General features: G+C 37.6%; 5 protein-coding genes and 1 long non-coding RNA gene across 23 annotated transcripts; 4 read left to right on the top strand and 2 right to left on the bottom strand.

Moving 5' to 3' along the window:
* Positions 1-27,140: 27,140 nt before the first annotated feature.
* Positions 27,141-29,805, top strand: LOC111920148 (nucleolar protein 56). Its single transcript, XM_023915741.3, has 8 exons — positions 27,141-27,472; positions 27,682-27,896; positions 28,007-28,164; positions 28,252-28,439; positions 28,521-28,773; positions 28,860-29,008; positions 29,096-29,230; positions 29,373-29,805. The coding sequence occupies exons 1-8, from the start codon at positions 27,268-27,270 to the stop codon at positions 29,672-29,674; spliced, it is 1,605 nt and encodes a 534-aa protein (XP_023771509.1). The 5' UTR covers positions 27,141-27,267; the 3' UTR covers positions 29,675-29,805.
* Positions 29,806-29,868: 63 nt separating this feature from the next.
* LOC111920149 (probable aspartyl aminopeptidase) lies at positions 29,869-32,583 on the bottom strand. Its single transcript, XM_023915742.2, has 10 exons — positions 32,394-32,583; positions 32,072-32,207; positions 31,921-31,999; positions 31,568-31,840; positions 31,386-31,487; positions 31,155-31,310; positions 30,901-31,074; positions 30,673-30,747; positions 30,431-30,571; positions 29,869-30,261 (listed from the first exon to the last, which is right to left on the bottom strand). Exons 1-10 carry the CDS (start codon positions 32,470-32,472, stop codon positions 30,040-30,042), a joined length of 1,437 nt encoding a protein of 478 aa, XP_023771510.1. The 5' UTR covers positions 32,473-32,583; the 3' UTR covers positions 29,869-30,039.
* A 1,032-nt stretch (positions 32,584-33,615) lies between these two features.
* On the top strand, positions 33,616-35,815 carry LOC111920150 (mitochondrial pyruvate carrier 1). The gene is made up of 5 exons (XM_023915743.2): positions 33,616-33,769; positions 34,839-34,959; positions 35,091-35,145; positions 35,237-35,372; positions 35,507-35,815. Exons 2-5 carry the CDS (start codon positions 34,867-34,869, stop codon positions 35,544-35,546), a joined length of 324 nt encoding a protein of 107 aa, XP_023771511.1. The 5' UTR covers positions 33,616-33,769; positions 34,839-34,866; the 3' UTR covers positions 35,547-35,815.
* A 13,669-nt stretch (positions 35,816-49,484) lies between these two features.
* Positions 49,485-57,196, top strand: LOC111920145 (uncharacterized). 15 transcript variants are annotated; one of them, XM_042900002.2, is made up of 12 exons: positions 49,485-49,927; positions 50,021-50,105; positions 51,150-51,442; positions 51,527-52,966; positions 53,060-53,108; positions 53,198-54,374; positions 54,510-54,866; positions 54,937-54,997; positions 55,258-55,371; positions 55,477-55,651; positions 55,726-55,814; positions 57,003-57,196. In XM_042900002.2, exons 3-4 carry the CDS (start codon positions 51,430-51,432, stop codon positions 52,549-52,551), a joined length of 1,038 nt encoding a protein of 345 aa, XP_042755936.1. In that variant the 5' UTR covers positions 49,485-49,927; positions 50,021-50,105; positions 51,150-51,429; the 3' UTR covers positions 52,552-52,966; positions 53,060-53,108; positions 53,198-54,374; positions 54,510-54,866; positions 54,937-54,997; positions 55,258-55,371; positions 55,477-55,651; positions 55,726-55,814; positions 57,003-57,196. The 15 variants fall into 15 exon arrangements, 13 of the variants coding, with proteins under 13 accessions (XP_042755936.1, XP_042755939.1, XP_042755921.1 ...); XM_042900005.2 differs by having other exon boundaries at positions 53,179-54,374; XR_006189008.2 differs by having other exon boundaries at positions 49,494-49,927; positions 51,527-51,880; positions 52,884-52,966; positions 53,060-54,374.
* Positions 57,197-57,671: 475 nt separating this feature from the next.
* On the top strand, positions 57,672-60,923 carry LOC111920188 (replication protein A 70 kDa DNA-binding subunit B). Of its 3 annotated transcripts, none has more exons than XM_052769541.1 (9): positions 57,672-57,727; positions 58,280-58,707; positions 58,868-58,958; positions 59,041-59,165; positions 59,297-59,375; positions 59,483-59,615; positions 59,709-59,866; positions 59,934-60,054; positions 60,141-60,923. In XM_052769541.1, exons 2-9 carry the CDS (start codon positions 58,290-58,292, stop codon positions 60,633-60,635), a joined length of 1,620 nt encoding a protein of 539 aa, XP_052625501.1. In that variant the 5' UTR covers positions 57,672-57,727; positions 58,280-58,289; the 3' UTR covers positions 60,636-60,923. The 3 variants fall into 3 exon arrangements, with proteins under 3 accessions (XP_052625501.1, XP_052625500.1, XP_052625502.1); XM_052769540.1 differs by lacking the exon at positions 57,672-57,727 and adding an exon at positions 57,739-58,175; XM_052769542.1 differs by lacking the exon at positions 57,672-57,727 and having other exon boundaries at positions 57,739-58,707; positions 59,327-59,375.
* On the bottom strand, positions 59,606-60,055 carry LOC122196826 (uncharacterized). 2 transcript variants are annotated; one of them, XR_006188992.2, is made up of 2 exons: positions 59,916-60,055; positions 59,606-59,832 (listed from the first exon to the last, which is right to left on the bottom strand). It is a non-coding gene; the product is annotated as an uncharacterized LOC122196826 (long non-coding RNA). The 2 variants fall into 2 exon arrangements; XR_006188993.2 differs by having other exon boundaries at positions 59,606-59,835; positions 59,916-60,045.
* Positions 60,924-71,668: the final 10,745 nt, after the last annotated feature.

Genomic DNA, 71,668 nt, shown 5'->3' with positions numbered 1-71,668 from the left:
GATATATTGGGTACAAAAAAATGAAAGGGACCATATGAGAACAAATTCAACAGTCAGTTACCCTCTTGAGTCATTTTCCATATACTCATTTACAAAAAAAATCCCTTGTCATCTCTTGCTCGTATTAATGAATTCATGAGATTCATTCTTGCTTCTCTTCAAAACATAACCCACGAAAGAAAATTATTCATACATGTACAACTTTGTACTGCACTTATAGAGGAGTAGAATCTATTGTATCAAAATCATTGAGTAATACATGGATATAAGATTTCCTTATATAAGCACAATACAACAGAATCCTACTTAACAGGTCCAACTAGTTGACCAAAAATAAGTATAACATCTACATGTGACACAAATGTGTTATTAGTGACACGTGTGTTATCAGTCATACTGTTATCACCCCTGCAAGCTCATCATCGGTACGAACTTGAAGCTTGTGACGAATATGTGCAAAACGATCCTTGTGTAGAGATTTTGTGAAAACATCAGCTAGCTGATCAAGTGAGACATGTGCAATATGAAACTATTGAGGTTCAACTTGTTCCCTGATAAAATGAAAATCAAGAGCAATGTGTTTGGATCGAGTATGAATGACTGACTTCTTTGTCATGAATATAGCTTGATCATTTTCACAAAGTAACAAAGGTGGTCCAGTGTTGGGAGCATGTAATTCAGCCAACAATTGATTTATCCATATGAGTTTTGCAGTAGTGTAAGCCAAGGAACGATATTTTGCCTTTATGCTTGAACGGGCCACAACTCTTTGCTTTTGAGATGTCCAACTTATATGTAACATCCCAAAATTTACGACCAAAAATTTCATTTTTAATTTAATAATTATAAAATCATTTGTTTGAAAAACATCATAGTACTATCTCATATTAAAACCGATGTATCCATAGTCAAAACAAGTCATGACAAAATAATATCATAGTATAAATCCCATAGATCTCATGTGTGGAAATCCTAGTGTGATGTGTTGCAATCATGCTGACTCCTTTCCCTTCGAAGAGGAAGTACCTGAAAACCAAAACTGAAAACAGTACTCACAAAGTTTAGTGAGTTCCCCCATCATACCACATACCATATAATAAACATACTGACATACATATGTGGGTGTCTGACCTACCTTGCTGAGCATATATGGGTGCTCAACCTACCCTTGTCAGACATACCGGGGTACCCGACGTACCCTTGTCAAGCATATCTGGGTGCTCGACCTACCTTGTCAGGCGTATTTGGGTGCCTGACTTACCCTCCGGTTTATTTCAACCAGCTACGGGGACTATTTCACCTCCTACCATTACCATATAATAACAGAGCATAACATATTGTCAGGCATATCTGAGTGCCCGACCTACCCTCCGGTTTATCTTAACTGACTACGGAGTCTAACCTACCCTCCTACCACTATCACATAATATCATAGAATACTAGCACATATATCATAACAGATAATGGCATACCAGACAATTATCACAAAGACAACCATCTCAACTATATCAACTACTAGTGGCTTGGGCTTGGTTCCTTCAACCCACTTCTACAGGATGCTAACTCACCTCGATAACTGGAAATAATTGCAAAGACTCCTACTCTTAAATTAACCCCTCTCGGACTCCTACACATAAACATCTCCTTTAATTATCCTTCCATACTCATGACCCCCTTCACGTGTCAAATTTGGTTAAAGCTAAAGCCAAAGTCAACATCTTGGTCAAAGTCATCACTCTGGTCAAAGTCAACATCTTGGTTAACTCGACTCGTTGAGTTGGTCCATCAGCTCGTCGAGTTCCGTGAATCATAAAACCTTGAAATCATGATCCAACTCGTTGAGTTCTTTCACGAACTCGTTGAGTTCCTCCCAATAACAAAGTCGAGACTTTTCAAATCAACTCGTCGAGTTCTTCACTCTTCAAAACCCAAAAACCATGGCCAACTCGCTGAGTCATTTCCTAGACTCGCCGAGTTTGCTCAGTAAACAGAAATAGGTCGGGGGACCGCGATCCAACTCACCGGGTTGGATGAACAACTCGACGAGTGTAACGACCGAAAAATTCCAACCAATTTACTTTTCAAAAACAACCCGATTTCATGAAATTATTACAAAAAGGTTTTCAATACAAATGATTTAGAGTATTCCCAGAATCACATCACAACATAAACATGAGGAGCGGTACGATCACGCCTTTGCATTACCACGGTCTCCTGAAGAACCTGAAAAACATTAAACCACAACTGTAAGCCCGAAAGCTTAGTGAGATATCCCCAAAATACCAACCACATATACCATACACGCATAACATGCCATATCATATCCGATCACAGAACAACCATGCACTTCGGGTCTACTGTGTGACTGGTCCGCCGCACCGGCCAACAGTCCACCTGGTCCACCCTCCGAGTCTAGCCATACACATCGAGTCTGCAGTGTGATTGGTCCGCCCGCTCCAGGCCTTCAATCCACGTGGTCCACTCTCTGAGTCTACAGTATGACTGGTCCGCCCGCACCGGGCCTTCAGTCGGCCTGGTCCACTCTCCGAGCCTCGGTACGTCTGGTCCGCCCTCTTGGGGCCTTCAGCATATCCGGACCGCTCGCTGGGCCTTCGGGACAACCGGTTCACCCTGGGTATCTTGGCCTACAGCACAAAGCAGGACCCGCCTCAACCCAACCCCAGTCCAACAACCATGTGCACATGAACATACAATCATATAACAATTCACAGTCAACAAGCCGATCTAGCAGATCACATAACCTATCATCATCCTAACCAGGATACCGACCTAACCGGTCACCAACATAGCATCATCCTACATAACAGGATACCGACCTTAACCAGGTCTCTAACATATACCATCCTAGCTACCAGGATGCAACCATATCAAAGCAATAATCATAACAACAAATACCCGGATCTCAATCCGATAAAGGCCCGGCCTTGGTGCCTTAGACCCTGTTGATATAGTGAGGATAACTCACCTTTCCACTGCCGAAACTCTGAACTGAAGAAGCAGATTCTCGAATCACCGACTCACCGAAAATCCCGAACTAGCCAACATAGCAAAAATAATCATTAGGCTAAGCACAATACCCTTCCAAGGATAAATTGACCAATTTACCCTTAACTCATTCCGGCCCAACACTGGATAAGCTCTCAAGCCCACTAATGGACCAAAGTCCAAAAGTCCGAAGCAAAGCCCACTATTGGCCCAATTTACTAAATTGGGCCCACCTCACCAAATGGGCCTAGACCCATGGTCCATAACAACTAATGGGTGCACAATACTCTATCCATAATGTCCAGTCACGGCCCAAAATCCAGCAGCCCAATAACAGCCCAATCCCTAAGGCCCAAAATGAAAAACCCAACAGAGGGAGTACGTTGGGCGTACCCTCCTTGGTACGCTGGGCGTACACGCTGATTCGCAATTGGGGATTGGGGCACTGACCCACTACGCGGGGCGTACTCCTAAGTTACGCGGGGCGTAACTTCGCTGCTCATTAAGTCCTCACAACCTCTCAATGGCTTAAGCTCTTAAGCCCAAACTTCAGATCCTTAGGCCAAATATGCCTAAGATTCATAAAGTCTCAAACTTTATCACTTGGGACGTCCATAAAGCTCTTAATCCATTAAGACCTATATATCTCACACATGGAACAACCACAGCCCTTGGGACCTCATTTTTCTCACTCAAGACCTCTCTAAAGGTCTGAAAGGACAGATAATCTCGACCAACTCAAAACATGCATCAAGATGAGGACTTTTGGGACAAGAATGCTGTCAAAACTTCACAACACTTAGATCTATGCAATATAAATGACAAGCAAGAAGCTTTATACCTCAGATAGGCTCCAAAGAATGATATCTTTCCAGATCTATAAGCTCCAGCCACTCAACTCCTTCTTTGACAACTTCCTCTTTCTTCTTCTAGCCTATCCTTTGCCAAAATAAGCTTTCCAAGGCCAAACACACCCAACAATGGAGGTGGAACGGCTATCTAGGGTTTATGAGGTTAAGAGAGAGCTTATGGAGGCTAGGGTATGAACCAACATGTTCCTTATATAGTGGTTGACCCTAATTTTAGGGTTTTAGAACTCTGAGAGTACGCTGGGCGTACTCAACCTTGCACCCGCGTCACTTACTCAATTACGTTGGGCGTAATCCCAGCTTACGTTGGGCGTACTCGGCGTGTCCCCAAATTTCATATTTGGCCCTCTTGTAACGTCCCAAAATTCAAGACTAAAAATTTATTTTAATAAAACATTACTTTAAGCAAATTCATCATTTCAAAACATAAACAGAGTATTAGTTTTCCAAAATATATGTTCGTTATCAGAGTAAACATTCCCAAGCTGTCTAAACTATGGTTTTCCAAGATTGATTTGCGTTCGGGTTATCATCAGATGAGGGTCAGGGAGGAGGATATGCAGAAGACCGCGTTTCGGACGCGCTATGGCCATTACGAGTTTGTGGTGATGCCGTTTGGGCTCACCAATGCTCCTGCCGCGTTCATGGACCTCATGAACCGTGTATGCAGACCGATGCTGGATCGGTCTGTGATAGTCTTTATCGATGATATCTTGGTTTATTCCAAGACCCGGGAGGATCATGAGGAGCATTTGAGAGAGGTGTTAGAGACCCTGAGGAGGGAGAGCTTGTATGCCAAGTTCTCCAAGTGTGAGTTTTGGTTGCGCGAGGTGCAATTTCTGGGGCACCTCATCAACCAGAATGGGATTCTGGTCGATCCGGCCAAGGTCGAGGCCATGATGAGATGGGAGGTTCCGAAGTCCCCATCTGAGATTCGGAGCTTCCTAGGATTTGCAGGCTACTATCGGAGATTTATCCAGGATTTCTCCAAGATAGCCGTGCCCCTGACGCGGCTGACGAAGAAAGCCGTGGTCTTTCGGTGGGGACCCGAGCAGCAGGCTGCATTTGAGACGCTGAGACAGAGATTGTGTGAGGCGCCGATCTTAGCCCTGCCAGAGGGCGTAGAGGATTTCGTGGTTTATTGCGATGCGTCCATTTCTGGGTTGGGCGCGGTGTTGATGCAAAGGGGGCATGTCATTGCTTACGCTTCGAGGCAGCTCAAGCCTCACGAGGCGAACTACCCGACGCACGATTTGGAGTTGGGGGCGGTGGTATTTGCCCTCAAGATTTGGCGACATTACCTCTATGGAGTTCGGTGTACCATCTACACGGACCACAAGAGCTTGAGGTACCTCATGGACCAGCCGAATCTGAACATGAGGCAGCGTCGGTGGTTGGATGTGGTGAAGGATTATGATTGCGAGATCCTTTACCACCCGGGAAAGGCCAATGTGGTGGCCGATGCGCTTAGCCGCAAGACGGCGCCGATCAGGGACGCCTGTTTGAGGATGACTGTGGTGACTCCCCTGTTGGAACAGATTCGAGAAGCTCAACAGGAGGCTATCAAAGAGGAGCATCGGAAGAGCGAGCGCGTAGTAGGTCAGGTTTCCTCCTTCGATTATGATAGCCGAGGGTTATTGACACTACACCGTAGGGTGTGGGTGCCGTATCACGGGGGCGTGCGCCAGATTTTGATGGAGGAGGCGCACAAGTCCCGATTCTCCATTCATCCCGGGGCGACGAAGATGTATAGGGATCTTCGTCTAGACTATTGGTGGCCCTGCATGAAGCGGGATGTGGCATGGTACGTCGAGCGGTGCTTGACCTGCAGGAAGGTCAAGGCCGAGCATCAGAGGCCGCATGGTAAGATGCAACCGTTGGACATTCCACTGTGGAAGTGGGAAGATATCACGATGGATTTTATCACAAAGCTTCCCAGGACCGCACGTGGAGTGGATTCGATTTGGGTCATCGTGGATAGATTGACCAAGAGTGCTCACTTTATTCCGATTCCGGAAAGCATATCGGCCGAGAAATTGGCCGACATCTATATCAGGGAAATTGTGGCACGACATGGGGTGCCAGTATCGGTGATCTCAGACAGGGATGTGCGTTTTACTTCCAGGTTTTGGAAGAGATTCCATGACGAGTTGGGCACTCGTCTGCATTTCAGCACCGCCTTTCACCCGCAGACAGATGGACAGAGTGAGCGGACCATCCAGACTTTGGAGGATATGTTGCGGGCGTGTGTTCTGGATTTCGGTGGTAGCTGGGATACCTATCTTCCTTTGGCTGAGTTCTCCTACAACAACAGCTATCACGCGAGTATCGACCGCCCTCCCTTCGAGATGTTGTACGGGCGGAGGTGTAGGACCCCGATATGCTGGGGTGAGGTTGGCCAGAGAGTTATGGGAAGCACCGAAGTGGTGCTCAAGACGACTGAGAGGATACAGCAGGTCCGGAGCAGGCTTCAGACTGCTCAGAGTCGACAGAAAAGTTATGCCGACAAGCGTCGATCCGATTTAGAGTTCCAGGTCGGGGATATGGTCCTCCTGAAGGTGTCGCCGTGGAAAGGCGTCATCCGATTCAGGAAGCGGGGCAAGTTGGGCCCGCGATTCATCGGACCGTTCAGGGTCTTAGCCCGGGTGGGCAAGGTAGCATATAGGCTGGATCTGCCAGCCGAGCTTAGCCAGATCCACAGCACTTTCCATGTTTCGCAGTTGCGAAAGTGCCTAGTGGACGATACTGCAGTAGTACCTTTGGAGGATATTCAGGTTGATGACAGCCTGAACTACATCGAGCGCCCAGTCGCAATCCTCGACAGGAAGTCGAAGGATTTAAGGAACAAGAGGGTGGAGCTAGTGAAGGTGCAATGGCAGCACCGTAAGGGTTCAGAGTGGACTTGGGAGCCGGTAGACGAGATGATGGAGCACTATCCCGAGCTGTTTCAGGATCAGGCAGCAGACTTCGAGGACGAAGTCTAAAATAAGTGGGGGAGATTTGTAGCACCTGGTTTCCGGTATGTGAATTTTATTTGAGCATTGACCTAATTTAGCCTTAGACTCGGCGAGTCATAGGGTCCGACTCGCCGAGTAGGGACGGGACTCAGGACGCGTTTTAAGTAGGCGACTCGACGAGTCCATATCCTGGACTCGGCGAGTCACCGCTGCGGGATGAAACCCTAAGTTTCAAGGGTTTGCACCCTATTTAAACCCTCATTCCGCCCCAACTCGTCCCCATTCACCCCAGAACTCCCCCTACATCGTTTTCCCCTTGTTTTCTTGAGAGTTTGAGGTGCTCTTAGTGTATTCTTGAAGGTTTTGAAGTGTAAGAGGAGTAGATCAAGAAGAGGAGAAGGAGATCAGCCATCCTTGTGTTATTTCAGCATTTCCCTTGAGGTATAACCCGTTTTCCCCTTGATTCTATGCTTAAAACTTCATTTGGGTCCTTCTTGGTCAAATCCCCAAGTTTGCATGTTCATTATATGTTGTAATAAGGCGTTTGGCCTTTGGATCTATGTAAGATTGAGCTCCAGGAGCTCAGATCTGTTAGCTTTTTGGCCTCATAAGGCTTGTTAGCCCTAGATCTACCATTTTGAGACATTTTGAACCTTATAATCCATATTGGTGAATATCCACACGTAAAGTTGGAAACTTTACGTGTGATTCGTGTCCTAGAAGTCCAGATCTATGAATGGCATAGTCTGGAACCGAGCAAATCGGTATATTTAAGGAGTGCATGGCGACGACTCGGCGAGTCGCATAGGTGACTCGGCGAGTCTGGTCGCGAGTCGCAGAATTGGTCCCTTCTTCATGTGTCGAGTTGAGCCTTGAGTCACAGGGGGTGACTCGGTGAGTTGGGAGCTGAACTCACCCATGTTAGGACTCGGCGAGTCAATGCCCTGACTCGGCGAGTCCAAGGCAATCTTCATAGCTCAAGAACAGACTCGGCGAGTTGTTCATGCAACTCGGCGAGTCTTAGCATAAAGTGTTCATCGGATGAAGATGAACTCGACGAGTTGTTCATACAACTCGGCGAGTAGGATGAAGGACTTGAATATTGGTTAAGAAGGTGAACCCGTCGAGTCGTCGCCTAACTCGACGGGTAGAATCGGGATTCAGGGCAGTCGTTTGGGCAGGGACTCGGCGAGTTGGAAAGCCAACTCGGCGAGTCGGGTCAACTGAAAGTTGACTCTGACTTTGACTTAGGGCATGGTCATGGGTAAAATGGTCATTTTACCCAAAGGTCAGTGAGCAGTGTTTGATTGGGTATATTGTGGGAATTGCAGCCGGAGGACTCCCGGAGCAGCAGCAGTCAGTTAGTTCCCGATCAGTTCAGCAGCTACGTTGAGGTGAGTTACCTTCCAGTAGAGGTGGGTCTAAGGCCACAATGCCGACCCACCAGTAGGAGTTGTATGATAGATGACTGTCTTTGTGATATCATCTAAGTTCGCTAGTATTTGATATGTTATATGTTAGCATGGTACGTTGTTTGTGATAGTAGTCGGGTACGGTCACTAGGACCAAAGGGTAGTCAGACACCCTAGATGCGTCTGACAGTATATGATTATATGTTTGCATGCTGGCTTGTTATGTTATACATGATAGAGGTAGTATGAGGGGACCAGTCCCTGTGGTCGGTTGTTAGGACCGACGGGTAGTCAGCACCCCAGAATGGCTTGACATGGGTAGTCAGCACCCCAGAATGGCCTGACACGGGTAGGTCGGCACCCCAGAATGGCCGTACCGGGTAGTCAGGCACCCCAGAATAGCCTGACAGTATATATGATATGTGTTTGTATGGTATGCGGTACGTTGGGGGAACTCACTAAGCTTTGTGCTTACGTTTACAGTTTTGTTTTCAGGTACCTCTGCATCGAAGGGGAAGGAGCCGGCGCGGTAGTGGCACGTCATACACACACTCTTCGGTTTCCGCATTTATGAGACTTACTGGGACTGTACTCTGATATTTTGATGGGGTGTATGGTGTGGCTTTTTAGAACATGGTTGCAATGTGTTATGGTGTGAACAAACAACGTTTCTTTTTATTAGACAATGTTTCTATTTATTAATGTTTTCTAAAGTAATATTTTAAAAATGAAATTTTCGGACGTAAAAATTGGGTCGTTACAAGTTGGTATCAGAGCCCTGGTTTGAGGGATTCGGACACGCCTTCGGGAGTGTTCGGACTCAAACCGAGGGATTGAAAGATTTTTCAAAAGAAATTATTCTTTAAAACCCGGAAAAGAGTCACGAGAAAGAGTAAAGTGTGTGACGTGCGCAACCGGCCGAGCTCAAGTAAGTATTCCCCATAGTACCCATACAAGTTTATGTTATGTTTATCAGCTTTGTGAATATTGCATGCTAGAATAGGCTAAGGATCTAGGAGTGATGCCTTATGTGCCTGTTATTTGTGCTTTTTAGCTGCATGATAGTGCTGATTAGACAGTAGTAGGATGGCCTGTTTAGGTTATGCCTGAGTTTATGAGTTTGTGTTGCATGCTAGTTCAGATTCTTGCTTTGTGGATATGATTGTTTGAGTATGTTGTGGTTAGATTTTTCCCCTTGTCCGAATGCTGCTTGCTTTGTGCTTTGTGGGACTCTGAGTGGTGGGAGTTAGCCATTAGGTGAAAACGTCACATCACATGTGAGCAGGGTTGAATAATCTCAGAGTGCTGGATTTGGCCCTACTGCGCAGCTCTCGTTTGAGTCCAACCGTTGTAGGGACGAGACTTTTACTCGAAGGATTATCCGAGCCTCATTACATGTGATGGTATTCAGGTGGTGGCTAATTGGCATTACAATGAGGCCTTCAGCAGCTGAGGACTGGTTTGAGTAGAGTCAGAAGTTACCTAGGGCAAGCCTAGGATGAGAGCAGCAGAGATTAGTAGCAGTAGTAGAGGGAAGTGGGTGGAGTCGAGGAATTCCTCGGAGAAGGTACGGATAGATGTGGAAGGTAGTATGGGCCCGTACTACTGAAAGCAGAGGATCCGTACCCGAGCCGAGGAAGGCCAAGACGAGACCAAGGAACCTGTAAGTAGTTGAGATCCCTCAGAAAGTAGCAGTACCACTAATGATTATTATTGATGTTTTGCAGAATGGTGGTACTTCGACCGAGATCGACAGATGGCGGGTCAGGAGAGGGGTCAGGTTCGGGATCTGGCACCGAGCCGATTGAGGAGAGGCTACGTGAGTTCATCACGTCGGAGATCACTAGGGGCATCCTTGAGTCGACCCCCATCATCTTTGGGTCGATCAAGGAAGGGATCGTGGAGATGATGGAGGATCGCCTACGGGCATTTAGGAGCGACTTGGCCTCTAGCCAGTCAGGATCTCGCACACTGTCCTTCAAGGACTTCAGGAGCAGTGGTGCGCCGGATTTCCATGGGGTGAAGGACCCCATTGCCGCCAGGCGGTGGATTGCGGATATCGAGTCCGCCCAGTTGATCAGTTTCTGCCCCGAGGGGTCGAAAGTGAGGTACGCAGCAGGGTGTTTACGGGACCGGGCCCGAGATTGGTGGGAGTCAGTGGGTGACTCGATGGGAGCCTCGGCTGTCGAGGCAATGACCTGGTCGGACTTCGTGACTAGGTTCAGGGCAGAGTTTGCGCCAGCGGTCGAGCTTCAGCAGCTGGCCAGGGAGTTCTTAGACATGAGGCAGACGACAGAGACCGTGGCGGAGATCACCGCCAAGTTTCGGGAGAGGGCTTTATTGGTGCCCCAGTATGCAGGTGACGAGGATATGAGGAGGACTCGTTACCATGATATGCTTCGAGCTGACATTCGGGAGCATGTTAGTTTTTCGGCTTGCCCTACCCTGGACTCCATGATTGCCAGGGCTAGGGAGAGAGAGATAGATTTGGAGCACATCCGGAAACGGAAACTTGAGGATGGTCAGTCATCGGGGGCTTCGGGGAAGAAGCCCAAGGGATCAGATGGGAGGCCGAAAGGCCAGTCGGGACCGAGCCGCTGCAGGAGGTGCGGCAGGCCGCACGAGGGGGCGTGCAGGATGGGTTCGTCAGGCTGCTACAAGTGCGGCAAGGTTGGGCATATCAGCAGGGATTGCACTGCTCCTGCGACCGTTATTCAGACATCGGAGTTGCTGTGTTTCCACTGCAACCAGAGGGGCCACAAGAAGGCCAATTGCCCCATGTTGACAGCTTCAGCGCCAGTGAAGGCGCCAGCTCCAGCGACCCTGCGGATCACGGATGGCCGTCAGGGCAAGGCAGAGGCTCCAGTGGTGAGGAGTCGGGCATTTCAGTTGACTGCCGAGGAGGCACGCGCCGCGCCCGATGTGGTGACGGGTATGATTCCTTCCTTCTATCTTTTATTTTACGTTGTTATGATATTGATATGTGCTCCGTGTGTATATATGTGTATTAGGATCGTTCCATGTGAACGGCATCCCGGTTCAGGTATTGTTCGACTCGGGTGCATCCCGATCGTTCGTTTCTCTTGCTCTTAGCAAGAGATTTCATGAGACTTCAGGCGAGTTAGATTGCCCGTTAGAGGTGGAGATTGCCGATGATCGATCGGTGCGAGCATCGAGGGTGTTTCGAGATTGTGCCCTGCGACTGTTTGAGGAGTGTTACCTGGTGGACTTGGTTCCCATTCCATTGCGTGGGAACAAGGTGATTATTGGTATGGATTGGTTGAGCCCTAATGGGGCAGTGATAGATTGCGCGCAGCAGCTGGTGCGAGTCAAGACCCCAAGTGGGGGAGAGTTGGTGATTCATGGAGAGCGGCCGCAGTGTGGACCCACTGTATGTTCAGCAGCGAGGGCTAGGCGCTACCTTCAGCAGGGATGCGCGGGTTATGTCGCGTACGTGATGGACACCCGGGAGGCGGGTAAGGCGACCGTGAGCGAGGTCCCGGTGGTTCGAGATTTTGCTGATGTTTTTCCGGAGGAACTACCTGGGATACCTCCGGAGCGACAGGTGGAGTTCAGGATTGACCTCGTTCCCGGTGCGGCTCCGATAGCCAAAGCACCGTATCGGTTGGCTCCTTCCGAGATGCAGGAGTTGTCCACGCAGCTGCAGGAGCTGCTGGACAAGGGATTTATTCGGCCGAGCAGTTCGCCCTGGGGAGCCCCGATTCTGTTTGTGAAGAAGAAGGATGGGTCGCATCGGATGTGTATAGATTATCGGGAGCTGAACAAGGTAACGGTGAAGAACCGTTACCCGCTTCCGAGGATTGATGACCTCTTTGACCAGCTTCAGGGCGCATCTTGGTTTTCCAAGATTGATTTGCGTTCGGGTTATCATCAGATGAGGGTCAGGGAGGAGGATATGCAGAAGACCGCGTTTCGGACGCGCTATGGCCATTACGAGTTTGTGGTGATGCCGTTTGGGCTCACCAATGCTCCTGCCGCGTTCATGGACCTCATGAACCGTGTATGCAGACCGATGCTGGATCGGTCTGTGATAGTCTTTATCGATGATATCTTGGTTTATTCCAAGACCCGGGAGGATCATGAGGAGCATTTGAGAGAGGTGTTAGAGACCCTGAGGAGGGAGAGCTTGTATGCCAAGTTCTCCAAGTGTGAGTTTTGGTTGCGCGAGGTGCAATTTCTGGGGCACCTCGTCAACCAGAATGGGATTCTGGTCGATCCGGCCAAGGTCGAGGCCGTGATGAGATGGGAGGTTCCGAAGTCCCCATCTGAGATTCGGAGCTTCCTAGGATTTGCAGGCTACTATCGGAGATTTATCCAGGATTTCTCCAAGATAGTCGTGCCCCTGACGCGGCTGACGAAGAAAGCCGTGGTCTTTCGGTGGGGACCCGAGCAGCAGGCTGCATTTGAGACGCTGAGACAGAGATTGTGTGAGGCGCCGATCTTAGCCCTGCCAGAGGGCGTAGAGGATTTCGTGGTTTATTGCGATGCGTCCATTTCTGGGTTGGGCGCGGTGTTGATGCAAAGGGGGCATGTCATTGCTTACGCTTCGAGGCAGCTCAAGCCTCACGAGGCGAACTACCCGACGCACGATTTGGAGTTGGGGGCGGTGGTATTTGCCCTCAAGATTTGGCGACATTACCTCTATGGAGTTCGGTGTACCATCTACACGGACCACAAGAGCTTGAGGTACCTCATGGACCAGCCGAATCTGAACATGAGGCAGCGTCGGTGGTTGGATGTGGTGAAGGATTATGATTGCGAGATCCTTTACCACCCGGGAAAGGCCAATGTGGTGGCCGATGCGCTTAGCCGCAAGACGGCGCCGATCAGGGACGCCTGTTTGAGGATGACTGTGGTGACTCCCCTGTTGGAACAGATTCGAGAAGCTCAACAGGAGGCTATCAAAGAGGAGCATCGGAAGAGCGAGCGCGTAGTAGGTCAGGTTTCCTCCTTCGATTATGATAGCCGAGGGTTATTGACACTACACCGTAGGGTGTGGGTGCCGTATCACGGGGGCGTGCGCCAGATTTTGATGGAGGAGGCGCACAAGTCCCGATTCTCCATTCATCCCGGGGCGACGAAGATGTATAGGGATCTTCGTCTAGACTATTGGTGGCCCTGCATGAAGCGGGATGTGGCATGGTACGTCGAGCGGTGCTTGACCTGCAGGAAGGTCAAGGCCGAGCATCAGAGGCCGCATGGTAAGATGCAACCGTTGGACATTCCACTGTGGAAGTGGGAAGATATCACGATGGATTTTATCACAAAGCTTCCCAGGACCGCACGTGGAGTGGATTCGATTTGGGTCATCGTGGATAGATTGACCAAGAGTGCTCACTTTATTCCGATTCCGGAAAGCATATCGGCCGAGAAATTGGCCGACATCTATATCAGGGAAATTGTGGCACGACATGGGGTGCCAGTATCGGTGATCTCAGACAGGGATGTGCGTTTTACTTCCAGGTTTTGGAAGAGATTCCATGACGAGTTGGGCACTCGTCTGCATTTCAGCACCGCCTTTCACCCGCAGACAGATGGACAGAGTGAGCGGACCATCCAGACTTTGGAGGATATGTTGCGGGCGTGTGTTCTGGATTTCGGTGGTAGCTGGGATACCTATCTTCCTTTGGCTGAGTTCTCCTACAACAACAGCTATCACGCGAGTATCGACCGCCCTCCCTTCGAGATGTTGTACGGGCGGAGGTGTAGGACCCCGATATGCTGGGGTGAGGTTGGCCAGAGAGTTATGGGAAGCACCGAAGTGGTGCTCAAGACGACTGAGAGGATACAGCAGGTCCGGAGCAGGCTTCAGACTGCTCAGAGTCGACAGAAAAGTTATGCCGACAAGCGTCGATCCGATTTAGAGTTCCAGGTCGGGGATATGGTCCTCCTGAAGGTGTCGCCGTGGAAAGGCGTCATCCGATTCAGGAAGCGGGGCAAGTTGGGCCCGCGATTCATCGGACCGTTCAGGGTCTTAGCCCGGGTGGGCAAGGTAGCATATAGGCTGGATCTGCCAGCCGAGCTTAGCCAGATCCACAGCACTTTCCATGTTTCGCAGTTGCGAAAGTGCCTAGTGGACGATACTGCAGTAGTACCTTTGGAGGATATTCAGGTTGATGACAGCCTGAACTACATCGAGCGCCCAGTCGCAATCCTCGACAGGAAGTCGAAGGATTTAAGGAACAAGAGGGTGGAGCTAGTGAAGGTGCAATGGCAGCACCGTAAGGGTTCAGAGTGGACTTGGGAGCCGGTAGACGAGATGATGGAGCACTATCCCGAGCTGTTTCAGGATCAGGCAGCAGACTTCGAGGACGAAGTCTAAAATAAGTGGGGGAGATTTGTAGCACCTGGTTTCCGGTATGTGAATTTTATTTGAGCATTGACCTAATTTAGCCTTAGACTCGGCGAGTCATAGGGTCCGACTCGCCGAGTAGGGACGGGACTCAGGACGCGTTTTAAGTAGGCGACTCGACGAGTCCATATCCTGGACTCGGCGAGTCACCGCTGCGGGATGAAACCCTAAGTTTCAAGGGTTTGCACCCTATTTAAACCCTCATTCCGCCCCAACTCGTCCCCATTCACCCCAGAACTCCCCCTACATCGTTTTCCCCTTGTTTTCTTGAGAGTTTGAGGTGCTCTTAGTGTATTCTTGAAGGTTTTGAAGTGTAAGAGGAGTAGATCAAGAAGAGGAGAAGGAGATCAGCCATCCTTGTGTTATTTCAGCATTTCCCTTGAGGTATAACTCGTTTTCCCCTTGATTCTATGCTTAAAACTTCATTTGGGTCCTTCTTGGTCAAATCCCCAAGTTTGCATGTTCATTATATGTTGTAATAAGGCGTTTGGCCTTTGGATCTATGTAAGATTGAGCTCCAGGAGCTCAGATCTGTTAGCTTTTTGGCCTCATAAGGCTTGTTAGCCCTAGATCTACCATTTTGAGACATTTTGAACCTTATAATCCATATTGGTGAATATCCACACGTAAAGTTGGAAACTTTACGTGTGATTCGTGTCCTAGAAGTCCAGATCTATGAATGGCATAGTCTGGAACCGAGCAAATCGGTATATTTAAGGAGTGCATGGCGACGACTCGGCGAGTCGCATAGGTGACTCGGCGAGTCTGGTCGCGAGTCGCAGAATTGGTCCCTTCTTCATGTGTCGAGTTGAGCCTTGAGTCACAGGGGGTGACTCGGTGAGTTGGGAGCTGAACTCACCCATGTTAGGACTCGGCGAGTCAATGCCCTGACTCGGCGAGTCCAAGGCAATCTTCATAGCTCAAGAACAGACTCGGCGAGTTGTTCATGCAACTCGGCGAGTCTTAGCATAAAGTGTTCATCGGATGAAGATGAACTCGACGAGTTGTTCATACAACTCGGCGAGTAGGATGAAGGACTTGAATATTGGTTAAGAAGGTGAACCCGTCGAGTCGTCGCCTAACTCGACGGGTAGAATCGGGATTCAGGGCAGTCGTTTGGGCAGGGACTCGGCGAGTTGGAAAGCCAACTCGGCGAGTCGGGTCAACTGAAAGTTGACTCTGACTTTGACTTAGGGCATGGTCATGGGTAAAATGGTCATTTTACCCAAAGGTCAGTGAGCAGTGTTTGATTGGGTATATTGTGGGAATTGCAGCCGGAGGACTCCCGGAGCAGCAGCAGTCAGTTAGTTCCCGATCAGTTCAGCAGCTACGTTGAGGTGAGTTACCTTCCAGTAGAGGTGGGTCTAAGGCCACAATGCCGACCCACCAGTAGGAGTTGTATGATAGATGACTGTCTTTGTGATATCATCTAAGTTCGCTAGTATTTGATATGTTATATGTTAGCATGGTACGTTGTTTGTGATAGTAGTCGGGTACGGTCACTAGGACCAAAGGGTAGTCAGACACCCTAGATGCGTCTGACAGTATATGATTATATGTTTGCATGCTGGCTTGTTATGTTATACATGATAGAGGTAGTATGAGGGGACCAGTCCCTGTGGTCGGTTGTTAGGACCGACGGGTAGTCAGCACCCCAGAATGGCTTGACATGGGTAGTCAGCACCCCAGAATGGCCTGACACGGGTAGGTCGGCACCCCAGAATGGCCGTACCGGGTAGTCAGGCACCCCAGAATAGCCTGACAGTATATATGATATGTGTTTGTATGGTATGCGGTACGTTGGGGGAACTCACTAAGCTTTGTGCTTACGTTTACAGTTTTGTTTTCAGGTACCTCTGCATCGAAGGGGAAGGAGCCGGCGCGGTAGTGGCACGTCATACACACACTCTTCGGTTTCCGCATTTATGAGACTTACTGGGACTGTACTCTGATATTTTGATGGGGTGTATGGTGTGGCTTTTTAGAACATGGTTGCAATGTGTTATGGTGTGAACAAACAACGTTTCTTTTTATTAGACAATGTTTCTATTTATTAATGTTTTCTAAAGTAATATTTTAAAAATGAAATTTTCGGACGTAAAAATTGGGTCGTTACACTAACACTACCACATAAAAGCCTAACATAGACATATAAGTCATATACTGCCTAGCATATATGGGTGCTGGCCTACCCCTTCGGTCCTGTCGACCGGTTAGTGGGGACTATTTCACCCCTACTACTACCACATAATATCATATCACATATATCATAATCTGTCTAGCATAGTTGGGTACTAATCTACCCCTTCGGCCCTATCGACCGGTAACCGGGGACTATTTCACCCCTACTACCACTATCACATAACATCATATCATGCTAACACATAAACATAACATGTAGTAGCAAACATAGACAATTATCACAAAGACAATCATCTAACAACAACTCCTACTGGTGGGTCGGCATTGTGGCCGTAGACCCATTCATACAAAGGGAAACTCACCTGCACTGGCTGAACTTACTGATGATCCCACTAGCCGCTGCCTGGAAACTCTCTGAACTCTGGCTCCACCCGCTCCCCGAGCTACCAATAACAATGCAACACTGAGTCTAACTGACCCCCGAAAGACTACCAAGTCAACTCTGGTCAAAGTCAACCTTCCAGGTCAACCCTACTCGTCGAGTCACCCTGTTGACTCGCGAGTTCATAAGTTCAGAGTCCTTCCACTCGCGACTCTACTCGCCGAGTCAGTCCATGACTCGCCGAGTCTACCGATTTCCGAGTCCTGACCTGTCCAACTCACCGAGTCTCTAATCGACTCACTGATTCGAGTCTAAACTCGAAGGGTTTGGGGTTTCGTGACCTGACTCGCCGAGTCCAAGACAACCTTCAACAGACTCGCCGAGTTGTTCATCCAACTCACCGAGTTCCTGCCCAACTTCATCTGACTCGATGAGTTGTTCGTCCCACTCGTCGGGTTTCTCCTCATCTTCATGCTACTCGCCGAGTCCACTCAAAGGACTCGCCGAGTCCATTCAGATCTCTATACATGCAGAGGACTTTTGATTCATGCATGGACTCCAAACTGTAGATCTACCCTTCCCAAGCCTATTCCTCATGTAAAGTTGCAAACTTTACGTGTAGAGAAGGAGATCTAGGAAAAATACACCATAAACTAGGGTTTAAAGCAAAGAGACTCCATAATCAACTCAAGGGCTGAAATTTTATGCTTTCCAAGACCAAAATCGGCTTAGATCTGAAGTAGCAACTCCAGATCCGGCTTCTAACTCAAATGGGCAACTAATCATGGCTAAAAAGCCCCAAAACTCACAACCAAAATAGATCTAAGGGAAGGAAATGACTTAATACCTTCAACACCTCAGAAAGGCTCCACAAACTCCAGATCTAAAGCCAATCCTTGAAGCTTCACTGATTCCCCTCTTTCTTCTTCCTTCAAATCACCCAAAAATGGATTGGAAGCTTGAATGCACAACAATGGAGGCTTAGGGTTCGCTTTCTGAATGAGGGAGGCTCTAAGGAACCCAAATGGAGAGAATAAGGAGCTTAAATAGCGCCCAAAGTCCCGGATTTAGGGTTTTCCTCGCAGAGACCAGACTCGCCGAGTTGGTCACTTACACCTCGACCCGGATCCCGCTCGGACTCACCGAGTTCCTCCTTGGACTCGCCGAGTCTCCCCTTAAAATTAGGGTTTTCTTTCCTTTCTTGGACTTCAAAACTTTGGGTGTTACACCTCTTTTTCCACTCTTCCCACAAGATGACCAAAATACCCTTCCTCTTAAATCCCGGGGACTCACAATTAAGTACTCTTAGGAACGGGGCGTTACAAAGAGTTCTCTTAGTCTAAATCCATTCAGTCACTTCCAATCGAGTTCAATGCTTCCAAACCATAGATCTGGTCCCCTAGGGCTAATATATCACGTAAAGTCCCTATCTTTACTTGCATGCATGGACTACTTTGCTCAAAAGGCCAAAAGAATGGTTCATATGTTGCATGGGACCTTCATGGCCATAAAGTTGGCACCGTTATGCCATGAATCCCACCTAAAGACCCTAGACCTGAAGGGTTTTCCTAGATTGGACGTCCAAGTCCCAAAGACTATCATTATGGGACCAAAACATGGAGAAATCACCCTAAAACTTGATCTAAACATTGAATAGACAAGATAAGAGCTTTATACCTCCAATGAACTAGAAATGGAGCTCAACTCTGGATCTACTCTTCTCCTTCACGTCCTTGCTCCTTTTTCAATAATCATCTTCTTCAAATTCACAAAGAATGCACAAAAATGGCTCAAAACACTCAAAAATGAATTAGGGTTTCGTGGTTAGGGTTTTGGGATGATGGAGGCTGCAAATGAGGCCAACCTTTGGAGGCTAAGGTGTTTAAATAGGGTGCTAATCCCTGAAAATTAGGATTTCATTTTGGCATCCCTACTCATCGATTTGAGTCCATCAACTCGTCGATTAGACTTTAAGTTTCGCGTCCAGATTTCATTCCTACTCGACGGGTTTAGGGCTACCAAATCGTCGGGTTCCTGTACAGAAATGAATAATTTGATTTAAAATACATACCAGGAACCGGACGTTACATTATAAGATTGGATCCATGATATGTGGCAAAACCATATTAAGAACGATTATCATCTTTTTCAAACATCCATCCTGCATCGGAATAAGCTAGAATAGATGTTTTTGAAGTAGGTGAGAAGTATAAACAGTGACTAATCGTCCCATTGAGGTAGTGTAATATTCTTTTAACAGCTTGCTAGTGAATAGTGGTGAGAGGATGCATGTATTAGGTGCCCTGTTGACAATGTATGAAATGTCGGGTCTTGTGATTGTAGCATATTGTAGGGAACCTATCACTTGTCTATACAGTCGAGGATCAGAGAACGGTTGAACAACAAGAGTAATTCCGGAGCGACAATTAGTAGGTGTAGAGATAAGTGAAGCAGCATCCATGCCTATTTTGTTAAGAATGTACCGAATATAGCCTTCTTGACTGAGAGTTAGACCTGTTGAGTTACTCTTAATTTGTATACCATGGAAAAAACTCAAATCACCTAAATCTTTTAATGCAAAAAATTGATGAAGATTATGAATGAAACGTTGAATAAGAACTACACTGTAACTTGTGATGATAAGATTGTCCACATACACTAGAATATAAATGATGGCAGATTTGGAGGTGTGAACAAAGAGGGATGTATCAGATTGACACGCCCGAAAGCCTTGTTGAATGAGATATGATTTTAATTTTGTGAACTAAGCTATTGGAGCCTGTTTAAGATTGTAGATGGATTTGTGCAACCGACATACATGAGAGGAATGTTGAGAATTTTCAAAACTGCATGGTTGTTTCATGTAGAGCACTTCTTTTAAATCGCCATTGAGAAATGTATTATTGATGTCAAGTTGTTGAATACACCAACCTTTGGAGATGGCAAGAGATAGAACCAAACGAATGGTTGTGGGTTTGATAACAGGTTGAATGTGCCAAAGTAGTCTACCCCTTCTTCTTGGCTGAACCATTGAGCGACTAAATGAGCTTTATGCTATTCAATGGTGCCATCAGAATGCTTTTTGATCTTGTATACCCATTTGTAACCTATAAGATTAACATTAGTAGGACAAGGAACAAGAGACCACGTGTTATTTCTTATTAAAGCATCATATTTAGACTGCATCACATCTTGCCAACATTTAGACTTAATTTCTTGATTGAAGGTGCGAGGTTCAAAGGATATGGTAGATGAGATGGCTAAAGAGAATACTTTTGGCTTTAGTAAATTGGTACGTTCTTTAGTAATCATAGGATGGTGTGTGATAACACCTGGGCGATAGTGGGAAGGATTAGAATGAGTTTGTTTTGCTCGAGAACTGACTGTAGATTGTTGATAGTTTGGGTTTGTGGTTGGTAGAGAAGCTGCTGGTATGGGGAGATTGTTGGACAAAATGAGATGAAGGAGGAGTAGAGTGAGATGATTGAGTGGAGGAGGAGGATGCAGGAGGAAGAATGATGGCAACTTGTTCAAGGAGGATAGTGGATGTCAAGTTGAGCGGATCAGAAGAGGAAACAGGAGGAGGAGGGAGTTTTGTAGAGAACAAAAAATGTCTTCATTGAAGACCACATGTCGTCCGATATATATATATATATATATATATATATATATATATATATATATATATATATATATATATATATGCGAGAGGAAGGTGAGTGGTAGCATAGGTATCCTTTATGATTGGTATTGTAATCTATGAAGACATAATGGAGATATCTAAAGTCAATTTTATGTTGATTGTAGGGACGAAGGAATGGATAACAGAGACATATATAATTTTTTAAGAAAGCATAATTGGGTATCTTGGAGTAAAGTTTTTGGTAGGGTGAAAGGTAATCAAGAACGGGGGTGATTGTGCGATTATGAAGATATGTGGCGGTTTTGAATTCGTGTTCCCATAATGTATATGGGAGAGATAGTTGAGGTAACAAGGTAAGTCCCTTTTCAATAATGATACGATTGCGTCGTTCAACCGCACCATTCTGTTCTTGGGTATAAGGACAAGAAATGCGATGAATGATACCTTTTGTTTGAAGATAGGTAGAAACATTTCGATATTCCCCAACCTAGTCAGTTTGAAGACTTTTTATGGGACAATTAGATTGGGTTTGGCCCATTTTTTGAAATTATAGAAAAGTTTAGTAAACTTGATATTTATGTGACAAAATATAAATCCAAACGAACTTTGTACAATCATCAACAAATAAAACAAAATATCGATTTCCATTGATAGAAAAAAGGGGAGATGGCCCCCAAACATTTGAATAAATCATTTCAAAAGGTTTAATTGAAGCATTATGAGAATTAACAAAAAGGTAAACGATGACTCTTGCCTAATTGACAAGAATCACAAACAGTGGGAAAATATTCTGTTGAAATGGGAAGCTTGAACAAAGATAAAAGCCGGCGAAGAAGAGGTGCATGAGGATGTGTTAGCCGCTTGTGCTATCCATGAAGAGAAGTTTGCACCCCTGTAAGACCCATGGTGGAAGTTTATTTATTTTTTGGTGAGAGGAAGACGATACAACCCATTCTTAATGTCCCCGTTGAGAATTATTTTTCCCTGCAAAGACTTGACAGAGCAATGAGATGGCCAAAACTCCATATAAACACCATTGTCATTTGTCAATTTAGAAACACTAAGAAGATGTTTAGTAATATGTGGAACAATTAACACAAATGACAATTTAAGATTAGGATGCAAGAACGATGAGCCTATATGAGAAATAGCAAGGGGATTACCATCTCCTACTTGTAGTTTGTCGGTGTCATGGTACTCTTTTGCAAGATTAAACTTTTGAAGATCGGGAGCAACATGGTCGGTGGCTCCATTATCAAAATACCATGAAGGGTCAACCACTGTTGAGGGATTGTGATGATGAGTGAGATTGGCTTGACGTTGAGAATCACGAGCATGATTTTTTGGATTTGGGCGCCTAGAAGGAAAATTTGTGTGGTTGTTTCATTGCCAGCAATCCACTGCTTCGTGCCCAGGTTTGTTGCATATTTGACATTTGTGGTTGTTTGCGACGAGAATCACCATATCGATAATGAGCATATGACAGTCCTGTAGCGGGAGCTCGAGATTGAGAACGATTGACGTTCAAAGCTAGTGATTGAGAGGAATTGGGAACAAGTAGCTGCATAGAGTCATGTCGAAGATGATCTTGTTCAAGCTTGGATTCTTTTAGGAGTAGCATGTTTGGTGGAATTGTTGTTTTTTTTATCATGAGAGCAGTAATAAAAAGATCCATAGGATGAATCAAGACCCGAGAGAAGATGACCAATGAGATCATTGGTGGAAACAAGGGTGAGATTTTCTACTAGAGAATCAACAATTTACCGTTTACATTCAATGTATTCAATCATCAACATGAACCCTTTAGATAGGGTTTGAAGTTCCACTTTCATATACATACTGGGAGCATGAGTTTGGGCATGGTAATTCTTTTCAATCGTAACCCAATTTTTGTAACAGCCCGAAAACCAGGTACCCTTCTATTTATCCCTTCATCCTTATTATGTTCTCTTTTAGGGTTGTATGATTAGCGAGTACGCTGGGCGTACAAGGTGTACGCTGCGCGTACTTGTGCGCTTCATTTGGACGCGTTCACCCTCAGGTACGCTGGGCGTACCCAAGGTTACGCGGGGCGTAACCGGTCCAGACCTAAAAACCCTAATTCTTTTGGAGGGCTATAAAAGGAATGTGTGGCTCGACTTCCCAGCCACCATCCCTCAGAGAGAAACCCTAAAGAGAGTGTGCAACCATTCTTAGGCCATTTGTGAGTATTCTAAGCTTGGTGGTGCCATTTCAAGGTAGCAAAGGAGAAGAGGAGCTCAATGGGGAAGGCTAGAAGTGGTATTCAAGTGCAGATCTGAGCTTAGCAAAGGTTGAGGCTTCATTTCAAGGTAAAAAGCTCGAATCTTGTCCTATAGTTCTTGTAATATGCTTCATGTACCATTTTCTAGGGTTTTAGTCCCAAAGGTGGAGACTTTTGAGCAAATGGTCTCCATAAGCTTAGATCCTTCGTATTTCTGGTCTATTTTGAGTTGTAGACTCATAAAAATGCAATCTTGGTCGTGAACATTGCACCATGCATGAGATCTAGGCCCTTGAGTTGGAATAGAGTGATGTTATGAAGTGTTGGAGCCTTTACAGCCATGCCAAGGCTTAAAGGTCTCGACTTTATGGGTATAGACGCATAAACAGAGCCGAATCTAGAAGTTGGAGTAATAGCTTAACCGATTAAGACCAGAAATGAGGAATGCTAAAGTCTGATGGTTACGCTGGGCGTAACTTCCAGTACGCGCAGCGTACTGGGTGGAGACCCCGATCCATGGGTTGGCGATGTACGCCCCGCGTACTCGTAGGGTTGACTTTCGTTGACTTTTTAGGGTTTTGGTCAACATGAGGACTTTGGGTCAAGGAGGGGTAAAATGGTCTTTTACCCTATGAGGATTGGTGTTAAGGGGTAAAAGTTTTGTTATAAAAGTCTTTGAGTATTAATATGATGTTTTTATGATTAGGCGAGGTAGAGTCGTCGTTGGATTTTGGGAGATAGCGAGTACGCGAGATCTTAGACTTTCCACGAGGTGAGTCTTCTCACTATACGTACCTTGAGTGGTATTTTGAGTTGACCAGAGGGTCGTATGTGCTATGTATGAGATTATGTGTTATATTTGAGATTTTATGCTATGTGTTATTTGTATGCTGTATGACTATATAGACTAGACCGGAGGGTCCAACGATTCAGACCGGGCCAGAGGGCCCAATGAGCTATGACCGGACCGGAGGGTCCAACGAGCTGCGGGGCTGGAGGGTCCCGCTGAGACATCTTGACCGGAGGGTCGGGTGAGCCTTGAGAGGCGTACTTGTGGTATGTGGTATATTGGGGAACTCACTAAGCATTATGCTTACAGTTGTTGTGTTTGATGTCTCAGGTACCAGCGAGGACCGTGGGAAGGCGACGGCTTGACTCGTACACACTCACACCGATGGAGTTCACTTTTGAGAGATCTTGGGAATTTGTTTTGAAAACACTGTTGTTTCGGATTTGAAATTATGATGTGATATACATTTTTGTGGTTTTTAAAAATTAAAAATTTAATTGGAAATTTTACGTTGTTACAATTTTGCTGAGAGGAAGTGGTCCGAGCGACAATTACGAGAGAACGATCTGTTAGAGTAGATTTTAACCAAAGGAGCACTAAGCGGTCTTTCTTTTTCCATATCTGAAAATCGAGATTTGGTTCAATTTTGGCCTCACCTTCGTCGAGAGTGACAATAATTGTCTCCGAATGGGGATTAGGGTTGAGAATAAATTGCTCAATATCAAAGGTCTCGAGAGTAGAAACAATTATGGTTCTCCATAAGGGGTAATTTTCGCATTCAAGTTTGATACTCAGTGAAGGAATATGGAAACGAATCGGTAAGGAATTGGCAGCAATTCTGAGCAAGAAAGGATGGTTCACCATGAAGAAGAACGACAAGTGGAATTAATAAATTTGAAATTTTTGGTCGATGTGCTATGATACCATATAGAGGAGTAGAATCTATTGTATCAAATTCATTGAGTAATACATGGATACAAGATTTTCTTATATAAGCACAACAGAATCCTGCTTAACAGATCCAACTAGTTGACTAAGAATAAGTCTAACATCTACATGTGACACACGTGTGTTATCAGTGACACGTGTATAATCAGTTACAGTATTATCAACACTTGAATATTTATTAGGAGAATATTGATTGAGCAGGTGCATTTCATGGCTACATTTACATTTCCGATCAAATGATTTATCGTATAATGGATTACAGACAAATCTACAAATGAGTGCAATCACAAGGGCTATGATTTTTGAGTTTACTTGGCTTTAAGATCGAATCATGGCATAAGGTGCAACATCAATATGTACAAGATCATGTAGCTTTTGCAGACACATCACCATAATATACTTTGAGGTAAATATGCTGATAAAGATACCTTTCATACACATTTATATCCTTTTGCATAAAGTTATTGACAACTAACCATAGTAAGCATAACATAGACCATGTTTTGACAAGGCTACCCCTCCGAAACACTCTTTATGTACGTTATGGCCTAAGAACATTGCAAGAGATGACGTAGGATTTTCTGTAAATGAGTAAAAGGAAAAAGACTCAGGAGGATAACCAACTATTGAGTCTGTTTTCATTTGGTCAATTTTTTGTACCTAATATACCATCGAACTTGTTGTTTGTGTTCAAAATAACCATTTGATTGACTATCATAGGCGATAACCGGTCAAAAGGGTTATGGTGAATACAAATAACAAGTTCGATGGTATATTAGGTACAAAAAAGGAAATAGACTAAATAAAAGCAAACCCAACAATTAGCTACCCTGCAATAAGATAGTTACCTCCACAGAGTCATTTCCCACGAAAAAATAATCTTAGAATACTTTTTTTGCGTAACATGGGTGGTTTTTTTAGATAGATCATGGGAAAAATGACTTAGGAGGGTAACTACCTCTTATCCGTGTTCACATATTGGCAACTTTTTCTTTTTTGTACGTAATAAAGCAATTAACTTGTTTTAACTGTTTAAATTACACCAATATTACCGGCTAATACCTGTTTTAACCGGTAACTCAAAGGGAAAATGACTTAGGAGGGTAACTACCTCTTATCTGTGTTCACATATTAGCAACTTCTTATTTTTTGTATATAAGAAAGCAACTAACTTGTTTTAACTGTGTAACATCCCAAAAATCATGACCAAAAATTTCGTTTTTAGTTTAATACTAAAACCATAATTGTCAAACCATTAATTTAATACTCCGGCATCGGGTCCCACCCGGCATCAGGCCTCGCCTGACATCGAGCCCCGCTCGGTATACAAATCTGTCTCTCTTAGGCCCCGCCCGTCTCCGGGCCTCGCCCGATAAACACATACAATCATATAACATGCTAACACATAAATAAACATACTCTACTGTATCTCTGTCCTAAGAAACATACTATGCTAATAATGAGATACATAATTTCATCTGTAGTCAGCTAGTTCCAGCCAGGGCTTCAACAGTGCAAGGTGAGTCTCATCACTATGTGAATGGATCTAAGGCCACAATGTTAGCCCATGTAGTCTATGAGTAGGAAGACCCGGGGGTTAGCCCTAGGCATTGTATGCTAGTATGTTATTCCATACCAAAGTTCGATGTCGGGCGGGTGCTCGAGGAATGTTTGCATGTTAGATTATACTTGTTGTCTGTGTGATACTTGTATGTGCCTGGTAGGGAGGTGAGTGTAGGCGAAGTCCCGTATCTCATCACTAGCTGAGTACAGACGATGTTCCGTATCTCATTATTAGCATAGTATGTTTCTTAGGACAGGGATACAGTAGAGTATGTTTATTTATGTGTTAACATGTTATATGATTGTATGTGTTTAGTGGGCGGGGCCCAAAGACCGGGGCCTAAGAGAGATAGATATGTATACCGAGTGGGGCTCGATGCCAGACGGGGCCCGATGCCGGAGTATTAAATTAATGATTTGACAATTATGGTTTTAGTATAAATTACAAATGGAATTTTTGGTCATGATTTCTAGGATGTTACACAGTTAAAACAAGTTAGTTACTTTCTTATGTACAAAAAATAAGAAGTTGCCAATATGTGAACACATATAAGAGGTACTTACCCTCCTAAGTCATTTTCCCTTTGAGTTACAGGTTAAAATAGATATTAGCGGGTAATATTTGTGTAATTTAAACAGTTAAAATAAGTTAGTTGCTTTATTATATAAAAAAAAAAATTACAATATGTAAACACGAATAAGAGACACAGTTACTTTCCAATATATAAGTAAAAAGGTTTTTATATTATTGGACCTGCATTCAAAAATACAATTCGACAATCTAAAGTCTTATAAAATATGGATGGATAGATATTTTTTCCTGAAACATCGGGGCTTAAACCCTAAAAAACGAGCGGCTCCCATTGGCAAAAACCCTTTCATTTTACAGAGGTGAAATAAAACCCATTGCCACTGACTGACGTAGAGATTCTCGTCTCCAATGGCATTGTATCTTCTCTACGAATCTGCGTCTGGATACGGACTGTTTTTGGCCCACGGTATTGATGAAATTGGGCAAAACACAGAGGCTGTTCGTAACTCAGTAGTCGATCTTAATCGATTTGGAAAGGTCGTAAGGATTGCCGCTTTTAATCCTTTTGAATCAGCCCTTGATGCTCTCAACCAGTGCAATGCCGTCTCTGAAGGTACCTGCATATATGCACCGATATTCGTTATTCGAAATGATTTTGTTCGGTTAACATGTGGAGGCTGATGAAATTTCTGTGCGATTCTTCATTTAATTGAAAGTTGCAAGTTTCTCGTGTTTCTTCCATTTTCACAGAGATATAACAACACCTTCATTGAGATTTGAGTGTCACTTCTTTATGTAGTTTTTTTCTTTGTTTTTGTTTAGGCCAAATGACAGAAGAACTGAGAAACTTCTTGGAGCTCAGCCTTCCTAAAGTCAAAGAAGGTAAGAAACCAAAGTTCAGCTTAGGAGTAGCCGACCCAAAAATCGGGTCTCACATACATGAAGAAACCAAGATCCCCTGCCAAAGCAACGAGTTTGTTCTCGAGCTCATTAGAGGCATCCGTTTGCATTTTGATAGATTCATCGAGAATCTCAAGGTTTGCTTGTTATCAAATCACATAGTTTTCTGTTGTCCAAATTAACTATGCTTTCTTCAAATACATATGATATGATCACAAAGACTGATGCTTTTCTCAAACTTACACAGCCTGGTGACTTGGAGAAAGCACAACTTGGTCTGGGCCATAGTTACAGCAGGGCAAAAGTCAAGTTCAATGTTAACCGTGTTGACAATATGGTTATTCAAGCAATTTTCCTTCTAGACACTCTTGATAAAGATGTCAATTCGTTTTCCATGAGAGTCAGGTTTGCTCACACTCCAATCCAATCTTTTTTGTTGTCTAGCCCTTATAAGTTAGAATATTGTTGTAATTGCTATTTGTTTTTATGCAGAGAATGGTACTCATGGCATTTTCCTGAGCTAGTCAAGATAGTGAATGACAACTATCTGTATGCTAAACTTGCAAAATTTATAGAGGACAAATCAGAGTTATCAGAAGATAAATTATCAGGTCTAGTAGATATACTCGGTGATGAAGATAAAGCAAAGGAAGTGGTTGAAGCTGCCAAAGCATCAATGGGTATATGATCATGTCATGTTTATAATAGTTATGTGAGAAAAGAATAGGATTCAAATTCATGATATTGATGTTTATTTTCAGGTCAGGATTTGTCACCGGTTGACTTGATCAATGTGAAGATGTTTGCTCAGAGGGTAATGGAGCTTGCTGAGTATAGAAAGAAGCTATATGATTACCTTGTTGCTAAAATGGGTGATATAGCACCTAATTTGGCTGCATTAATTGGTGAAGTTGTTGGAGCTCGTTTGATATCTCATGCTGGTAGCCTCACAAATCTCGCCAAGTGTCCTTCATCTACCCTTCAAATCCTTGGTGCCGAAAAAGCCCTTTTCAGGTCTTTTTATTTATTTATTTAACACTTCCTTTATTTACTTATAAAAAACTAAGTCTAAAATCTAAACCAAGTTTTGAATGTTTCAGGGCTTTGAAAACTAAAGGGAACACTCCAAAATACGGGCTTATTTTTCATTCATCTTTTATTGGGCGTGCATCTGCTAAAAACAAGGGTCGAATGGCTCGATATCTAGCAAACAAGTGTTCTATTGCTTCTCGAATCGATTGTTTTTCAGGTGTGTTTAGGATTCTTTTAGAATTTTTTTTTTTGCTTTGTTTATATGTGTTTGTGGCTCATGATTTTGTTTTCTTGACGTCAATAGAGAAAAGTAGTACGTCATTTGGTGATAAACTTCGTGAACAAGTTGAGGAGCGGCTTGATTTTTATGATAAGGGTGTTGCTCCTCGTAAAAATATCGATGTCATGAAAGCTGCTATGGAAAATGATTCAAATCAAGGTTAGTGTGAAAAATACTTGTTAATATATTTGAATTTGATTAGTGGGTTTATATGGATAAAAAACGGGAAAAGGAAATGGTTGGGGTTTATGCCATTATTATTATAATGAATTTCCATTTTGTTTGATGTATTTGTTTTCAGATACAGAAATGGAGGTGGAAAATGCTTCATCAAAGAAAAGCAAGAAAAAGAAATCTAAAGATAATGAGGCTAGTGATGATGGTGATAAAGAAAATACGGCTGCAAATGGAGAATCTAAATCTGAAAAGAAGAAAAAGAAGCGATCACTTGAAGAAAGATTAGAGTCCAATGAGAATGGCAAAGAAAACGGTGAAGAAACTGGAAAGAAGAAAAAGAAAAAGAAGAGCAAAGTCGTTGAGGCGGTTGATGCTCCTGCTGTTAGTGAAGGCAAGAAGAAGAAGAAGAAATCATCTGTAGAGTGAAGAACAAGCTAGGTGACTGACTTCACATCGAATTTTGTTGCAACTTTCAAACTTATATTTGTGAGATTTTTGGGTTTGTGGTGAATCTCTTTTTGTAAACATATAAGATAGACTTGATCTCTTAACAACAATTTATATGCTAACTAATGAATATTTGTCAAGTAAACTACAAAAATAATGACTTAACATGACTATTTTGAAGCAAGGTTTTCATCATTAACAATCTATGGAACTTTAAAACCAAATGTTACACTAGTGCAAAACCAAACTACCGTTTATGCATGTAACATAAGATCAGGAATTGAAAAAAGTAGACTTCTAGGTTTTTTTTTTAAAACCATAAACCAGTTATTAATTAGATAGACCTAAATGTCAACAGCAATCTTGGCATCAAGAGCAGTGAAGTCTTCAAAGAAAGCCTTCAAATGGTGATAAGAATGGTTGACGTCATCAACTGCACACATCTCTCTAATGCTGTGCATCGACAATTGTGGGGCCCCAATGTCAACTGTACGAATCCCCGTCCCACTTGCTAAAATGGGTCCAATGGTTGACCCGCATGGCATGTCATTTCTAACAACAAAATCCTGTATTACATTTTCACACATACAACTTTACTTCATTAACTCGCATCAATACAAAATCGAAAGCCCAAAATACATAACTAGCACTTATACTCTCACCATTTTATTGATTTAGCCACTCAACTATAATAATAATTATAATAATGATACAAATGCATAAAGAATTACGAACCTGAACAGGAAGGTTTTTGTTGGCTGCTATTTCCCGGAATATAAATGCAGTAACAGCATTAGTTGCATATCGTTGGTTTGCATTGTGTTTAATCACAAGCCCTCCATGCAACTTAGGTTGATGATTCTCTTCATGCTTGTCCTGAACACTCGCATAAATCAAAATTTCTTAGGGACCATATCCGTAATTTCCACCATACCACAGGGACGACTTTTGTAATTTACTCTCAAAGAAACACTAACCATATAATTTGGATGCAAGGCATGCGCCATGTCTGCAGAAACCAGGAAACTTTTCTGAATCGCCTTTTCTAGCAACTGCACAAAATTTAACGCAAACAATGTATCAAAAATCAACCTAACAAAGTTTCAAAAACATTGTACAGATAAAAAGGAAACCCATTCAGTACTTCTGTCTAGCTGTACATATTAAGTGCTTAACCCATTAAGTGAAAAAGGAACAATACATACCTGTGAATCTGAGGAAAAGAAGGTTGTAATGCGGGATAGAGCATCAAACATGACTGGAGATCCAGCTCCTTGTGCTGAGCTGGATCCAACCTCTTCATGATCAAATAATGCCACCATTCTTACACCAGATTCATCTTCAATGCTTTTCTCTGACACTGTGGCATCTATTAACGCCTGAAAATCAATCCAATACCCAAATTAGAAACCCATTAAGCCATTCTGTGTCAAAAAGAAACATCCCCTACGAGTCTTACCTTCAAAGAGCAGAAAGACATACAGAGATTGTCAAGCCTTCCAGAGAATACAAACTCCTTCATTGCACCAGCAACTATACTTGGTTGAGTGTCACATGCTTGCAACTCAAAATCACAAATCTCATCTGGTTTACACCCTGCCTTATCTGCAAGAATCTACCAAAACAAAAACCAACAATCACTACACTACATATATATAAAAGATTGATACAAATTTAAATAAATAAATACCTGCAGAAGAAGAGAATGATGCTTCTGGATACTGGAACTGTTTAGACTTTCATTAGGCTTCCCATCAGGGCCATTTTCAGCAGCTGTTTTATTGAGTTCAGCCTGACAAAAGTTCCAAAATTTAGTGGTAAAAAGGTGAAATTTTAATGTTGTATTTAAATAGAGTAATAAGATATCATTACCTTAGCTGCAGTTGCTAACACAGGAGCAAGATGAGATTGTGCATTCACTTTAAATCCATCATTGACGCCTCGATCCAAGTGAATTGCTAGTGTTGGAATTCGCATTATAGGCTCTTCAATTCTAACAAGTTTGTGTGAGTAAGATGCAGAATCGCCTTTTCCTTCTTTGATAATCATTCTTCCAGCAATAGTTAAGTCACGATCAAACCATGTATGCCATAAGCCGCCTCCATATGTCTGAACGCCAACTTCCAAATAACCACCTTTTGATACCTAATTAAGATATATCACATAATATCAGTTCAATCCCCATAGAAGATCCATAACTTATGTAAAAATCAAAGAAAGGTTACCTTTGAAACAGGCTTCAATTTAAGACAAGGACTATCAGTATGAGCACCAACTATGTGGAACCCATTTCCAGCAATGTATCTAAACAACAAGATGAACATTAACAACCATCACAGTGTCAGCATATATGAAAAAAAAAAAATCAACACATACTTCTTTCCAATGGCAAACGCAACAATAGTGGAGTAATTTCTTGTGAAGAAATACTTCTTTCCAGGTTGTAAATTCCAATCCCCTTTTTCAAAAATTTGCTCATATCCCGCAACTTTCACTCGCCTCTTCGCTTCGTCTACAGATCAACAGTTCTCAATATAAAAGATCGAATTAGTTTCACTACATCTCGAGCGATAACGATTTACTTCGAAATAAAGAAAATCATCAATAAATAAGGGTTTTTTTGGGGGTTACAATTGGTTATCTTTTCTTTTCCATTTTTTTCTCGTTGATGAAACAAGAAATAGAGAGAGGAAGTTACCGACGGCGTGGAAGGCTGTCGGAGAAGCGTTTAAGAAGTCGATGAGATCGGAGACGACTGAGCTTTCTGCCTTTGCCATTGATTTGATCGCAGGGTCTTCTTGGGAGCCTCGGTTTGGATGAAGTGTAACCTTTGCAATTTGCAGAACTGACAAAACACTCGGACCTCAGTTTTCTACTTTTCTTTCACTCGACCGATAAATTTTGGTTTCGATCTCGGGCCGTAAAATGTAAATTTGGTGTTTTGTTTAGTTTTTCACAACAAAATACTTTATGTAAAAGAAAAAAAAAAAAAAAAAGTTTCGCATACTAGTAACTTTTGGAGTTTTAATACAAGGAAAAATAATTTTTTTGGAAAAGTTAGGATTTTCTGACTTTTTGTAACTTTTTGGAAAATAACTTTTGAGCTTTTAAAAGCTAAGCCAAACACGCCCTAAAACTAGGGTGTGTACATAAAATTTATATGCATCATTAAAGGTTTTTTGCTATAAAACTATAAAAGTCACATAATTTGACACCTAGTTTCTAATTTAGCCCAACATTTGTTTTTATGATTTATTATTATTATTATTATTTTTTGAAACATGAGATCCTAAACTGCACTTAAATCCATCTATGTTCACGATAGGACTTAAACTCTCAACATCAAAGAGGGAGGACTGGATACCATTGGGGCTAGAAGTGTAGTAACACCTCATTAAATGCTCCTTAACCGGTTAACAATAGGTAAAACCTTGTTGTCGGTCACCAAAGACACTTGAGTGTCTTTGTCTTCCCGATGAACAAACGAATACGTACTTAGAGTACATTTTGAACTAAATATGGATATGCAACACAATGAGAGCTAAAGGTAAGGGCTTTGAAGCATTTCTATGTAAAACCCCCTTCTCGTATGCAAGAAGATAATGGTTGAAGTTCAAGTCTTTACAATGACATCAACATCACGAAAATGTCGATTATAAGGTTATATATTTTAACTTTCAATTATAATAGCAATATACTTTTAATAGATGAATAGATAATAGTAACAAAGTATATTTTAGATTTTATATCATAAGTCATAACAACCTTGTTTTTTTGTTTTTTTGTATTTTTTTTTTTGGGGTGGGGGGTTGTTAGACTAGCATAAATTCACTTTAGAAAATGCTTTTTTGTAAGGATTGTAGGTACCACCCATAGTTGACCAAATGCCCCAGGTACTAGTCTTGTACAAAATACAACTTATGGGGGGTTTTATGTAGACATACATATAAAGGTGGAACCGTTGAAGAAAAGTTGTAAATGCTCCACCCAATCATATTCCAGAGTTGGTAGTCCTCCTCCCCCGACCAAAGGCCAAAGGGTGTTGAGTTATTCTGCCACTAGTCGACGGCGACGGTAAGGGTTTACGATTCTCCGTTCATTCTATATTGAACACTCCATGTGCTTTTATTCATCTTCCTTTGTTCATTCTGTGTATCCGATTTTCAATTGCTGTGGAAATTAGGGCAAGCTATTATTAACTTTATTGCTATTTTACTTCTATTAATACCTTCACATACTGTTCTATACGATGCATCGATATTTAATTTTTGAGTTGGATTTAAGTTGTAGTTGTTGGTGTATTCGGTTTATGTTGTGTTACTGTGAAAATCAGTGTAGATGAGTAAGATGTCCTAGCTATGTGCTTTTATTTTGACACAATTCTTTTGTGGGTAATGGCTAGATCGTTGGTCTTGATTATAGGAATGGTAGGGTTTTGTGTTTTCTAGGGTTGATGGTGATAATATGCTGTAAGATTGTCTGATTGTGAGGCTGTTGTCTCTTTTAATTTGGAAAATATTTGTTCTCAGAACTGTTGAGTTTGCATGTGCCTTTTTGTGCTATAGGGATGGGTGTCTTATTAAGCTTAAACTGCAATTAAACATGCCATGAATTGTAAGTTCTCCATGAAATTTTATTAAGAATGTTTTTTCACAATTGAAGATGTTAAGATATAAAAAAGGATTAAAGGAATCTAGATGCACTGAATGATCTGATGTATGAAACCTTGAAACTAATACCTGCATTATTTTCTTTCTTGAGGACTCGAATCTTGAATTAGTTATATGTGATCACATATGTAGAAGATTCATCCCTGTAGACTGCAGTGTGACTCATAGTAAGAATTGTATATCAAGAGTCCAACATGATACCATTTTCTCTTTTAACAATTATGTTTGCATTTTTAGTCATGGTGATAACAATCATAGCATGAATTCAGAAACTACAATTGTGTTTGCACATATGTTTTGTTTTTTTTACCATTATACCCTTTTATGCATCCTATGCTTTTTGGGTCTCTTTTTTACATCTCCTACGTGATATAAGTTCCCTTTTCATGCTGTTATTAATGTTAGTTTCTCATATCTAGTTTTATCACATGGGGTAACACTTGTTATAATTAATTTTAAATCAACCATTGCAGATATTTTTTTTAACCAACAAGATACCATATGGCTGCATTTCGAGCATTCTTAAACAGTCCTGTTGGGCCCAAAACTACTCATTTCTGGGGTCCTGTAGCCAACTGGGGTTTTGTTGCTGCGGTATGCTTTTTTACCTGACATCAGTCACAGTCACAGTCACAGACAGTGTCATACAAAAGCTATTTGTCTTGTCTTTAAGTTGATATACCATAATTTTATAAAAAAAAATATTGTGATTGGTAATGTTGCAGGGGTTGGTGGACATGCAGAAACCTCCAGAGATGATATCTGGCAACATGACTGCAGGTTGGTTGGTTGCTCATTTAAATTTAATTAGATGTGGTTATGAAGGTTAAGATGGTAATTTCACCCTCAACTTTTTTTTTTGTTGGTGCAGCGATGTGTGTGTACTCTGCATTATTTATGAGGTTTGCATGGATGGTGCAGCCTCGTAACTATCTACTTCTAGCATGTCATGCCTCAAATGAATCGGTTCAATTGTATCAATTTTCACGTTGGGCAAAGAGTCAAGGGTATCATACTTTCCATGCAACACCTTTTTTCTTTTCTTTTGTTAAATAAATAAATGAGAAAATTAGGGCGCACCTTTTTCATATGTAACTTTTGCTTACAACTTTTATTTCTTGTTATGTGTTGAATTTTGAAGGTATTTGCAAAAGAAGGAAGACGAGGCTTCATCAACTTGAGACTCAGCTTTTATCTTCATCCTTTGGACTCTTATCTTTGTGTGATAATTTTGGATTTAATACATATAGCTTGTTTCTTTGAAGCTTTCGTGTAATTGTTTAAATCAAAACTAAGCTTTCTTGACATCTGAATCCTTGCTCTTGTTCTTGATCCCCATCAATGGTGATATTGATGAGGATTTGATCATTGTTGTTACTGCTTTTTGTTTTAGACATTTATTTTGTTCTTGGGTGTTTGATTGAATAAAAAGCAATATTTTCTTGATTTATTATCGTTTTTGAAACCCTCCTAACAGAAGGGTTGTATTTTGGCAAATTATTAAAGCTACAGTTATGGAAAATCCACTGAATTGCAACACTGGTCGATAGTATTTACTCTAGGTGGTAGATTTCTAAAAGTACAATGTTTCAACATGATGAAAATTAAAATAAGATGTTATAAGAAAATTGGATTCTTTTGAAATCTTAGTTTAGAATTTGTTTAGTTTAGCCACCAGAAAAATGTTTTTTTTATGAATTAACCATTAGAACTTTGAATTAAGAAAAAAACAACTTTAACTAAAAAAATATTTTTTTTGAACTGTTTATTGCAATTCATTACGTGAATAATAACCTGTCATTTTTTTTTTGAAAAAAAAAACTCATATTAAACTGGATTTTTTTTCAATGGTTAAACCAAAGAAATTCAAACTCATGTTTGTGTTTATGAGGAGAAATTATTAATTGTTTCAATATATATATATATATATATATATATATATATATATATATATATATATATATATATATATATATATATATATATATATATATATATATATATATATATATATATACTAATCTAACCAAATCTGTCAATGACTTCTCGCTTAATTTAAAAAAAAAAAAAAAGATTCAATTGAGAAAATAAAAAAGGTTGAGAATGGGGGAATCATTCTCAGCCACTCATTTAATCTACGCATAAAAAGACACGGTGACAAACTTATAAATATGTTAATAACCTTCAATGTCAAATACGTAACTATAGAGAATTCGATAACAGTTCGTTCATCTTCAAAATTTCTCCTCCAACCTTCAACAATCATCCAGATTTCTTCAACTAAACCATCATCAATGTCATCCAGTGTTAATCAATCATCAATATTCGTAGCTGGGAGGTTCGCCGTTCAAGACAAATTCGCAACCCAAATTCATCAATTTCATCGATTTGTTAAAGTTTGGAACTGGAATTTCTTCGTTGTTCATGAAATTGGAATCAGAGTTCTTGACTCGCAGTCACGGTCGACATTGAAGGACTCAGAATCGGTACTCACAGGTTCGCAATCGGATTTTCGGAAATCAAAATCAAAATGAGAAATCAATCAGACATAGGTGTCGCATCTGAAGTCGAAATCGGAAGTATATGATGATTTGGAATTGATAACTTGATGTTTTTAACATTTTTAAAATAGTTAACTTGTATGCACTCCAACTGTTTGATGAAATGCATAAACTAAATTACCACGTTATATTCATATATGAATATGTTTTCTCACTTGAATCAATATATGATTATTAAAACAAAAAAACGAATATGTAAGTCTGTATCTTATTCATATGTGAATAACATATAAAAATTATATATATATTTGTGAAAACACATTGTAATATTCATATGTGAATATAATGTGTAATATTCATAAGTGAATATATCATCTAATATTCATACGTGAATATACTATGTATTATTCACATGTGATATACCATGTAATACTATGTAATATTCAGATATGAAAATATTATCTAATATTCATAAGTGAATATACCATCTAATATTCACAAGTGAATATACTATGTAATATTCACAAGTGAATGAATCGTCTAATATTTAAATATGAATATACTATGTTTAGTATATGCTAAATTAATATATGAATGATACTTAAAATGTAAAAAAAAATTAATCATAGTTTTTATTCATAAGTGAATAATGAATGTACTGTAGAAAAAACTTGATTCATTTTTATTCACTTATGAATAACGATAGCTGAAAGTATAAAGAAATAATTTTTTTATTTTATTTTAAAATTATATCAATATTGATGTCTATTTGTAGAGAATAAAAAATCATGAATTTTGGTATATTTACAATAATTTTTCGATAAAAATAGTTTCTTAAAAATTAAAAAAACCGAAAAGACTATGTTTTTGTATATATTAAGATAATGCTTAACATAGTATATGCTAAATTCATATATGAATGATACTTAAAATGTAAAAAAAATTAATCATAGTTTTTATTCATAAGTGAATAACGAATGTACTGTAGAAAAAACTTGATTCATTTTTATTCACTTATGAATAACGATAGCTGAAAACACATGTCTATTCTTTTCCCATTTCCGCTGGTACGATGGAGGCTTTTGCGGTAAAAATAAATGAGTGGCTGAGAACGATTCCCTCATTCTCAACCTTTTTTTTCTCAATTTAACTCTCCCCTATATATATATATATATATATATATATATATATATATATATATATATATATATATATATATATATATATAAGGTTAGGTTATTTTGTTCTAACTATCTATTGTGTGCATTTAAGATTGATTCTGGACCAATCATTTTAGTTATTTTAAGAAAGTAATTAATGCATATTACATGTTAAAGATATAATGAGCATTAATTAAACTTTCAGCATTTAATATGCATTAATTATTTTCTTAAAATAACTAAAATGATTGGTTCAGAATCAATCCTACAAACACACAATAGATAATAAAAGCATTTGAACCTAACTATATATATATATATATATATATATATATATATATATATATATATATATATATATATATATATATATAGGTGGGTTCAATTGAGAAAATAAAAAAGGTTGAGAATGGGGGAATCCTTCTCAGCTACTCATTTAATCTAAGCATAAAAAGACACGGTGGCAAACCTATAAATATGATAACAACCTTCAATCTCAAATACGTATCTGTAGAGAATAAGATTACAGTTCAAACTCATTCATCGTTCATCATCCAAATTTCTTCTCCAACCTTCAACAATCATCCAAATTTCTTCAATTAAACCATCATCAACATCATCCAGTTCTAATCAATCATCGATCTTCGCCAATAACATGTTTATCAACACGATTCAACAGTTAACAACAAAAATTCATTTTTGGTTCTTTTAATCCGACCTTCAATTCTGCTTGAATACGATCAGATCTTCAACATCTATGATTAATTATACTTCTAGCGTCATTAGATCAACATCATCGATAATCAACAAAAAATCCACTTCATATCATTCATTCAACATCGATTATCAAATAAAACTTCATAATTAAGGTTAGAAAAAGATCAAATCGTTTTTTTTTTGAAAAATTTCATATAATTCTCTATCAATCTATTAATTTGTAAGATTTAAATAGTCAAAGTATCATATTTTTAACATTTTTAAAAAAGTTAAATTGTATGCACTCTAACTGTTTGATGAAATGCATAAACTAAATTATCACGTTATATTCATATATGAATATGTTTTATCACCTGAATCAGTATATGATTATTAAAACAAAAAAAACAAATATACAAGTCTGTATGTTATTCATATGTGAATAAAATATAAAAATTATATATATTTGTGAAAATACCTTGTAATATTCATATGTGAATATACTATGTAATATTCATAAGTGAATATATCATCTAATATTCATATGTGAATATACTATGTAATATTCACATGTGACATACCATGTAATACTACGTAATATTCAGATATGAAAATATTATCTAATATTCATAAGTGAATATATCATCTAATATTCACAAGTGAATAAACAATGTAATATTCACAAGTGAAAGCATCGTCTAATATTTAAATATGAATATACTATGTTTATTATATGCTATATTCTTATATAAATGATACTTAAATTGTAAAAAAAATTAATCATAGTTTTTATTCATAAGTGAATAACGAATGTACTGTAGTAAAACCTGATTCATTTTTATTCACTTATGAATAACGATAACTGAAAATATAAACAAAAAAATTATTTTATTTTAAAACTATATCAATATGGATGTTTATTTGTAGAGAATAAAAAATCATGAATTTTGGTATATTATAAAATCATTTTTCGATAAAAATAGCTTCTTAAAAATTAAAAAAAAAACTAAAAGACTATGTTTTTGTATATATTAAGGTAATGTTTAGCATAGTTTAAAGAAAGATGTTTTGTTGGAAAACACATGTCTATTCATTTTCCATTTCCGCTGGTACGACGGAGGCTTTTGTGACAAAAATAAATGAATGGCTGAGAATGATTCCCCCATTCTCAACCTTTTTTTTTCTCAATTGAACCCCCTCTTTCTCTCTCTCTCTCTCTCTCTCTCTATATATATATATATATATATATATATATATATCTATATATATATATATATATATATATATATATATATATATATATATATATATATATATATATATATATATATATATATCCTTGTATTTTAAAAATATATGCATAGCTCCTTGTTTATGAGGAAAATGACTCAACTGTAATTTTATTCATATATGGTAATTTTTTTTGTATGCAATATACCATCTAACTAGTTAGATGATATATTGCGTAAAAAAAAGTTACCAAATATGAATAAAATCAACGGTTTGTTACCCTCCTAGGTTATTTTCCCTAATTAATATTACATAGCTAATGATCTAAAATAATAAATGAAGCGAGGATATTGGTGCTTAGTTATTGCCTATAATATCTATGATGATGCTTATGATGCCTTTGGGGAGCTATTTTATGTGTTTAAAGTATTGTTTTTTCTTTGTTTGTTTGTTTGGATTATTTAAAGTTTTGTAATTGCATGGACTTGATTTGCCTTGAACTTAATTTTGAATATGAGTAAAAAGCTCCTCTATCTCCATGTATTGCCTTAACAACTTTTACCCACAAAGACACTTCGTTCATTTAAGAACATGCAACACCATTGTAAAAGTAACACCCTATTAAAAGAGAACAAATCTTCCAACTCCCAAGTCCAAAGCCCCAAGTCCCACTTCCTCTTTAGATGTCAATATATTTCTCCATTTTACTCAAGAAATCTTCGTTACACATATATCACATCATCAAAAGAACTTTGCTTGAGAAGATTCAAGTAAATTAAGAAATTCGCATCATTAACATAAAAAAGAGAAAATGACTCGGTGCTGATTTTAGAACACACTACTAAAATCGACCCTATGGTTTGGGTAAAAATTACGCGTTAGGTCCTTAACTTTTTTTTTTGCACTCGGACCGTCCCTAACATATCATTTTGTTGTATTTACAGTCCCTTATAGAGATAAAAAGACTATATTGCCCTTGGCATTTTCTTTTTCATTTTTTTATATTTATTAATTAAAAGAAATATAAGTAATTTATAAATAAGTGGGTCCAACTACCCTTCTCCCTTCCCCTCCACTTTCCACATCCACCATCCACCTCCGGCAACCATCGCTCAACCTCCACAGTTCTCCTCCGACATCATCTTCGTTCAACCATGGTTCATCTCTAGTTCACCTCCGACAACCACCACCAACCTCTACCATCAACTACTACCCCACCACTTTTTACAAAATCAAAACCTGCAACTACCCCCACCACTGTTCATGAAATCAAAACTTGCAATCTATTAAGTAAACCAAACCAAAAATCAAAACCAAATCTTATAAAAATGATTGATGCTCTACAACTAATGATTTGGAACATCAATTGAGGGGAGGAAGTGAAAGGCACAAAGCAACCACCAACATGAAATCGTCTCCTTTATCGTCTTAGAAAAGCACAAAGCTCCGACGAAAACTCACCTAAAATAACATCACTCAAATCGATTTGCACCATTAACCACCGATATGTACCAGCGGAGGCCGCTAGAAGCCTTTAAGGACCAATACCATCACATTCTCCACCGCCGAAAGGGGATCTGAAGTGGTGTAGGAAAAAAATATGGTTCATCAGTCCACCGAGAGGTCCGATTAATGACTGTATCTGCTCCCTCCTTGTTCCTCCCTCTTCAACATCTAATTGAATAAATATTTATGAAATCGTCCCTACGACGATGGTGAAGGTGACCGTCACCGCCATCGATTTGTAAAAGGGTTTAGGGGTATCGGTGATTTTCTCTACTTTGTTTTCCTCCCTTCTTGTCACTGTGACATTGTGGTTGACCTGGTGGTGATGGTTTCATGGTACTGTGGCGATGGTGGCTTCAGGGTGGCAGTGGAAAGCATATATGGAAGATTTCGGTGTTTAGTATCGATTTTCAGGCGACCAGGGAGAGGTGGTTTCAGGGGAGGCGGTGTTTCCGGTGGGAGTGGCTCTAAGGCGGTGGTGATGTTCTTCAGATGAACTGAAACGAGTGGGGACATGAGGAGTGTGGGATGTAAGGTTTTAAGTGGGTCCTTTTTCAAGCTTATTTAATAATTTATATTATTTAATAATAAACGAATAATAAAAAACTGAAAATGAAAAAAAGGGCAATATAGTTTTTTTTTATCTTTATGAGGGATGAAAAACATAATAAAATCAAAACATAGGGACAGTCCGAGTGCAAAAAAACATAGGGACCGAACGCGTAATTTTCAATAAACCACAGGGACGATTTCAGTAATTTGGTCTTGATTTTATTCACATTTGGTCACTTTCCCTTTTTAGTCCGTAATATAACATTTAACTTGTTTGTGTTCATAACCTTTTTGACCGACTATCAAGTTATAGCCGGTCAAAAGGGTTATGATGAACACAAACAACAAGTTAAATGGTATATTACATAAAAAAAAGTGATCAAATATGAATAAAACAACGGTTGGTTACCCTCATAAACAATTTTACCTATTTTCAACACTGTTAACACCTACGACGCATGGAAACGCCCTAATAGTTGCCGCTCCTGTATCAGAAACGCCGGGGAAACGGATACATCGGCGAAACGGTCGGGAAACGTTTCCGGCAAGTATTGGCAATTTCAGAAACGTTTCCTATAAGTTTCCTTCATGTTTTTTTTGGTACGAGCTTTTAATTGGCGCTAATAGAGTAATGGGCTGTCCTATAATTAATTGTTGTAGTCTTTTATCGTGGTATTACCGGGTAATAATTACCCTACAATTTGTCAATTGCAACTAAACAATCCTAAACGGCTATTTGCTAAACAGAAAGGAGCATAAAAGAAGCGATTATTGCTGCCTTGCGCCCTTGTCTCTCTGTTTCGTCGATCAAGAAGACAAGAAGTATTTAGTACATTTGGACTTTAAACTTTACATATTTTGCAATTTCTTTAATACATATATGTTTTTTCATATTTTTATATTGCCGTATCTATGTTGTGTCCATATCTTAAATTTTTTAGTTTTGCCGTTTCCCGTTGCTGTATCCGTTTCCGTGCAACTTAAGTTAACACCAGTTATCAAGAAACTTGAAGTTTTGTCCACCATCTAAAGAAGAAAGTTATAGATAATAATAATAATAATAATTATTATTATTATTATTATTATTATTATTATTATTATTTTTTTTGGCAGAGTGTAATATTACATCGTCTTCTTAATATACAAAATCTATATGTGATACTTCAATTATATTTATAAAATAAAAAATTTAAGGGTTAGAACATCTCAAAACAAAGTTTTATTATTATTATTATTATGAAAAACATGTTGCCAAAGCTTTTCTAAAGACCATTCTTACGATATGGTGCTTGTTTAGATAAAGGCATCTCCAACCCACCCCCAAACTCCATTTTTTTCCATTTCTTCCTCCATTATTTTTCAACCCTACCCCATTTTCACCTCCATTTTTGGAGATATGAATAGTATTCCCCCATATATGGGGGAATACTATTCATATCTCCAAAAATGGAAGTGAAGTTTGGTTGTCAACTTTAGTCCCTCTCATTTTTATTTTATACATTTTTAGTTTATTTTATCTACTAATTATAATTTAAATGCAATATTTAATATTTATAATATTATGTTATATACTAATTTATATTAATTAATCATAAATATAAATTTTAATTAGTAGAGGGGTGTATTTGACAATATATAGAAGTTATAAAAATGGAATATTCTAGGAATATACTTTTTGGGGTAAAAAATAGGGTAGAAAATGGAGTAGGGTTGGAGATGAAACACTATTTACTCCATTTTTTACTCCATTTATGGGGGAAAGAATGGAGATGGGTTGGAGATGGTCTAAGAACTCCATCCTTTTAATCATCTTATAGGTTTTATCAATTTTAATCCTTAAATTTAATTCCATATTTAGATTTAGATATTAAAATTTTATTATTTTGTAATCGGTTTTTTCTATTTTTTTTATTAGAATAACGACATTAACAAAAAAAAAACTAGCAAAAGCTAGAAATTACATACGAAGAGTTTGAACAAAAAAGGACACTTCACCCACTCTAGCAGATTAACACAAAACTTAGGATTTCTAGCTCCAATCCAAAAGAACGATTGAGATTGAGATTGAATAGAATCCCAAATTAAAGACTTAATAGGCTTGCGGTTGCTAAAAAAGAACTTATTCTGTAACGATCCAATTTTCACAGCCAAAAATTTCATTTTTAGTTAAACATTTTGCAAAACATTTGAAAATAAACAACATTCGATCATATCGTTTCTTAAACATATGACGTGTCTGAAAACCAAAACATGGAATCAACCATAGTGTCAGAGTACAAATCCCAGGACAATCTCATAGTGCGGAAAAACAAGGGGTGTGTATGATGTGCCGCTACCGTGCCAGCTCCTTCCCCTTCGCTGAAGAGGTACCTGAAACCAAAACTCTAAGCTATAAGCACGAAGCTTAGTGAGTTCCCCCATAATACCACATATCATACGATCATATAAGGAACAGCTAGGAGATACGGGCCTCGCCCACACCCCGCTAACTGGGAGATACGGGCCTCGCCCACACACCGTTATCTAGGAAATACGGGCCTCGCCCACACTCCGCTATCTATGAGATACGAGCCTTGCCCACACTCCGCTATCTAGGAGATACGGGCCTCGCCCACACTCCACTACTAAACCATAACATACAAGTATCACACAAACAACGTGTATAAACAATTCTACCACACTAGCATATATCATCATCAGACTCAAATAAGAGATACGGGCTCTGCCCACACTCCGATACTATCATATCGTCTATACGGGTCGGCCTTGGTGCCTTAGACCCGTTCCTACTGGAAGGAAACTCACCTCGAAAAGTAGCTACCAAAAGTCTAACTGCTGAACGTCTGACTGCTGCACCGGTAATCCTCCGGCTACAAATCCATAAACATAGATTAGCCACTTATAAATACCCTCAGATCAAATGACTGACCCACCCCTGGTCCAAGGTTAACTCCTTGGTCAAAGTCAACTTCCAGTTGACTGGACTCGCCGAGTTATGGCACAGACTCGCCGAGTCCTTCTCCTACTAACCTGGTCCTACACGCCAAGTCCCTCTTCCCACTCACTGAGTCACCCTCAACTCACTACTTGGGATTATAGAACCGACTCGCGATCTGACTCGCCGAGTCCCACGAGCAGATCTCCTAATCGATTCCAAATCCTCCTCAGAGCATCCTTTATGAGGATTTGGGTTTCTAGGACTATTGCTACATGTTAAATTGTTAATTCCGCGTGTAGATGTGAAGGGTTGGACCTTCTACACTTAAACTCGTCTTAACTCAGTAACAGTTTATATGACTCGCCGAGTTTAAAGAACAACTCGTCGAGTACCAGGCAATCTTCAAAGGACTCACCAAGTTCCACTTTGGGACTCGCCGAGTCCCTTCGACCCATTTCCCATACAAACCAAATCTGAGACATGAAATGCTTCCAAACCATAAATCTATGATCCTAGGGCACGCTTATCACGTAAAGTTGCAAACTTTACGTGCATGCATGGCCCTATAAGCTCCAAAAGGCAAAACCAAACTCTTAATGAGGTCATACACTCAATGTGCACCTCAATCACTTCACCCACAGAAACTTATACTTCTAATACGTCCATAATGTCTAGATCTGAAGTCCTTTCGGAACATAGAGCACAAATACATGGAGTTTGAGGTTTTAGGGCTTGAAAACCACTAATTTGGGACAAAAGGGGGATCTAATGAACTAGTGATCAAGGTAAGAACTTTTCTACCTGAATGGAAGCTTCTCTCAGTGAAGATTCCGGATCTACCTCCCCTCCTTGCACACTTCAACCTCTTCCTTCTTCTCCTAAGCTCCAAACCTTCTTCACAAAGCCAAGAACACTCTCAAGAACAAAATGGGGGCTAGGGTTTCGCTCTACAGCTCTCTGGAAGTGTTAGGGACAAAGGAGGCCAAGTTAGAGCGTTTAAATAAGGTGCAAACACCCGAATTAGGGTTTTTGCCCAAATAAGGTCTACTCGCCGAGTCCGGGGACCGACTCGCCGTGTCCAAAGCTTGGACCCCGCGCCTCATCCCGCTTCTACTCGGCGAGTTGGTCCTTTAACTCGCCGAGTCCAAGGCAACCCAAATTCATCAATTTCATCGATTTCTTTGTTGAATACTCCGAATGTTTGTAGCTTGCAAGCATTTGTTAAAGTTCATAACAAATTTGGAGCTGGAATTTCCCATATTCGCAAACGAACTCAGTTTGAACCAGAATTTCTTTGTTGTTCATGAAATTATAATCGGAGTTCTGGACTCGCAGTCACAGTTGACATTGAAGGACTTGGAATCGGTACTCACAGGTTCCCAATCGGATTTTCGGAAATCAAAATCAAAATTAGAAATCGATTAGACATAGGATGTCGCATCTGAAGTCGAAATCGGAAGTATATGATGATTTGGAATTGATAACTTGAATCGGAAGTATCATGTTTTTAACATTTTTAAAATAGTTAACTTGTATGCACTCTAACTGTTTGATGAAATGCATAAACTAAATTACCACGTTATATTCACATATGAATATGTTTTCTCACCTGAATCAGTATATGATTATTAAAAACACAAAATAAATATGCAAGTCTGTATCTTATTCATATGTGAATAACATATAAAAATTATATATATATATTTGTGAAAATACTTTCTAATATTCATATGTGAATATAATGTGTAATATTCATAAGTGAATATATCATATAATATTCACAAATGAATACACTATGTAATATTCACAAATGAATATACTATGTAATATTCACATGTGATATACCATGTAATACTATATAATATTCACATATGAAAATATCATTTAATATTCATAACTAAATATATCATCTAATATTCACAAGTGAATATACTATGTTAATATTCACAAATGAATGCATCGTCTAATATTTAAATATGAATATACTATGTTTATTATATGTTATATTCATATATGAATGATACTTAAATTGTAAAAAAAATTAATCATACTTTTTATTCATAAATGAATAACGAATGTACTGTAATAAAAATCTGATTCATTTTTATTCACTTATGAATAATGATAGATGAAAATATATATATATTTTTTATTTTATCTTAAAACTATATCAATATATATGTCTATTTGTAGAGAATAAAAAATCATGAATTTTGATGTATTTAAAATTATTTTTCGATAAAAATAGCTTCTTAAAAATTAAAAAAAAAATAAAAAAACTATGTTTTTGTATATATTAAGGTAACGATTAACATAGTTTAAGGAAACATGTTTTGTTGGAAAACTCATGTCTATTCCTTTCTATTTACGCTGGTACGACGAAGGCTTTTACGACAAAAATAAATGAGTGGCTGAGAATTATTCCCCTATTTCAAACCTTTTTTTATCTCAATTGAACCTCTTCTTTCTCTCTCTCTCTCTCTCTCTCTATATATATATATATATATATATATATATATATATATATATATATATATATGGAAAAGTAGAATTTGGTGGTACCACACTTGTCAGATTTTGAGACATTCTTTTGAATTATTGGCAGAAGATATTTACTTAGTTAGTAATCCTTTTAGCAACCTCATACACGTCAGTGTTTTTTATGATAAAACTTACAATATAATGATATGAGAATCTATATATGTCTATATACATAGATTTTATTAGATATTATAATATTCAAATATTTGTTAAATAGTAAGGGAATATTTGCGTCAAACGTCCATCAAGATCATTACAACTTTACAAGGATTTATGTCCCCAAACACTTAGCAAGTGACTTGCTTGATCTTAGAGCACATGTCACATGAATGCAAGTGATGATCAACAATACTGTTATTCGAGATTGACCATTTTATTAAACTGTCTCAATCTTCAAAATTCATCATATAAAGAACTCATGAAATCTCTTGTTGATTAATTGACAAATTGAGAATAGTTGGAATTTCAGATCATATGATTGTCATAGTGTAATTATTCTGAGTGTGAGAGTTTTGCACACATATACATGTATCTTTTGTCATTTGTAGGTCATTTACTCAACCTATCATAATTAAGCCAATTTAATAGGGTTTAAAGTTTAAACTCCAAACCCAAATGAGGTGTATTTTTGGCTTGTCCCCTGTTCAAATTCATTAGGTGGTGAAATCCAATGCTCATTTTCAAATAAGATTCTTGTGTTGTAATGAAAAACCATTCAACAAATGGTAGACACAAAAAAAACACTTTATTTTTTACATGAAAAATGTTAAATCTTCTAGTCTTTGGATTGGATGATTCCTATCCAAATAGTTGAGATCAACTACATCATTGCACGCTTGATTATATATGAAACTTTGAGGTTATACTCTTAAAACTATAAAAGATCCAAAATTAATGATAAATATATAATAGATAAATTATATTATTTACCATTTAAAATAAATAAATAGGTTTATCTATATATCAGTTAAAAAAATTTAAATAAAATATTATTTAATATTAATAAAAGGAGTTACCTTGATGTCATTTCTGTTTTTTACTTGTATTATTGGATGGGCCTTAAAAATGATCTAGTATTTAAATATAGGATTAAGGTGATTATGAATACAAATAACAATTAGAGAAAACCCTACTCCCTAATTTCCAAACCAAAACGGTGGCTCCTTTTCTTTCATTTCATTAAAGTTCGATGACAAGAACAAAAAAGAAAAAAGAAAAAAGGAGCAATTATTTGATATGGTTGAAGGTTTAACAATCATTTAGATTCGCTTGTATGAACACACCATACAGGGTGTGTTTGGCATGGAGCTTTTGGAAGCGTTTGGGAGTTTCTAGCATTTAGCTTTTGATAAAACGCTTTAGTTTAAACAAAAAGCTTCGTTTGGCAGTAGGAACGTTTAACTTTTAGTTTTAACAAAACGCTCTGATTCTAAAAGTTACTTCATGTAGCGTTTAACAAAACGCTCCTGAGTTTTTGAAATCGATTTCCATAATTACCTTTAAAAATATATTTATACATTTATTTATTTTTAATCAATTGTCCTTTTATGTAATTTTATATCTTTCAAAAGCTTCCAGCTACTTTTGCCAAACATTCATATAACAAATAAAAGCTACAACTTTCCGCTACCAGCTACCTGGTACACTCTACCAGCTACCCGTTACCCGCTTTCAGCTAACAACTACTTTTGAACCTAAATTTCTCTCTCTCTCTCTCTCTCTCTCTATATATATATATATATATATATATATATATATATATATATATATATATATATATATATATATATATATATATATATATATATATATATCATTACCTATATGTTTGAGATTACTACTTTGGTGCACGTCATTGAGGTGCTTATTTCCTCCAATAAATAAAATTCTGCCAGCAACTTTTAACATATATGTCTATATACTCTCCTCCGATAAATAAAATTGTGCCGGCAACTTTTAACATATATGTCTATATACTCTATTTTGTAGCATTATAGCTGTAGGCTTAGGTTATATTTGCTAGGCTTAGGTTGTAAAGATGTGTCGTTGTACCGTTTTACTTTTGTTTTATTCTTGACTAATAAAATTTGGCCTTTATTACCGTTTACCTGTGCTTATCCCAAACAATTTTCTCCCCAACCGCCTATAGTGATACGTGTTGGTGCTGTATGTTGTCTAAGATATGGTCCAATTAAACTAAACGGTTTAATTTTTTGCCCAATTAAATCAATTGGTGTTTATTGTTTCTGATATTTATTTATTTGTTGGTTTTTTTTTGCCTTTTCACATTACAAGAGCTGAGATTCTATTGAATTCGTTGCTTCAATCTTCTTAGATCTGCATACTTATTCCGAGGGTTTTACTTATTCTGAGGGTTTATAAAGGTTTGAATTTGTTGTGCAGCAGGATTTTGTGTATGCTAATTAGGAGGACCGAAGGTATGAATGACAGTTCTATTTCTGTCTTTTTTTTTTCCTTTTCACATTACAAGAGTTGAGATTCTATTGAATTCGTTGCTTTAATCTTTTTAGATCTGCATACTTATTTCGAGGGTTTATAAAGGTTCGAATTAGTTGTGCAGCAGGATTTTGTGCATGCTAATTAGGAGGACCGAAGGTATGAATGACAGTTCTATTTCTTTGCCATTTGAGTATTTTTTGTATATTTTCTTTCTCCAATTGTTCACGATGTTGCTATTACATGAAAAGTGTTGTCATGTTTCTTCTTTTACCCTGATTTCAAATGGTTTTCCTTATTGTTTTTACAAAGAATGTTAGCCAATTTGCTAAAATTCTATATAAATCTAATGGGTTATGCTATTTTTTAGGTTAGTAATATTTGTTTTGTTGCTTATGTTATTCATCTGTTTTTATTGCAAAAGGTTGATAAATCTATCATGAAGGATGTTCAGCCTTCTTTGGAGTTTGAGGATAGGAGAGCATATAGGAAACGTGCTATTTTAAGATGGAAACAACAAAGACTTGAACAGAAAAAAAAAATTACATAAGGAAATCTATTTCAAAGCAAGAAAATCGTAAAAATAAGCATAATTTTGCCGGTCATGCAACAAGTAGAGCTCTATTAAAGTTCATTCCTGTTGTTGCTGATATCTTACCTTACGTTCCTGACTGTCATCATTGTGGTGCTTTAAAGTTCTATTCAGAAACATCTGGTTTTTGTTGTTTAGATGGCAGTGTTGTCTTGTATAGTAATCACCTTCCAACAGTCATGATTGAACTACTAACTTCAGACTGTCACGAAGCAAAGGTTTTTAGAACATATAATAACCATTTCGCTTTCACATCCTTAGGTGTTACATCTGATCCTAATTTCAATAAGAGAGACAGCGGGATTTATACTTTTAGAGTTCAAGGTCAGATGTATCATTTTATAAATGGTTTATACTCTGAAAATGACCAACATAAAAATCTGCAGTTATATATTCATGATACTGAACATGAGATCCAAAATAGGTTAATGGTTTGTCCACTGATATGTGAAACTCTGGTTCAGAAGTGTATAAAATATCTTCAACATAATCCATATGCTTATTTTTTCCGGAATTTGAAGAATATTGGAGACTTGGATACTTATAAGATTGTTCTTAAAACTGTTGTTGTTCAAGACCAAAGAGTCTATAATAAACCCGATGTATCACAGGTTGCTGCAATTTGGGTGGACGGTGAAGATAATGGGGAGTGTGGTCCAAGAGATATCCGAGTTACAACCCATGAAGCTGACTCTAGAAATATAAAGTATTTTTATGGCTGTTATGATCCTCTACAGTATCCTTTAATGTTTCCTTTTGGAGAACTAGGCTGGCATCAAGGTATTCTAAAAAAAAAATAAAACAACCCAAGTTAGAAAGCAGGGTTTGTGTTCAGCTGTAGAAAAACTTATTGCTCCGGGTAGTATAGCGTGTGCGGATGACTTATTAAAGATGGAAGAAATTGGTAAAATACTTACTCTTTCTATTTTTTATATTTTTTTTTGGGAAAAATGTATTGTGCTTTACTTCTTTTCTCTTTTTTATATAGTGCTTGGAAGAAACGCAGATAACCCCAAGGTTGTATCTGTTAGAGAGTATTACGCTTATAAGCTTCAGATAAGGCATGATGACACAACTTATTTACTCTATTTTGGTAGATTACTACAGCAGCATATAGTTGACAGCTATGTTAAATTAGAAACACAAAGACTAGATTTTTTTAGAATACAACAGGAAGAAATAAGACAAGAATTCTTGCAAGGAGTTGTGGATGCAATGGCAAAAGGGGAAACAGAGGGTTCTGCTATTGGTAGAAGAATAGTATTACCTTCGAATTTTATTGGCGGCCCTAGAAACATGAGACAAAAATATGTAGATGCAATGGCCTTGGTTCAAAAGTTCGGTAAGCCTGATATTTTTTTAACTATGACGTGCAATCCTAATTGGCCTGAAATAATAGAAAATCTTAAACCATATGAAGAAGGCCAAAATAGAGCTGATTTGATTGTTAGAGTTTTTCATGCTAAAGTAGAACAACTTAAACATGAACTTTTCAAGAATAACATTTTCGGAGAAATTTGTGCTCACACTTACGTTATAAAATTCCAAAAAAGAGGACTTCCACATGCACATTTTTTTCTTATATTAGAAAGCAACTGTCAAATGCATACACCTGAAGACTTTGACAAAATTGTTTCTGCTGAAATACCATCACAAAGTGCAAATCCTCATTTGTTTAGGATGGTTGTGCAACATATGATTCATGGTCCATGTGGCTCTTTAAATCCTTTTAACGTATGTATGAAAAAGAAGGGTTCTTGTAAAAATCTTTACCCAAAAGACTTTTCTTCTCAGACTATTCAGACAGACGATGCATATCCTATATATCGTAGACGTAACGATGGGTCTGAAGTGAAAGTCAGAGGTGCTATTCTTAATAATAAATGGGTCGTTCCGTATAATGCCTATTTGCTTTGTAAATTTAACTATCACATTAATATAGAAATTTGTTCATCAATAAAGGCTGTGAAGTATATATATATAAGTATATTTGTAAAGGTTCTGACAAGATAAGCTTTAATATTTCTCCAATTACAAACCCTGTCCTTATAAATGAGATTGACGAGTATCAATCAGGTCGATGGGTTTCTCCTCCTAAAGGTGCATGGAGAATTTTTAAATTTCCTTTGGGTGAAATGAAACCAGGTGTTATTCATTTGCCCTTGCATTTAGAAAACTATCAGCCTTTGACATTCAAACGTAAATCAACATTGGTTAATATTCTGAGTAACTCTGGTAAAAGAAAAACTATGTTGACTGATTTTTTTGTTGAAAATGATATTGGAGTTTTAGCAAAAAAGCTTAAGCTCACATACAATCAGTTTCCTGATCATTTTGTTTGGAAGGGGGATAAAAAGATGTGGTCACCCCGGAAAATAGGCGACTCAATTGGTCGTATTGTGATTGCTCATCCAACTGAAGGCGAAAGGTATTATCTTAGAATTCTTTTGTCTAGAGTTCGCTGTCCTAAATCGTTTGCTGATTTAAAAATGATTAACGGGGTAACTGTTGCTACCTTTAGAGAAGCTGCTTTGTTACGTGGTTATTTACTTGACGATGCTACTCAACAAGTATGTATGCAATAAGCTTCTACTTTTCATATGCCATATGAGTTGAGAAGGCTTTTTGCTTCACTTTTAGTTTTTACCTGTTCAAATAGTCCGCGCAAGTTGTGGTTGTTATTTGAAGATGCAATAATGGAAGACATTTTACGCCATCACAAAGAGACACACAAAGAATCTAATGCCCGTGCATTTAAACAGATTGATTGTTTTCTGCAATCAATGGGAAGACGTCTTCATCGGTTTGATGTTCTACCCCAAAATTCATTTGATCGGTTGATGGAAGACGACACTAGAGAGATTAAAACAGAAAAAATATTGTTGTTTCCACTGAAGATTTGGCTGCAATATATACTCTTAATAGAGAACAGAAGGTTGCTTTTGAAATGATAATGGATGCAGTTAGCTGCAATAAACCTGGTTGTTTCTTTATCGATGGTCCAGGTGGCACTGGGAAAACATTCTTATATAGAGCTTTATTGGCTAAAATTAGATCTGAAGGTCATGTTGCTTTGGCTACAGCTACATCAAGTATTGCAGCATCATTATTGCCTGGTGGCAGAACAGCTCATTCGCGTTTTAAAATACCTTTGGATGCGGCTGAAGGGTTTGTATGTAAGGTTAGTAAACAAAGCTCTTTAGCAGTGCTCATTAGGATTTGTAAGTTGATTATATGGGATGAGGCTCCAATGGAAAAGAAATCTGCAATTGAATCCTTGGATAGTCTACTTAGAGATATAATGGACTGTTCAGCTACTTTTGGTGGTAAAGTTGTTGTTCTTGGTGGTGATTTCAGACAAACTCTTCCTGTTGTTAGGCTAAAAAGTAAAACACAAACTATTTCTGCTTGTTTAACTAATTCTTATTTATGGCCATCTCTTACCCATTTGCAGCTAACAGAAAACATGCGAGCTCTATTGGATCCTTTTTTTTCAAGTTTCCTTTTGGCACTTGGTAATGGTATAGGAACTCATACAGACGATGCAATTGTTTCTCTGCCATCATCAATGCTCATTCAGGGTTGTAATGATGTTAACGGTTTGGAAGCTCTTATGAAATATGTTTATCCTAACATTTTTCTTACTCCTGCCACTTTCTCTCCCACTTGTAATGGTGCTGTTCTAACAACTAAAAATACTTTTGTAGATGAGATTAATGATACTTTGATATACAAATTACCCGGAGAAGAGATTGAATATTTTAGTCTTGATGAGACTATTGATCCAAATGATCAGGCCTAGTATGAGGATTTACTTCATTCCTTAACACCAAATGGTATGCCACCTCATAAACTTGTTCTTAAGTATAATGCTCTTATTATTTTGTTGTGGAACATGAACCCCTTTGAAGGTTTATGTAATGGTACTAGACTTTTCTGTAAAGATTTTCAAAGGAATGTTATACGTGCAGAGATAAGCTATGGAGAATTTGCTGGAAAAGAGGTTTTGCTTCATAGAATTCCATTATAACCACCAACAGGAGAACAATATACAGTTCCATTTAAAAGATTTCAGTTCCCAATTAGATTGTGTTTTGCAATGACCATTAACAAAGCTCAAGGTCAAACACTTGATTATGTTGGCATTTACTTGAAAGAACCTGTTTTTTCTCATGGTCAGTTGTATGTAGTACTTTCGAGAGCAAAAAGTATAAACAGTATTAAAGTTTTTATAACGGGATCTACATATGGTAGCTCAAAGAAATATAACAACTAAGAATATCGTCTATAAAGAGATTTTACAACATGCTCATCAGCTGTCGATGTAGGTACTTTTCCTACAACTTCCTGTTATTTTTCTTTTATTCATGTACCCATTTAATATTCTTTTTACCACAGGTAGCTGTTGATCTTTGCAACTACAGGATGCATGGTATTTCATTGCTTTTCAATGAAAAAGGTCAGCTACTTTTTATCAATCGATTTGAATATAAAATATTTTTTTATAAACATCTTCGCTGTTCTTACTCACATTTGAGGACATCCTTAATCTTTACTCTATTTCTCAATTCAGTTTTATTAAACATCTTTACATAGTATCTTTTAGGATCTCCCTCGGTTTTATGTTTTACAAACACAATTAACCTCATTGACATCAATTTGAACATGACAGTCTTTCTTGCTTTGCATGTCAATATGTATGTGTTTACTTTCTTATAGGCTGTAACCTACTCACACGGTATCGAAACCACACCCCTCTGGAACAGTATTCAATCAGGAAGTGACAAAACTTCACCAAGAAGATGAAATCTAAACATTAGATCAGGAGATTAGGTAGACTATATCATATATTTAAATATGTAAAGCTTGTAATGTATGTCATTTGGATATAAGTTTTACTAACTAATCTTTCTTACGTTTACTGTAATTGTTATGTAGAACGAATCAACCTCATTCTGTGCTTATGGCTGAATGTGATACTTGCCTCATGTTTTGGTGAGATGGAAACTTAAACTAGGTTGTTTTTTATGGTGGGCTTAATTTTGGTTTATCATTTCCTGGTCCTTCAACAGTTTCCAACATGAAAGACCCAACAAGCCAATTAAAATTATTGGTAATCGACTTTTTTTTATGTGTCACGTGCTAATTTTGTTATACTACTCATTCTCATAAAAGTTTTTCATTTAGTTGACAGGAAACAGAGGAAATAATGGCTATAAAGATAAATCAAGAGTACTCAATTTGTTAGTATTGATCTAACTGCATAATTACAACAGGTCATTGCAACTTTTACAAAATGGTTTTCTTTTAATTAATCTAATGTTCAATAAATGAGTTACTTATAAATTCTTTACTATAGACTAACTATTGATATGCACAACTGAATTATCTATTAATATTAAGATTTAGTTTCATTTAAAATAATGACAGATCTTCTTTAATTAGCTATAATATTTCTTACAATAGACTATGACACATTTTCATATATAGTTATAACAACGTACTTTCATTTCCTTACCCATAATAGCAATTTACTCTCATTTACTTACCAAAAAATTATACCATTCACCTTTATTTTTTTGTCGTGAAGATAATCTACTTTCACAGTTTAGTTAATCAAACTGTCCTGCCTAAATAAACAATACCATTTTGACACAAATCTGCCCGTTAAACCAAGTGATTGATTCTTTTGCTTGGTCGTTACCGATCGGTTTGTATACTGGGTTATATAAAAAAATGTGAAAAATACTAATTTGTATTCTAAGATTCTCCCGCACCTATTATAATTACTCGATTTCATTTTTAACAACCGTTGCAAAATCTTTCATATAACCAAATTGAAAAACCCATCAGTAACTACCGAGCAAAATGGTCCACCACTTTGTTTAACGGGCATATTGGTGTAAACATGAACTTCTTTATGTCAAGTTGGATGGTTTACTTTACTAAAGTGTGAAATTAGATCATCTTTAGTAGGAGAAAATAGATGTTACTAGCATAAAGTTTTGGTAAGAAAATGAAAGCTTATTGCTGTTATGGGTAAGGAAATCTTATTACCTTGCTGTAATTGTTACCATCTTTTTTATACAATTCTACTGTTTATTTATGCCATCTAACATTCGCTATCGCATGAAAGACAAGTTATTTTCTTGGTTCAGTCATTCTCATTCACATCAGCTGTACCTCTTGTTGTTGCAATACATAGAAAGACCGTTTAATGGTTCAGTTTATTTTAAAATTATTATCACCTATTTCCAATTCCACTTTTAATAATATGTTTTCCATTTCTACATATTCTTTTTATAATTATTTTACAAGTAATCATTCTACTAATTTTCATCAATTTATGTCTCTTTCATTATACATATCCATATAAATATAAGGTTTCTTTTTCCTATTACATTGTATCCATAATGCTTTTTGTTGTTTATATACTACCTCGATTTTGTTATAACTCTGTGCAGGTACGTGCAGATTTTGGACATTAACAATTTTTTTGAAATAGGGCTATCATATTTCCAATAACTTTATAAATTAGAGCAGACCATATTTATTACACATTTTTTTTTGTTTTTTTTGTCGGCTTTAAGGATATTTAATATGTGTATTGAACCTGATTTGATATTTTAGTCAATTTATATGTAAAAGTTGTTATGTATTGATGCTTATTATTTTTATTTTTTAAAGAATGTTTTGTTTATGTGTACTTTAGATTATTGTATATCTTACTCGATCTTAGTGTAGAGTTGTATGTTCCTAAAATTTAATCCATTTTTATTAGGCAAAATTTTTTAGACTTCTCTCATTATTAAATACATTTGAATTCGAACTATGGTATTTGGTATATGTTTTGACGAGTACCCTTACATATACCGTGTATATTTATTTGGTAATTTTAATATTTGCAGTTATATGACAAAAAAATGTTTATTTAAAATTCAGTTTAAACTTACTTTAGAACGGATTTTCTTTCCTGTAATCCTATCTACATATTTAGAGAAATTTTTTCATTTATGATAATAATAATCCGTTTACCATCATTTAGAGTTTAGGGGCCCAATTGTATGTTTTTTAATGGGCAACGTAAAACGATGGCTGTAAATATTCTACACTTATTTATTCACAATTTAGGAGCCAACTTAGGGTTTCTAAAATCCCACCTCATAAGTATAACGATGGGGAAACAGAGGTATTCTCATCTCAATAGATTATTCTTCACACATCCCATCTCCACATAACTCTGATTTACTAGGTCGCACGTGGCCACTATCCATCAGAACCTCAGTTATTTTTTACGTTGTCTGTTTAGATAGACAGAAAATGCAAAAATTGATCTATTTTCTTTCAATGTTTTGTCCTTATGACGTATCTTATGTGTTGGTTTATCAAATCTGATGACACGCAGTCGGAGACAATTCCAATTACATGATCTCTTTAGATAACTATAAACAATCGTCAGTCATACCTTTGTTTTCGATGTGCTGTTAGCCAACAACATCTGTTATTTTTCCTTACTTAAGATATTTACACGTGGATTTTGAATTTCCCAATTTTACACGTAATAATTTTTTACCTTATATATTTACTGTTATTGTTGATCAATTTCTTAACAAGAAAATCTGTACACGTTTGATCCAGTAAGTTTACCTAATTGTTATGAAGAGTCGTTCTTCATTTTTTTTCATTTTCTTAATTTACCTATATGCCTCTTGACTTTTTTTTACAAATTTTTATCTTGCAGTTAAATAAACATGTCTACACAGCTTACTCCGATTATGGAAATCAATCAGGCAAGTCACAACCGGTGGACAGCCCTTGTACAAATCTTAGAATGTCAGCACGTTTTGCAAACTAAAAAAGGGTCTTCTTACAAACGACTGATGTTAACAGATTCTGAAGGCTTAAAGTTCACAGCAATTATTTTCAGTGAGAATTTAAACTACTATGCAAGAACATTCACACAATACAGGAGGTATCGCATCTCAAATGTGTTTGTCATCCCATGTGATCCAAGATATGCAGTTAGCTTATATGGATTTTCATGGGTGCTCAATAAGCGAACGCTTGTACAAGAACATCCTGATCGCAATCCGGTGAATTTACCTTGTACTTATGAATTCAAACCATTTACGAGGCTCCATGAACATGCTGAATCAGAACATCTTCAAAGTAAAATACTTTTTCTATTTACATAACAGTTATTTTTTGTTTATTTATTTATTTTTCTTAATATTAACTATGTTTATATATATATATATATATATATATATATATATATATATATATATATATATATATATATATATATATATATATATATATTATGTAGATGTCAGAGGCATCGTTGTACGATGTTTGCCCAGTTATGAACAAGGTTCTGACCTTGTCAGTCGGAGAGATGTCGTTATTATCAACGAAGAGTATAAAATTCTTATCACACAATAATCTATTACCTATTAGTTACATACATTACATTGATTACATTACAATTTTCTTTTATAGAAAACTGCCTTTGGTGATCACTCTGTGGAACCAATTCGATGAACATGAGGGTAATATGTTGCAGTCAATGCAAGGCCCACCCCCTTTGTTCTTTGGACTGAGGCTGAAAGTCACAACTTTTAACTGTAATTTATTTACCTTTTTACCGAATAATATATATATATATATATATATATATATATATATATATATATATATATATATATAATAACAATAAAACTTCATTTATTGTACTGATTACAAAAAATGGAAACAGCCATCTCTTTAACAACAAAGCCAAATTCAGGTTTGCTCATCAATCCACCGGTTAGGGACGACTTGCAATTACGCACCTGGTATTACTTATGCTGTTCATACCGTATTTTTTTCTTCAAATTATTAAATAACTTCCATTTTTATTTATCTTGATTTATACACTGATACATCTATCTGACAAAATTAGGTACAATAACAACCGCAAGGAAATAAATGACTTGCTATCAGTCACAAACTACCGAAGAAATGATTTCCTTCTACCATATCCAGCCGAAACAAACATATCTTCTATTGTTTCTGCAACTTCACATTTCGACACTGTAAGCTATTTTTTGACTTTAAAAAAATTCATTTTTACAATTATGTTTCATATGTAATTTGTTTCATCTACATTTACATCACATATAAAATAGATGAAAACTGCTTGGGTGAAAGGCACCCTGAGTCTTCCTGAACAAGAACGTAACTTATCATACACTGCCTGTTCCAACTGCTTCAAGTCTATAGAAGCCGACACAACTTGGATTGTTACCTGTCCTTCTTGTCACATCGAGTCAGAAATTCAGCAGATGTAAGCATGAATCTTCTTTTACTCCCTTCTTGAAATATTTTTTACTCACCTATGAAATTTCCTTTAGGTCAAGGTTAACTGTTTTGATTGCCGATGAAAGTGGAGTCATGAAAGCAAATTTACACACACCTGAACTTGAAAAGTTTATACATTTCTCTCCAAAAGATGTGCAAATCAGTGAAGAAACAGTAAATACACATTTTATCTAACCTTGTAAAAACATGTCAGTTTATAATTATATAAATTCTTTTTAACATTTGTTAATGTGTAACAGAGTCAAACTCTATGCAATTCCATTGCCACTGCAATCAAGTCTGTTTATATTGTTGCTTTCGTTCGTGCATACGAAGTGCATTTTCAAGGAACAACAGACATCAAAGTGAATATTGTTAAAGCTTACAAAGTAAATGATCGTGCTGCTGTATCAAATGAGTCTGATAACATGGTCCATAGATCAAACATCGGTGAAGGCACATCAACAACCAAGAATGTGTCTTCTCTTGCAGCCACAGTTCCTTTGCCATCGGCTGGTGAAATTGAAAAACCTCTTGAAGTTAAGAATTCAAAGCAAGTTCCTGTTATATACTTGCTTCCAAAGAATAAACCAGAACCAATTCTAATGGCAAAGCATCTTGTTCCAGAAATTCCAAGTTCCAGCTCCTCTCCAATTGAACAAAAAGTTTCTGAATCAGTCCCACCTTTAGCACTTCCTGTGAAAGAAGATGTTCCTCGGGAAAGCAATCCAAGGCCTTCCAAAAAAATAAAGTAACTGTGGTTTGTTAAAGATGGTAACTATCTTCTACATATCTTTTGCGAATAGAATATAGAGGGTTTATTCGATATGTAAATAATATCTTTTGCGAATAGAATATAGAGGGTCTATTCGATATGTAAATAGTATCTTTTGCGAATAGAATATAGAGGTCTATTCGATATGTAAATAGCAGCTAACTGCAGTTGACAACCATCTTTGTATGGTTTCTTTTGGCGTATAGATCATTAAGATATATTGTATATACACTTTCAAGTTTTTCATATAAGATCTATTGTATATACACTTTCAAGTTTTTATATGAAAACTGGAACTACAATCTACTTTTATTATGTTGGCATGTACTGGGTTCACAAAGATAATATACCACAATATTGTTGAATACTTTATAACCATCTTTCTTTGTAACACAATCTTCACAAAAATGACAACTCTCATCTAACCTTCGTTCCATTATCTACAGTTTCATTTGAATTCTTATATTATGATAAAAAAAATTCACAAAGATAATATACCACCAAGATAATATACCACAATATTGTCGAATGAAACAAATAAGAGATTGCAAACCTAATCATATTTGAGGTGAAATTTCAAAAACCCTTAGACTACGACTTTCCACCATATCTTCATCACTTCACTTCTCCTTAAAAGCAATAACTCCTTAAAAGCAATAACCTAAGCAATAACCTACATGAATGAAAATTAAATTAATAAATAAAGAATAAAATCAAAGATCCATTTAACAAATTTATGGATAAAACTCACTTTGGTTGTCCACTTGACAGATATATCATTTTGGTAGTCCATTTGAAAAAGATACAGTAGGATTATTAGATTATTAGAATTGTTAATATGATTCATATCCATATCCCTTATGAGCATACTCAAAAGTATTGGAGTTGCTACAGGCCAAAAACTGTTCAAATCAGAGTCCCTGCCAATGCCAATTCCATTGTCATTGCCAACACCACACAAACTCATGTAACTCCAACTGCAGGTGCGTACGACAACATGCTTTGTGATTTTGTATTTTCAATGTACTTAAATTATATCTTTTCTCTCTTTAAAACACTATACTTTTAAAGTACAATGCTATATTGCCAATATTTCCAGCAACAGCATGTTTTGTGATTTTTTATTTCTATATGCGAAAAATACCAATGTACTTAGATTATATATTTTCTTTCCTTACAATTTAAAGTACACCATTGTACTTTTAAAGTACAATGCTATATTTCCCATATTTCCAGCAAGAGTATAAGTATATTACACATTCTCTTAACACCATGGAATGGAATGTACAAGTTTCGGTAAACACACTATATTTTACACTTTTACCATTTGTAAAAGAATAAGCATTCAACTTAAACTTCTTACAATGACTACACACTTATATAGATATTATCTTTATACATTGTACTATTTACGTTTATCATTTCGCTTAACTGTGATGAAACTCCGCTCCGGAATCGATTCTATAGGGTCGTGATTATCACGACCCTCATCATGTTCCTAGTATATATATATATATATATATATATATATATATATATATATATATATATATATATATATATATATATATATATATATATATATATATATATATATATATATATATAAGACTAAATGGTTCAATTGTTATATAAGAACATCCCTTAGAAGAGAACCAACTGAAGTGTGATTATGTGCCCCAAAACTTTATATATATATATATATATATATATATATATATATATATATATATATATATATATATAGTGAATATACCTAACAACCCTATATAAACTTATATACCTAAACCTTATAATGCCTCGTTTTACCCTGCTATTTAATGAAATCACGTCCAATTGATTTTCTACGAATCTAATTATTCTTAATTTTAATTAAGAAAACAACTTCCAAAATTATTTCACAAATACGTGATTGTTACCGTCGACTGTTGTTGTTTTCTTAATCGACTAGTTCTATTTTCTTAATCTCTTAAATGATTGTTTGTCGTAATTATCATCAATCGATTGGCTTCTATTTTCTGGTTGATCACGAAATTTACTTATCAAGTGATTGGTGTTGCTTGTGCGAAACTAATAATTACAACATCAAACTTATATAATTCTTTATTTTTGTTTTGTTTATCTTGAACATCATATATCTTATTAGGGTTCTGGTATACATTAATGGCTGTTAATGGAATTCATGTTTGATCTTGTAACCGCTAGTTCCACTAATTTGATGTTTTTTTACTTCTCACGGGAGGAAACATATATTGCAATCATGGTGTTGATCAATTGAGTATTTAATCAACGTGTATGCGTTATTTTTACTAATATATTTCGATGGCATCTTGTATACGTTAATGGTGATAATGTAATTCACGATTGATCATCCTGTAACCATTAATTCCATTAATTTTTTGTTTTTACATGTACTCCTCACGTTAGGAAACATAGATTGCATTAATGATGTTAATCAGTTGATTTTTTAATCAACTTGTATGCATTAGTTTTACCAATTTAATATATTTCCATTTTGCTCAGGTTAATTAGTCTTGATATATGATTCCTCTGCATATTTATTTTAATTACAGGTCATGATGGTTGAAATAGAAAAAGTTGATCAACCTACAGTAAAACATGTTAGAAAATAAGGGATGAATAGATTGCTTGGATTCTCTGAAAGTCGTGATTCACTATCAAATTGAAGTATTTTGATGGTACAGATCGAACACTCAATTGGATGAAATTCAGAGAATGAAATCTGAGAATGTATTTGAAAATGTTCTTCAAGATGTACCAAAAAAATGACCAAAAACGGATATATCATTCCTGTCTGAAAATTGTCATAAAACTACCAAACCTGTCAAAAAACGGATCTCAGGGAAGAAGTCGATCCCAGCCAGGGGCTCTGCCCCTTGGACCCCGCCAGGGGCACTGCCCCCAGCCCCCCGTTCGTTTAGGGGCTTCCCCCCTAAATAACAATGTACTTTGAATCTTGAAAAACTTGAACAAGTATGCACTCCTACACCATCCTAACTTGTTCAATATTCAACAAGATCACTTTTGGTCAACAAATTTAATCCTATTACACTTAAATAATATTTGATGATATAAAATCACCAACAAAACACATGTTATTGATGATAATGAAGCAAATGGAATGGTAGAATGTGATGAAGGTAAAGGTAATGATGAAAGTATAGTGGGAAAAGTTTTCAATACACCTGATGATGCATATATATTTTATAATGATTATGCGTTTTTACATGGATTTGGTATACGTATTGATACCACATTTAAACATAAGATGACAAAGGAGCCTTATCGGAATATATATGTATGCGATAAAGAAGGTTTTAAACGGTTAGACGACAATGCTTTAAGTGTAATTGAGAAAAAGCGTCGTAGAGATGTTAGAACCGGATGTAAAGCTAAACTTTGAATTTCAAAAATTAAGGATGGTAAATGGTTTGTATACTCGTTTAAAGACACACACACAATCATGATTTGAGCATGACACCAACAACGAAGGTGATGAAGCATCAATCTCATGGCAAGTTCCATCGTACAATGGAATGTAAATCTCTTATAGTGCAACTAGGTCAAGCAGGATTGAGACCTTGTCATGTTAAAAAGGCTATTAATGGAATGAAAACCTCAACCGTGGCTGATGTTACTTCAAAGTAGTGTGCTGATGTCTTATCTGAGCAACGAAAACAATACAGAGGAAAGGAGTTCTATGGACTTATAAAACATTTCCAAGATAAAGCCTTATTGGATAATGACCCATACTTTTATGTGGATTTGTGTGATGATGGGTCTCCTAAAAATATATTTTGGGCTGATGGAAGATCAAGAGACGCTTATACTAAATTTAGCGATGTTGTTATGTTTGATGTCACTTATATGACAAACAAATTCAAGATGCCTTTTGCTCCTTTTGTTGGTGTTAATCATCATGGGCAATCTATACTTTTTGGTGGAGCGTTGTTAGAAAACAAAAAAGAAGAAACTTTTGAATGGTTATTTGAGCATTTTCTCAAGTGTATGTTTGGCAAATATCTGAAGGCAATCATTGCTGATCAACACAAAGCTATGGGTAATGCAATAAAAAAAAGTGTTTCGAAACACTCGACGTCGGTTTTGTGCATGGCATATTAAGAAGCATGAACAAGAACACATTAAACCATATGTTTCCCGTTATAGTGATTTTAAGAAATCATCTACAAAATGGGTAAATAGTGACACCATTGAAGAATTTGAAACTAGGTGGGAAGTTATACGTGATAAGCATAGATTGGAATACAATTGTTGGATAAGTGATATGCATAACCAACTAATACATTGGGCTAAAGCCTTCTTGAAGGATGTTTTCTTGGCTGGTATGACTACAAGTGGACGGAGTGAGAGTATTAATTCATTTTTTGATGAATTTGTTAACTCAAAGACTATGTTGAATGAATTTGTAGTGCAATAAGAAAAAGCAATTGAGTCTCGAAGGACCGCCGAAGAAGATGAAGACTTTAAGACTATGAACTCGAGACCGGTTCTTTCTTCTCTTCATCCAATCGAAGAAAAAGCAGGCGAGTGTTATACTAGAAAGATTTTTGATATGTTCAAAAAAGAATGGACAGAAGCTACTAGCAATTTAACTCACGAGACTATAAGCAAGAGTAATGTAGAAATCAAATATCGAGTGGGGCAACTAAAAGTTGATAAAACATATTGGCGTTATGTGATCTTTCATTTTTCTAATGATGTCAATGTCACATGTTTGTGTTCTAAGTATGAGATGGATGAGATTTTATGCAAGCATAGCCTATATGTGATGAAGAAGAGACATGTTGATACACTACCTAGTCGTTATATTTTACATCGATGGACTCTTAATGCTAGGTATAAGTGATGGGTTTTGGTCATAAGACATCCTATGTGCTCATACAAACCCTAATGCTTGGATCTAGGTTTCTCTATTGTACATGATTTGAATCCAAGACTATAAACCCTAATTCTAGCATATGGAAATCAATATTAACATATAATTAGTTTTAAGATATTACTTTGATTGTTATGTAGTAATAACAATCCCAATTCCTCCTTGAATTGACTTTGGAAGGCTTAGAGTCACAAGTGTCACTCCTCTAATGGCTTACAATCACCAAGAGCAAATGGAGAAGGTATAAAGAGAGAGGAGAGAGGTAGGAATTCGTCCTTAGGACTTCTAGGGAAGGCTTAGACGAATTCATGACCCTTAGGGGGTTTATATAGGTGTAAAGATTAGGGTTTTAGTCCTTATCCTTATCTAGTTGCTTGCCTACCAAGCAACCATAAGATAAGTCTTAGAAACCCTTATCCTAGTCGAATTCTAAGGCATTATCTCCTTAAATTCGTTCACCCTATATTTAAGATAATCCTTACCTTATTTTGTAACTATCACATAATTACAATTCAGCCCCTCTAGTTTAATTAATTACACTTGATCACAAAATTAATTCTTAATTAATTATTGACCAATATTAATTAAACAAATATGATTTCTCTTTTAATATATTATTCTTATAACATATTAATAAATCATAATAACCTCTCTCTCTATTTATTTCTCCAATCAAGTTGTTTTGGTGAAGGCAACCCAAAAGGACCATGCACCATCGGGTCAAGTACATACCAAAATAGTTATGGACTTAGACACTAATCCAACAGTCTCCCACTTGGATAAGTCTAACAACTATTCTGCGTATGACTTCGGATCCCGATCTGCAATCGTAGCTTTCCAAAGCCGATGTCAACTCTGATCATATCAAATACGCGTGTCCTTAGATAAGGGATCATATATTCCTCCATTCTAGATATCATATGAGATATGATTTCAAATCATTCTCTTTGTACTATATCTCGATTTCTGATTTATGATGACAGACTAATTGAACAAATCAAATTAGCCCTAGCCCGGCCGAGCATTTACGTTTATCATCACTAAACCATCGAGGGCCCAAAGATATCGCCTTTATCCTACTTTGAATAAAAGGAATGGATAAACTTTGATACAATGCTCGCTTGCACTCACGCACCGAATCACACACAACAATATGCTTTATAACACCAAGTTACTAGTGCGTTTACATATTATCAATGTGCAACCGATTCGCAAGATACAACTCACACATCTCGGTTTCAAGAATATAAGATGTTATCGTCTCACCAATCACTCGTGATACAATTCATGGAGTGATCCAAGTGAGCGTGGGTTTAATCCAATGCTCAAATCATATTCATAAGCACTCATGAACGTTGCAGCAAACATTTGCTTATGTCTAATGCTCTTTAGACAGTCCACACACCAATTCACGACAGTCTTCATTCATATCTACTTCCAACATTTGAACAACTGTGGCCCGTTCGAATAATTCAATTATTCTTAATAAACTCAATTATTCTGGAAGTCAAAACGTGCAAATGTGAAACACAAGAATAATACTAATCCCATATGGCCTTAAACCTTTGAGTATAAATAAAACGCCTTTTATTTATCACCATATTAATTACTCATTATTTGTCGTTTCGGGTAATCAACTTCTTACTTGAATTCCAACACTTGTCCCATGCTCCTAGCATGCACACAATGTTTACCTATGGTTCTTACTTTGTGAAATAGATCACATTGAACACATTTCCAATCCTTCTCATTTCACAACTCCAAATCTGTTTTTCATAAGTTAAAGAATATCAAGTTCTTGTTACTTATATAATATGCTAGATTCTAACATTCTATGCAACTGTCCTTTCGTAATGTCACTGCACCAAAGTCACAAAGACTATTGCCAATGATATTACAAACTCCTCTATTGGAGATTGTTACAAGACAATTCCTTAGATTTGATGTCTCTCACTTAAGGTACATTCCTTTGAACATCCTTTTGCATAAAAGTTTCTAATCTAGTCATAGATTTTTCAATATTCAATTCCCAATATGGATACATTTCCATATTTTCCATATGACAACTTATTCTTAATAGAATCTTGTCTATTCATAATAATGTCGATATGGTCCATCCAATACGGAAACATTTCCATATTTTCCAATACTATACTTCCAACTACTCACAAGCAACCAATCCTCGTCGAACTTTGGATTGTCCTTTGATAGTTGGTTAATTATTTTAGTCAAAACCAATTCTAGTCCCTTTTCCCTCTAAACGCGCTCGACATTTGGAAAATTTTAGAATGGTCAAACATTAAAGCATTTGCAATCGATCCTATACCCGAAGCGTATGGGACACGACGCATAATGTTTTATTTGCTATGTTCTCAAAATTCGAATTGTGAAGAGGAATGCCGTAATCATAATCGAAATTTTAAGAACACACTATGTACCCTTGACTAAATTTATTAACATTCCACCACCTAATCCTTTAGATTTGAAATGAAGCATAATATTCTCTCCCTTAATTATATCAAAGCAACCATTCCATCCTTATAACTTTGCAAGGAATGACTCTTGTTTTCTATAATTAATATTGCCAACTTGCAATACTTTCCTTAATAATCATACAATCATAACATTTATGCTCCCACTATCATGATGATTATTATAAAACATAACACTTATGCTCCCACTAGCTTCGACATGTATTCATAAACATCTTAACTTTCAGAAAAACAATACTTATTGAATTTCTTAAGTTCATGTTTCTAATACTTAGTGCTTTGATAATCTTTTATCAAGGCTTCTTGAACTTATACACCTCTACCTTCGATAGTTCATATTTGTGTGTAAACAATTGCCAAACCTCACAATTCAAATTATGGAAAGGGATGCCGTAACCATAATCGAATTTGAGAATGCAATTTTACAATCACTATCTTCTTAAGATCTTTCTTAGTGAAAGCATTTCCTCACAATCATTTTCATGAAGGAGGAAATCTTATGACACTTAGATTTAAATGGCGTATGTGTTCCTATCCATGTGAATTTGTTAAAACTAAAGTTTACGACAAATTCAAACTCATATGGACCGAACTTTCTTAATCTTGATTTCTTGCCTTATTGTAGCACAGCTGCCCACCACGTCTTCCAAGTAGTTAAGCAGCTCACCCTTTCGTATCAATGTACCTTTCATTGATTAAGGTGCTTTGCCTTTTATGCGTTCAAAATGAGAACTCATAGAACTCACATGCATAATTAACTCAATTGGAACCGCACAGAAACAAAATAACGTCAACACGATAGGTTGTAAACCTCAACTCGTGTGCTAGTGATGATCGATAAGGTTTATTTGATTTGTTCTTGAAACCTTTCAAGACCATTAAGACTCCCACTGACTCCTTGACATATAAGATTCTCTTGTCAATAACCATTTCTTGACAAACAAATATTCAAGAGTTAGTGTAGCTTTTATCAAAACACTTCATAAATTGGTCCTAGTTGGTCTTTGTCTTATCTAAGACATCACAACTTACCACATTTAATGAATGTTTTAAACCTTCTTAATACTTTTTCACTCATTGTCACAATCTTAACTTTAAGTCTTTTTTTGGAACGAAGTATGATTGACTTCTTGATTTGACCATTTCTTCAATCTTTGATTCCTCTTCTTGGACATACAGTTGTACCAAGACTCACTTAGAGGATCAATTGAGATATGGTTCTTAATCATTAAGACCTATCATAAAGCATAAAAGGTACTCTCCCTTCTTCTTAGAATGGAGAAACTTTTATCTCTCTGCCTACTTGATTTTTGTTATTCGTTCTACTATTGATTTAAACCTTTTCAATCAATTCAGAATTACACATAATCTTATAAGTATAATCATATTTACTAAACCTTTAGTAAATCATAACGAATTTCTCGTTACTCTTATGGTGGACTTTGATCAACACGCAACTTTGTGTACTCGATCTCCTAGTCCTTCACTTGACTCCTTGTCAACGAATTAGTCTAATTTCCAAATAAGAAATTTCTCATTCATCGTGCAACCATGTTGCATGATTCCAAATTTCTGTCCAATTGAAACTTGGGCAATGAGAAACTCTCCTTATTTGGTAAATTCTCGACTTTCCATAACATAACATAATAAGAACCTAATCCATTATTGCTAATAATAGAAACATTTTAACATCAATTTTTCATACACGCTATTGTAAGGATAACTAAATAAAATTTAAAATCAAAATTATTTTATTGCGGAAAAATTTGTCCTTACAATGCAACTCATTGAAAAACTTATGCTAATACATCTTTCTTAGCAATCTAATTCTAACTCTAAGTAGTAGCTCAAGAATCTAATCTTCGAGAAATGCGATCGAAATCCATTCCTTCACGGTTAGATTCTGCTCACTTCTTCCCTTAAGCTTCCTTTCTTTTCTTCGATCCTACAAAACATCAATTGTAATCTTATCACATTATGTATTCAGAATCTAGAATGAAGCTTAAAAGAGTTAGTCAATGGATTTTACCTAAATTAGATCCATACATTTCGACTCTCCCATCTCTTAGATCTCTTAGGTAAATGGGGCAGCTTTGTCTCCAATGCCCTTTCTCTTGGCAATAAAAGCAAATTGACTCTTTTGGAACATGACATGGAACTACTTTAGACATTTTCTTTCTCTTGTGATCAAACTTTTTGATCATAGCATGTCTTTCGTTGCCATTGTCTATATCCATAGAGGTCTCGAAGGCAGATTCACCAATCAACTTTGCTTTCCTATTGCGCCAAATCATTGCTGATTCAGCAGCAATAAGCATATAGGTGAGATCTATAAGGGTCAAGTCGTAGTTCATCGTATAGTACTCTCTTACGAACTCACTATATGAGTTGGGAAGTGACTGAAGAACCCAATCAACAGCTATTTCCTCACAGACAACGGATCCCAACATTCTTAGTCTATCAATGTGCGACTTCATCCCTAGGACGTGTGCACACACCGACTTTCCTTCTTTATGTTTACTTGCCAAAAGGGCTTGAGTGATATTGAACCTTTCAATTTTACAATCTTGTGGGTTTTGTAGAATAATTGGAGGAGGAGGAGGAAGTGAATCATGATTTCTTGTTCCTCGATCGAATCGTGGAATATCATCTTCATGTGGAATGCTTGTTCCATGGGATTTGGGAAGACCATATTTGTCGAACTTTGACATCTGCAAAACGGGAGAAAATGAATTCAATTTAGTTGATTGATTGAGTCCTTAGTAAATCACCCAAACGAGATACTAAGGCTAGGACCCAATACAATATTCTACAACTCGGGAGAGGGATGTCGTAACCCAAATTGCAGAACATTTGAAGGTAAGTGAATGACGATTCACTAATTTCCACCATGAAAAACGAAAAAGAAATTTAAGTTTTAAATCTATGAAAACTCCTAGATCCTTTGAGATACATTGAACTTTCAATGGCATGTTTATATCTCGATATGCCCCTCTTGTTTGTGACTGGGATGCCGAGGATCACAAAGCGGGTGTGAATAACCATGCAAACTTACATGGTGCCCTCACATGTTACAGTCACCTATTCGATGTGCCGGTAAACCACACACGCTCCACCGAACTATGACAAACATTGAGTCACCCTTTGCTACCTTTGCTTAGAACCATTTAGTGTGTCGGTAAACCACACACGCTCCACTAACGTCTTCGCAAGGGCATAAAGTGTAATTTCATGGAATTGCATCAATTCACTTTTGCCTAAGTAACTAAGATTGGGAATTTTATGAAAACATTTAGTTACTTTAATAATTCATTATACTTATGATGGAAGGTTTCGTCCTATCCTACCCGTTCGGCTAACGACCCTCCACTAGTCAAGAGTGCGATGGGTAAGAGTGGATACCCATTCAATCGCCATTTTATAGGCAATTTCCTTAAACACCCCTTATAGACCAACTTCGTGAATGAGGCCTACTAATGGTAAGACTGACTTTTACTCATACATATATATAATGTTAGACTTTTAATGTTATATATGTTGGGTTTTGAGCAATCTAACACTTCCTAAGTGTGCATGCAACCCTAATAAACCTTGGATCTATGT

This window comes from Lactuca sativa, chromosome 1 (assembly GCF_002870075.4).
Source record: "Lactuca sativa cultivar Salinas chromosome 1, Lsat_Salinas_v11, whole genome shotgun sequence".
NCBI lineage: Eukaryota > Viridiplantae > Streptophyta > Magnoliopsida > Asterales > Asteraceae > Lactuca > Lactuca sativa.
The sequence above is the reverse complement of the archived record's forward strand: the minus strand, read 5'-3'. Positions and strand labels throughout refer to the sequence as shown.

Bases quoted from the DNA above. Each gene is read 5' to 3' on its own strand.
- LOC111920148 (XM_023915741.3), top strand. From the start codon at position 27,268: ATGGCATTGTATCTTCTCTACGAATCTGCGTCTGGATACGGACTGTTT. The intron at 28,440-28,520 runs GTATATGATCAT...GTTTATTTTCAG, and splicing joins AGCTGCCAAAGCATCAATGG to GTCAGGATTTGTCACCGGTT. The intron at 29,009-29,095 runs GTGTGTTTAGGA...TGACGTCAATAG, and splicing joins TCGAATCGATTGTTTTTCAG to AGAAAAGTAGTACGTCATTT.
- LOC111920149 (XM_023915742.2), bottom strand. From the start codon at position 32,472: ATGGCAAAGGCAGAAAGCTCAGTCGTCTCCGATCTCATCGACTTCTTA. The intron at 31,841-31,920 runs GTAACCTTTCTT...TATCTTAATTAG, and splicing joins AATTGAAGCCTGTTTCAAAG to GTATCAAAAGGTGGTTATTT. The intron at 31,488-31,567 runs GTAATGATATCT...AACTTTTGTCAG, and splicing joins TGTTAGCAACTGCAGCTAAG to GCTGAACTCAATAAAACAGC.
- LOC111920150 (XM_023915743.2), top strand. From the start codon at position 34,867: ATGGCTGCATTTCGAGCATTCTTAAACAGTCCTGTTGGGCCCAAAACT. The intron at 34,960-35,090 runs GTATGCTTTTTT...GTAATGTTGCAG, and splicing joins ACTGGGGTTTTGTTGCTGCG to GGGTTGGTGGACATGCAGAA. The intron at 35,146-35,236 runs GTTGGTTGGTTG...TTGTTGGTGCAG, and splicing joins ATCTGGCAACATGACTGCAG to CGATGTGTGTGTACTCTGCA.
- LOC111920188 (XM_052769541.1), top strand. From the start codon at position 58,290: ATGTCTACACAGCTTACTCCGATTATGGAAATCAATCAGGCAAGTCAC. The intron at 59,166-59,296 runs GTAATTTATTTA...AAATGGAAACAG, and splicing joins GAAAGTCACAACTTTTAACT to CCATCTCTTTAACAACAAAG. The intron at 59,867-59,933 runs GTAAGCATGAAT...AATTTCCTTTAG, and splicing joins GAGTCAGAAATTCAGCAGAT to GTCAAGGTTAACTGTTTTGA.